Below are 72,089 nucleotides of genomic sequence, written 5' to 3'. Positions count from 1 at the left end.
CATGCTCCGGGGCATCCTTTCCTGCAACGTATGAGGTAGACAACGTTGGCCGAGTCACATGAGTATGTACCATGTACCTGGTGGGTGGTGTCCTCACGTGTGATGATGGTATCTGTGTTGATGATCTGGCATGTCTTGCAGAGGTTGCTGTGGCAGGGCTGTGTGGTGTCGTGGTCGCTGTCCTCCTGAAGGCTGGGTAATTTGCTGCGAATGATGGTCTGTTTGAGGTTAGGCGGCTGTTTGAAGGCGAGTAGTGGAGGCGTGGGGATGGCCTTAGCGAGGTGTTCATCATCATCGATGACATGTTGAAGGCTGCGAAGAACATGGCGTAGTTTCTCCACTCCGGAGAAGTACTGGACGACGAAGGGTAATCTGTTGGTTGTGTCCCGTGTTTGTCTTCTGAGGAGGTCTATGCGATTTTTCGCTGTGGCCCGTCGGAAGTGTCGATCGACGAGTCGAGCGTCATATCCCGTTCTTACGAGGGCGCCTTTCAGTGTCTGTAGGTGTCCATCGCGTTCCTCCTCGTCTGAGCAGATCCTGTGTATTCGCAGGGCTTGGCCATAGGGGATGGCTTCTTTAACGTGGTTAGGGTGGAAGCTGGAAAAGTGGAGCACGTTAAAGTGGAGCACTTTAAAGAAGCCATCCCCTATGGACAAGCCCTGCGAATACACAGGATCTGCTCAGACGAGGAGGAACGCGATGGACACCTACAGACGCTGAAAGACGCCCTCGTAAGAACGGGATATGATGCTCGACTCGTCGATCGACAGTTCCGACGGGCCACAGCGAAGAATCGCATAGGCCTCCTCAGAAGACAAACACGGGACACAACCAACAGAGTACCCTTCGTCGTCCGGAGTGGAGAAACTACGCCATGTTCTTCGCAGCCTTCAACATGTCATTGATGATGATGAACACCTCGCTAAGGCCATCCCCACGCCTCCACTACTCACCTTCAAACAGCCGCCTAACCTCAAACAGACCATCATTCGCAGCAAATTACCCAGACTTCAGGAGAACAGCGACCACGACACCACACAACCCTGCCACAGCAACCTCTGCAAGACATGCCAGATCATCAACACAGATACCATCATCACACGTGAGGACACCACCCACCAGGTACATGGTGCATACTCATGTGACTCGGCCAACGTTGTCTACCTCATACGTTGCAGGAAAGGATGCCCCGGAGCATGGTACATCGGCGAGACCATGCAGACACTGCGACAATGGATGAACGGACACCGCGCAACAATCGCCAGGCAGGAGTGTTCCCTCCCAGTCGGGGAACACGTCAGCAGTCAAGGACATTCAGCCTCCGATCTTCGGGTAAGCATTCTCCAAGGCGGCCTTCGAGTCACACGACAACGCAAAATAGTCGAGCAGAAACTGATAGCCAAGTTCCGCACCCATGAGGACGGCCTCAACCGAGATCTTGGGTTCATGTCACGCTACATGTAACCCCACCTGACGTAGTGTCATCCAGACTTGAGTCGTCGTTGGCTTGTTCTCTCCACACAGATGCGGCCGGATCTGCTGTGATTTCCAGCAAAATACATGTTTTTTGTCTTTTTTTTGTTTTTCATACAGACCCCAGCATCTGCAACATTTGACCCCTTGTGGCCCCACCTCATTGTTCTTTGATGTAATGTTTTCCTGACTGACCTGTTTGGACACCATTTACACCTTTGATTGTTGTGATTATCTCTCTGCCAAGGTGTGATAAATGGCAGTTAGAAAGATTACCTGTAAACATCTGACATTATTCTCTGACTATATAAGCTGTGTTTTTATGCATCTCTCCACTTCACCTGACGAAGGAGTAGTGCTCCGAAAGCTTGCGATTTCAAATAAAGTTGTTGGACTATAACCTGGTTTTGTGTTATTTCTTACATTATACCATAGTAGGTCAGCTTACAAGCTGCCGCTAACTTCTGCAGGGCTACCCACAGACTGAAAGCAAGAAAAGCAAGAGCTGATGCTTTCTCCAGATCAAGACCACCTATCATATCAAAAACTGCCTCCAGTCCTGCTGCAGTCCACAATTTGCAGGGGGGCATCCTTTTTCTGGTTTACGGTAATTTACCTGGTCAGGCAGCCTTTTGCCACTGCACTGTGACCAATTCCAATCAGCGGTTTCGAATCGCTAAACCCCTCCTCCCATTTCTGACTGGAGGAACTTATAATTAATGATATATTAAAAAGGACAAATGGTCTGGATGCAAGAAAGTCAAATTTTATTAAAACTCAAGAAACTACACCACACAATCAAAGTAATCACGGTAAAATTGCTTGAATAGGGGAGGAAAAACGGACACAATGAGGGAAAATGACTAAAATCACAATTTCTAATGAAATTCCCACTTTACTCCCACCCTTATGCCTATCCTAAGTTGCCTTGTGGCAGGCCAGAAAAATATATGCTCACCACTGCAATGCCAGCTCCATGCCCTGCAAAACTTAGATCTTCACTGCCCCGATGTAAAGAAACACCCCAGTGTTTTAAAAGTAAACTGCTGGTGTTCTTACTTCTTCAGGCAGACTCCCACGCTGTAGAGGCACATGGAGGCAGGCCAGAGAGAGAGAGAGTTGCTTCTGAGAAGCTATCTCTTATACCCCAATTTTGGGGCTGAAATGTTCCCGCCCAGATCCGGAGGTTTCTGGGCTAAAACAAAAGGGATCCAACTGCCCTATTGTCCAGTAATGGGTGATTCATCCAAACCTATTCAATTTTAAACTGTTCCTTTTCTCAGTTTAAGTGTCTCTTTTCAAATGTCTGTGCTGAGCCTTGAATGTAAAGCTGCAGTTTAAACAGCTTGGGAGGAGTGTAAACAGAAACCCATTGTCTTGTGGTCGGTTGAAACCGCAGTCTGAAGTGGATAATCCTTTGTGTACACAAAGTAACAGTTTATGTAAACAAGCATCGATTTCCTCTGCAGGGAGGGGACTCCCGAACTGCCTTTGATTGGCAGTTTAGTCAGCCATCTTTGATCCTCCCCTTTTCACAGACACACACGAGCTGCTTCCAAGTCCTTTGTCCTTGGCCATGTGGTAGGACAGCCATTTTTATTCCTGGGCAATTTAAACCGTTCAAAACTCAAGAGTACATCCTTTAATAAAATGTACAATCTTAAAGTGTGCGATTTTCACAAAGTTCTTTGATTCCAGTGTCCAAGCGCTGCCCAGCCCACAAGCTTTTTAATGTAGCCTTTTTGCAGTTCTGGGTATGTTTTAAAACATTGTCCAACCCAGAGACAATTTAAATCCCACAAGTCTTCGTCCACGATGTGGATTAATATTTCCTGATCTTCGGGGGCTGAGGGGATTTTGCGACCCTTACACCTCCTGACCAAATCCGACAAGATTTTTAAAGCAGGGCTCTGCAGACAGGCAGGCCCAGAGACGAAACTTAAAATGCAGGAATCTGTGAAAAGGACTCTGTGGAGACAAACAGCCAAAGTAAACACAGAATATGCATTCATTCGACTTGAAACAGATCAAGCTAGAATGGGCCTAAAATCGAGGCCATTAGGTTTCTGCATATTTAATCGGTAACTGCTCACAGTAGCCATCAAGTCAGGATGGGGACAATTAAGTTTCATCCATGACAAACAACCAGGACATCGGGGCCATTAGACCCGGAGACAACCACTCTAGAAGTCGTTAAAGTAAATGGCTGTAATCAGTTTAAATGAGCCCGCCAAAAGTTAGACAAAGGACTGACCCGATTTGGCGCGCAGATAAGGAGTTGAAGAATGGGTATAATTGTAGGCCCATCAGTAGCAATCGCTCTTTTATCTTTCTTGACTCGTGCCCTGGCCTCGTGGTGGGCTCTCTTCTCGCTCCCCGCGCTGCTCAACAACCAAGGACGTCCATTACACCGGGGCCAAACGCGGGAGGAGAAACGAGACCCGAGTTCAAAACCACACAGGGCACACAGGCCACAAACAGGCAGACGAGATGAGATGAGACGAAGAATTACGGTAAACTGATAAGAGCAGAGAAGGGCAGCGAAAGACGCATTGGGGAAAACCAAACGCCTAATTATAAGCTGGCGTTTGGTGAATAAGTTGGCGTTGCATGCATGGACAGTAAAACCCCGTTTTAAAGAATAAGCTGGCATTCAAAGAATGGATAGCAGCGCCCGTGATGAATAAACTGGCGTTCGAAGCATGGGTAGTAAAATCATTTAGACGGTAAAGACTGCCAACCGACCCCCAACCATAACATTACCGCCGACGACCGCCCGAGGGAGAAGAAGAAAACCCATCGCAACTGGACGACAATGGTAGCTGAGGAAAAGGAGGGTGCTTCGCATCAACAACTCCAGCACCGCGCCCTGAGACCACGTGGCAACGGGATACCCCAAAGGACAGCAAGAGCGGACCTCAAAACCAACCCATTTAATGCAACAGGTTTTGGATTGGTGAGCATGAATTCCTGGCCCCTCATAACTTAATCTAGTTAGGTATAAAGGGTGGGATAAGGATAAGGGGATTTTAATGTAGTTGTTTTCCTTCGATGTGCCGTGTGTTCCCCATTCCCATATGAGTGTAATTGTTTATGCCTGTATTCATACCAGTAATTCTCTTAAGATTGTGTTTTATTCTGTTTTAATAAAATTTTGGTTTTCTTGCACCAAACCACTCATCTACTCGATTTTCTGTATCGCCGCCTGTACCTAAGTCCGGTGTCTAGAACCCAGGGGTGTGGGAACGATTTGAACTGCTCAATGACAGTCAGAGGGGAAGCTGACTAGGCACACATGCCACCCCCTACATATTGTTCTAGGAAACTGTTCCAAATACATTCAATGAACTCGTCCTCCAGACTACCTTTGCCAATTTGATTTGTCCAGTCTATATGAAGATTAAAGTCCCCAAGATTACCTTTGTTGCAATCTCCTACTATTTCTTGATTAATATTCTGTCCAACGGTATAGCTACTTTTAGGGGACCTATATACTACACCTACCAGTGTTTTCTGCCCCTTGTTATCCCTTATCTCCTCCCATGCTGATTCTACTTACTGATCTTCTGAGCTGAGATCCTTTCTCGCTACTGTCCTTATGCCATCCTTTATTATCAGGGATACTCCCCCTCCTTTTCCATTCTGCCTGTCTCTTCGAAACATCAAGTACCCTGGAACATTCAGTTTCCAACCTTGGCCATCTTGCAGCTATGTTTCGGTAATGGCTATTAGATCAAACCCATTTATCTCTATTTGTGCCACTAGTTCATCTATCTTGTTACAAATGCTTTGTGCATTCAGATAAAGAGCCTTTAATTTATTTATTTTACCATTATCCCCTGCTTTGACCTTATTCTCTGCTGCACTGCTACCATTAAATTCTCTGTCCCTTCCTGTAATATTGTACTGCACTGGATATTATATTATTCTTTTTATTTTCTAGTGTTGTTTCAACCATACAACTGTTTATAGATAATGCTCATTTTAATATCACGTGGCTATTTGATGTTACATAATGGGGATACATTATGACCTTACTGAATTCACTAAAGGTTATGTTTTCCAGTCACCATTACAGGTGGCAAAGGAGTGGGGACAGATGCTGCAGGGTTCTAAAATCTGGCTTAGATTCATATAACTAGATCTATGTCAATTTAGTGCTGTGCACGATTTTTGAGAAGGTCCTTTAGAAAAACGAGCCACAGCGCTATTTAAATATTATAATGCACTTAAATTAAATCTAGAATGGGATTGCACTTTACCCATCTGCTGTAGGCTTGAGGGAAGTTCTGTGGATAGTGGAGCTCATCAAGGGTTTTTAACCATTTTTTATTTTCCTGTTTTACATAATGTTTGAGCACTATTTTTGTTGTTTTTTGTTGCCTTTATGATCAGATTTTATGAAAAGAATTCCCCTTATGGTATGTGACATTTATGTGGAATAGTCAAAGTGTCTTCTAATTTCAAGGGAAAGTCAACCATAATTGAAGCATTTACAAGATTTCAGCAGATCAGGAAGAGCTGAAAAAATTAGGCATGAAAAAACAGCTTTTAAAATGCAAACTTTCATGAGGCCTCCGAGACCAACAAGGCATGCAATTGAAGATCCTTTACTGGTCGGCAAGTCATTAAAATAAATACGAGGGTTTGATTTGAAGTACTAGGAATACAATATTTAAGGATGAATTGGCACAAGATGAAAGAAGGCATGTTGGGGATATCAACAGGCACCAGAGCTGCACTGCCAGTAGCTGCAATTATGCCATCAATTGTGTCTGCATGCTGGTCTACTTCACTACAATCATAAAACTGACATTACAAGCCCTGGATCCACACACAATCAGCTGAAGATCAGCACCAATAGCTGCAAGAACATCTGCACTATAGGGCTAGCATTTTCAGTGGCAGTCAAGGTCACCTTCATCCTTACTTGTCTCTCCTCCTTCCGGGTTAGCACAGGGATCATCTGTAATATTGGCTGATGTAACATATAGGTGACTGACGCATAGGTTATCAAGACCAGCATGTTTCATCTCGTTTCACACTGAGTAGCGACAGCAGATTGACAAGCCAGATGTCACCCACTGCTACTTTTCCCAAAGTGGAAAGAGCATTGGCAGTCATGTGGTCATCTTGCAGATAGTCCTTCATGTCACTAAGTGACCAATAATCAATTAGCTGCATGGTCAGTTACTGATGCATTATAACTACCCGTGCAGCTGAATAATTTCTGAGAAGAAAAGGGTGTAAAAGAAAAGACAGCCATCCGTGGCTAAGTAAAGAAATTAAGGATCGTATTCGACTAAAAACAAGGGTATATAAGGTAGCCAAATCTAGTGGGAGGATAGAGGATTGGGAAAACTTTAAAAGACAGCAAAAAATAACAAAAAGATTGATTAAGAAAGGGAAGATAGATTATGAAAGTAAATTAGCAAAAAATATAAAAACAGATAGTAAGAGTTTTTATAGTTATATAAAAAGAAAAAGGGTGGCTAAAGTAAATGTTGGTCCCTTAGAGGATGAGACCGGGAAATTAATGGTGGGAAATATGGAGATGGCAAAAACACTGAATGAATATTTTATATCAGTCTTTACAGTAGAAGACACTAAGAATATCCCAACACTGGACAAACAGGGGGCTATAGGGGGGGAGGAGCTAAACATGATCAAAATCACTAAGGAAGTGGTACTCGGTAAAATAATGGGACTCAAGGCGGATAAATCACCTGGACCTGATGGCTTACATCCTAGGGTCTTGAGGGAAGTGGCGGTAGGGATTGTGGATGCATTGGTAATAATTTTCCAAAACTCCCTGGACTCGGCAAAGGTCCCGGCAGACTGGAAAACTGCTCATGTAACACCCTTATTTAAAAAGGGCAGTAGACAGAAGGCTGGAAACTATAGACCGGTTAGCCTAACATCTGTGGCAGGTAAAATTTTGGAGTCCATTATTAAGGAGACAGTAACAGGACATTTGGATAATCATAATTTAATAGGACAAAGTCAGCATGGTTTTATGAAGGGGAAGTCATGTTTGACAAATTTGCTGGAGTTCTTTGAGGAAGTAACGTATAGGGTGGATAAAGGGGAACCAGTGGACGTAGTGTATTTAGACTTCCAAAAGGCATTTGACAAGGTGCCACACAAAAGATTATTGCTTAAGATAAAAAAATCACGGGATTGGGGGTAATATTCTGGCATGGATAGAGGATTGGCTATCTAACAGAAGGCAGAGAGTTGGGATAAATGGTTCATTCTCAGACTGGCAATCAGTAACTAGTGGTGTTCCGCAGGGGTCAGTGCTGGGTCCCCAACTCTTTACAATCTATATTAACGATTTGGAGGAGGGGACCGAGTGTAACATATCAAAGTTTGCAGATGGTACTAAGATGGGAGGGAAAGTAGTGAGTGAGAAGGACATAAAAAACCTGCAAGGGGACATCGACAGGCTAAGTAAGTAGGCAGAGATTTGGCAGATGGAATACAATACTGGAAAGTGTGAGGTTATGCACTTTGGCAGGAAAAATCGTAGAGCAAGTTATTATCTTAATGGCAAGAAACTCGAAAGTACTGAAGTACAAAGGGATCTGGGGGTCCTGGTGCACGAAACTCAAAAGGTTAGTATGCAGGTGCAGCAAGTGATTAAGAAGGCCAATGGAATGTTAGCTTTCATTGCTAGGGGGATAGAATATAAAAATAGGGAGGTATTGCTTCAGTTGTACAAGGTATTGGTGAGGCCGCACCTGGAATACTGCGTACAGTTTTGGTGTCCATACTTAAGAAAGGACATATTTGCTCTCGAGTCAGTACAAAGAAGGTTCACTCGGTTAATCCCGGGGATGAGGGGATGGACATATGAGGAGAGGTTGAGTAGATTGGGACTCTACTCATTGGAGTTCAGAAGAATGAGAGGCGATCTTATTGAAACATTTAAGATTGTGAAGGGGTCAGATCGGGTGGATGCGGGGAAGATGTTCCCGATGATGGGTGAAACTAGAACTAGGGGGCATAGTCTTAGAATAAGGGGCTGCTCTTTCAAAACTGAGATGAGGAGGAACTACTTCACTCAGAGGGTGGTAGGTCCATGGAATATGCTGCCCCAAAAAGCTGTAGAAGCTACATCATTACATAAATTTAAAACAGAAATAGACAGATTCCTAGAAGTAAAGGGAATTAAGGGTTACAGGGAGCGGGCAGGAATTTGGACATGAGTCTGGGTTCGGATCGGTCATGGCCCTGTGGGTAGCGGAGCGGGCCCAGGGGCCGTGTAGCCTGATCCTGCTCCTATTTCGTGTGTCTAATTCTGTTAGATTCAGGAGATGGTTCTGTGATAGTGGATTGGCGGTTAGGATCAGATCAGCCATGATCTTATTGAATGGCGGAGCAGGCTCGAGGGGCCAATTGGCCTACTCCTGCTCCTATTTCTTATGTTCTTATGTTCTTATAATTTTAGACCCAAAGCACTTTGAAGATGTGTATGCACCAATGATATTGGTTGTAAGTTCCAAATTGATTGTTTGTCCTGCAGGAGTATGGCCGTGCTTGTTGAGCAGTGCAAAAGCTGAAAGGTTCTGTGAGGGCTTGGCATGTGCCAGCAGTAAATATGGAACAGGTTGACAGGCAACACTTTTGTAACTTGTTTACTGAGGCCATCTACGATATAAATGGTACTGTTGATAGTCTTACCGTTACAGTTTCCTTAGGTGTGCCATCTTTTTCTGCATCTGTTCTCGGGTCATGCATGTAGTCTACAGTGTTGACCCTGGCAGCCGCCTTCTGCTCGACATGTTGAATTGCTATTCTCTAGAATAAGCACCCTGCTTACATCTACTCCTACCCACTCCATGCAGCAGCTCCTCCACTTCAGCCATCACACAGAGGGTTCAGTGTTGTGCTACCTTATCACGGCAACAGACTTGGGAAGTCCGACGAGATTAACTCAGCAATATTGGCGAATGAGGATTAAGCTCTTTGATCTTGTCTTGCCTTTGTGTTCCTGTGTTGGAAAATTCACCCTTACAGTGTTCCATTCTGTGTGAACAGTTAATCTGAAAAAAATGGAATAAGACATCAATTTAAAATGCTTCTGATTGCAACATAAGTTATGTAGCTTTATTTTAATGGACATCATTACAATCATTATCATCATGATCATTTAATGCATCTGTTGATTTTAATATTACGGATCATTTATCAAATAAACTCTTAAATATATTACAAATAACATCACATTTCTTTGTATAAATGCAGCATAAACATGTCTTTAAAAACTTTCCATAATTAAAAAAAAATCTACTTGAAGAAGTTTCATCTCTGTTGCTAGTGGCAACATAATTGCATACTTTAATCTTGTGTAAATAATAGCTCCAACATAAAAAATTAAATTGCGTAATTGCTGATTTCTTATACTCCATTGAATAAATATGCAAAGCATTTAACCATTAAAGCACTCCATTTTTATAAAAGGATTTGCGCAGTTTTCTCAAAACATAAATGTTCCTAAAGTAATTTATATTCATGCAGAGAAAATCAGATTGAAAAAAGACATTTTCAATATTAGTTGTTACTTGTTTCACTTAGTTTTGGAATTCTGACATTTAGTCTGTGAACTGAGATCAATTTCGTGGTCTATTATTTATTAAATATCATCATTGAGTGTGATATTTTAAATTGCCCTCTGCTGCATTGTTCTGAAAGATTGGGTTTCTGAAGGGTTTACTGAACAGCCTAGTTCATCTGATTTCGTTGTGTGTGTCATTTCAAGACCATTTTTCAATGACTTTCACTGACTTGGAGGTTGAATATTTTAAAAAAAATGAGTTGTGTTTTTACTTCCAAAGAGTTATTAAATATTTATTTCAGTATCATGTAATAAAAGCCCATGCTGTATATTAGTCTGCAGTTGTAATCACAGAACATAGCAAAGAAAGCAGATTGTGAGTTAGACAGCTGTCATGATTTCGAGTCTGCTGTGGATATCTCATCAGGTTTAGTCTGTCACTCCTGTAACTGGTATATAGCCGTGAAATTCGGCTCTGTACTGCCAGTTTTTCGGTGCTACAGATGCTGTTTTATGACTAAAATGGCATCTGCATCACTCGCACATGTCTGGTGCGGGCTGCGCCGGACGCCATTTTGGTGAAGTTGCTCGCGCGGGCTGGGTGCGTACGCCGGAAGTATGCAGAGTACACAGATCGAGACATCAACCAGCATGCAATGCTAATTTGATGCCAGCGCTGCCATTTTTAATCTCAACACTGCAGCTAATGCCCGCTCTTAAACACGCAAAGCTGAACATGTGTCTAGCAGCAGGGAGGACCTCGCCCCCACCAACGCTATTTAAAGCGATCATCGCCAACTTGCAGGTTAGTTGCTAATTGATTTCTACTGGCTCTTGGTGAGTTTGTAGAAGTGTTTGTTGGTTTGGTGTCTTATTTGAAGTTGCTGAAGTCTCCAGGGAGCGGTGTGGCAGGTTACTTCAAGGCTTCTGCTCAGACCAATAGGGTACAGTAGCATAGTGATTATGTTACTGGACTAGTAATCCAGAGGCATGGACTAATAATCCAAAGACGTGAGTTCAAATTAGTTAATTAAATAAACCTGGAATTAAAAGCTAGTATCAGTAATGGTGACCATGAAACTACTGGATTGTTGTAAAAACCCATCTGGAAATCTGTTGTCTGTACCTGGTCTGGCCTATATGTGACTCCAGACTCACAGCGATGTGGTTGACTCTTAACTGCCCTCTGAAATGGCCTAGCAAGCCACTCAGTTGTTACAACCGCTATGAAAAACAATAATAAGAATAAAACCGGATGGACCATGTGGCATCAAACTCAGCACCGACTATGGACACGACAATGGCACACCCAGCCCAGTCGACCCTGCAAAGTCCTCCTCACTAACATCTGAGGACTTGTGCCAAAATTGGGAGAGCTGTCCCACAGACTAGTCAAGCAACAGCCTGACATAGTTATACTCACAGAATCATACCTTTCAGCCAATGTCCCATAATCCTCCATCACCATCCCCGGGTATGTCCTGTCCCACAGGCAGGACAGACTCACCAGAGGTGGCGGCACTGTGGTATACAGTCGGGAAGGAGTGGCCGTGGGTGTCCTCAACATTGACTCCGGACCCCATGAAGTCTCATGGCTACAGATCAAGCATGAGCAAGGAAACCTCCTGCTACTTACCACCTACTGCCCTCCCTCAGCTGATGAATCATTACTCCTCCATGTTGAACACCTCTTGGAAGAAGCACTGAGGGTAGCAAGGGCACAGAATGTACTCTGGGTGGGGGACTTCAATGTCCATCACCAAGAGTGGCTTGGTAGCACCACTACTGACTGAGCTGGATCAGTCCTGAAGGACATTGCTGCCAGTCTGGGCCTGCAGCAGGTGGTGAGAGAGCCAACACGAGGGAAAAACCTACTAGACCTCGCCCTCACCAATCTACCTGTCGCAGATGCATCTGTCCATGACAACATTGGTAGCAATAACCACCGCACAGTCATTGAGGAGACAAAGTCTCATCTTCACACTGAGGACACCCTATATTGTGCTGTGTGGCGCTACCACCATATTAAATGGGATAGATTCAGAACAGATCTAGCAGCCCAAAACTAGGCATCCATTAGGCTCTGTGGGCCATCAGCAGCAGCAGAGTTGTATTCCACCACAATCTGTAACCTCATTCTACCATTACCATCAAGCCAGGGGGGCAACACTGGTTCAATAAGAAGTATAGAAGATCATGCCAGGAGCAGCACCAGGCATACCTAAAAATAAGATGCCAACCTGGGGAAGCTGCAACACAGGACTACGTGCATGCTAAACAGCGGAAGCAGCATGCTATAGACAGAGCTAAGCGATCTCATAACCAACGGATCAGATCAAAGATCTGCAGTTCTGCCACATCCAGTCATGAATGGCAGTGGACCATTAAACAACCAACGGGAGGAGGAGGCTCCATGAACATACCCATCCTCAATGATGGAGGAGCCCAGCATGCGAGTGCAAAAGACAAGACTGAAGTGTTTGCAACCATCTTCAGCCAGAAGTGCCGAGTGGATGATCCTTTTCAGTCTCCTCCAGGGGTCCCCAGCATCACAGAAACCAGTCTTCAGCCAATTCGATTCACTCCACATGATATCAAGAAATGGCTGAGCACACTGGATACAGCAAAGGCTATGGGCCCCGACAATATCCCGGCTATCATGCTGAAGACTTGTGCTCCAGAACTAGCTGCGCCTCTAGCCAAGCTGTTCCAGTACAGCTACAATGCTGACATCTATCCGACAATGTGGAAAACTGCCCAGGTATGTCCTGTCCACAAAAAGCAGGACAAATAAAATCCAGCCAATTACTGCCCCATCAGTTTACTCTCAATTACCAGCAAAGTGACGGAAAGTGTCATCGACAGTGCTATCAAGTGTCACATACTCACCAATAACCTGCTCACCATTGCTCAGCTTGGGATCCGCCAAGACCACTCGGCTCCAGACCTCATTATAGCCTTGGTCCAAACATGGACAAAAGAGCTGAATTCCAGAGGTCAGGTGAGAGTGACTGCCCTTGACATCAAGGCAGCATTTGACCGAGTGTGGCATCAAGGAGCCCCAGTAAAACTGAAGTCAATGGGAATCGGGGGAAAACTCTCCACTGGCTAGAGTCATACCTAGCACAAGGGAAGGTGGTTGTGGTTGCTGGAGGTCAATCATCTCAGCCCCTGGACATTGTTGCAGGAGTTCCTCAGGGCAGCATCCTAAGCCCAACCATCTTCAGCTGCTTCAGCAATGACCTTCCCTCCATCATAAGGTCAGAAGTGGGGATGTTCGCTGATGATTGCACAGTGTTCAGTGCCATTCACAACTCTTCAGATAATGAAGCAGTCCATGCCCGTATACAGCAAGAATGGACGATGTTCAGGCTTGGGCTGATAATTGGCAAGTAGCATTCGCGCCACACAAGTGCCAGGCAATGGCTATCTCCAACAAGCGAGAGTCTAACCACCTCCCCTTAACATTCAACGACATTACCATTGCCGAATCCCCCACCATCAATAACCTAGGGGTCACCATTGATCAGAAACTTAACTGGACCTGCCACATAAGTACTGTGGCAACAAGAGCAGGTCAGAGGCTGGGTATTCTGCAGCGAGTGTCTCACCTTCTGACTCCCCAAAGCCTTTCCACCATCTACAAGGCAGAAGCCAGGAGCGTGATGGAATAATCTCCACATGCCTGGATGAGTGCAGCTCCAACAACACTCAAGAAGCTGGACACCATCCAGAACAAAGCAGCCCGCTTGATGGGCACCCCATCCAACACATTAAACATTCACTCCCTCCAACACCTTAAACATTCACTCCTTCCACCACCGGCGTACCATGGCTGCAGTGTGCACCATTCACAAGATGCATTGCAGCAACTTGCCAAGGCTTCTTTGTCAGCAGATCCCAAACCTGCGACCTCTTCCACCTAGAAGGACAAGGGCAGCAGGTGCATGGGAACACCACCACCTCCAAGCTCCCCTCCAAGCCACACACCATCCTAATTGGAAATATATTGCCATTCCTTCATCATTGCTGGGTCAAAATAGAAACATAGAAGATAGGAGAAGGAGTAGGCCATTCGGCCCTTCGAGCCTGCTCCATCATTCAATGAGATCATGGCTGATCATCGAAATTCAGTACCCTGTCCCTGCCTTCTCTCCATATCCCTTGATCCCTTTAGCCTTAAGAAATATATCCAACTCTTTCTTGAATATATTTAATGAACTGGCCTCCACCGCCCTCTGTGGCAGAGAATTCCACAGGTTCACCACTCTCTGGGTGAAGAAATCCCTCCTCATTTCAGTCCTAAATGGCTTACCCCTTATCCTTAGACTATGACCCCTGGTTCTGGACTCCCCGGCCATCAGAAACATCCTTCCTGCATCTAGTCTGTCCAGGCCTGACAGACTTTTATAGGTTTCGATGAGATCCCCTCTCAATCTTCTAAACTCCAGTGAGTATAAGCCCAATCGACACAATCTCTCCTCATACATCATTCCTGCCATCCCAGGTATCAGCCTGGTGAATCTTCGCTGCACTCCTTCCATGGCAAGAACATCCTTCCTCATGTAAGGCGACCAAAACTGCACACAATACTCAAGGTGCGGTCTCACCAAGGCCTTGTACAACTGTAGCAAGACATCCTTGTTCCTGTACTCGAACCCTCTTGCTACGAAGGCCAACATACCATTTGCCTTCTTAACCGCCTGCTGCACCTGCATGCTTACCTTCAGCGACTGGTGCACAAGAACACCCAGGTCTCTTTGCACTTCCCCTTCTCCCAATATATTGCAATTCAAATAATAATCTGTTTTCCTGATTTTGCCACCAAAGTGGATAACCTCACCTTTATCCACATTATAGTGCATTTGCCATGTTTCTGCCCAATCACCCAACCTGTCCAAAGCATACTGGAGTTTCACGACATCCTCCTCACAGCATACCCTCCCACCCAGCTTTGTGTCGTCTGCAAATTTGGAGATATTACATCCAATTCCCTCGTCCAGATCATTAATATATATTGTGAAAAGCTGGGGCCCTAGGACCGATCCTTGTGGTACCCCACTAGTCACTGCCTGCTGTAGTGTCCGAGGATCAATAATACTCAGACTGCAGGAGAACAATAAAACAGGTATTTACTGAACATAGAGTAATTCAAGACTGAAGTACAGAAGCCTGCTATGGCTTTATATACAGGGGTGGTCACTGCCGGTACTGCAGTATAGAATCAGTTATTCTCTTAAAGGTACATACACAACAATTCCTCCCCTTTTAGATAAACAGTACATAACATTCATTTAACAACTAAATAATAACTAATTACAATTACAATTTTCTCTGTACTATATACATCAACTGAAATAATCATTTATAAGTTCAGTCTTTGAGGAGGCTTCCTGATCCTGACTGGATAACGCCTTTCTCGAGTATCCTGTTCTTGCGGCGGAGTTGATTCTGGCTCATTGTCATTGGTTGGTTCATCAGCTTCCAATACCATTGCTTCGGAGGCAGACGCAAACTGTACTTCGGGTTGATTACCAGGTGCACCTGCTCGTGGTATGGGTTTGGCTTGTTCCTGTGGCTCTAGAATCTGGTCAGCATGGCGTCTCACGATGCTCTCTCCAATGTCCACTGTGTACATTAGTGGTCCCTGCTGTGTGCATATCGTTCCTGGATGCCATTTTTCTGTTCGGTAGTCGCGGGTCAAGACTGGTTGCCCTATCTTGAAGCTCCTGGTTGGCTTCTCATTTAAGTGCTGGAATTGCTTATCCTCAACATCTCGTCTTATGTTTGGTTTGAGCAAATCCAGGCGACATCTTAGCCTTTGGTTGAAGAACATTATGGCTGGAGTTTGGTTGGTGACTGCATGTGTCGCATTCCGGTAAGCAAACAAGAAATTATCCATCTTGTGTTGTAGTGGTATGTCATCATTATGCATTGCGTTTATTGCCTTTTTAAAGATCTGAACAAACCTCTCAGCCAATCCAATTGTGGCTGGATGATATGGGGCAGATGTGTAATGTTTCACCCCATTATTCCTCAGAGACCTCCGGAAATCCTCGGACACAAATTGTGGCCCATTGTCGGAGCAAACCTGTTCTGGCAAGCCATTCCTGGCGAAGATGGTCTGTAGGACTGCAATAGTTTTCTCCGTGGTGGTGGAGGACATTTTAATGACCTCTGGCCATTTTGAATGGGCATCCACAGCGATTAGGAACATTGAGTCCATAAATGGACCAGCAAAATCAATGTGTACCCATTGCCATGGAGATGAGGGCCACTCCCATGGATGTAGCGGGGCCTGTGGTGGAGAGTTTTGGACCTTCTGGCATCCTGTGCATCTCTTGGTCATATCCTCAATTTCTTTATCGATTCCCGGCCAACACACAAATGCCCTGGCTAGGCTCTTCATTTTTACCCCTCCCAGATGACCCTCATGAAGCTCATTGAGCACTCTATCTCTCAACTTGGGTGGAATTACCACTCGGGATCCACACATCAAGGTCCCCCGGCACACTGACAGCTGTTCTCTCCTTGGCGAGAATGCTGGCAACAGTGAGTCGCCATGTGCTGGCTATCCCTTCACCGTCAAATCATAGACCCGAGAGAGTGTCGGGTCATTTCGGGTTTCCTTCTCTATACTTGAGTTTGTAACAGGTAGACATTCGACTATGGTCGCATGGAATATCTCAACAGGGTCCACTGCAGGTGCTTCCTCTACCGTAGGCAACGGTAGGCGCGACAGCCCATCAGTGTTTCCATGCTGTTTCGTACCCTTGTATTCTATGTCGTACTGATGTGCCCCTAGAAAAAGTGACCATCTTTGCAGCCGTTGCGCCGTCATCACCGGAACGCCCTTCTTTGGGTTAAAAATGGAGACCAGGGGCTGATGATCAGTCAGTAGGGTGAATTTCTGCCCGTGCAGATAGTGATTGAACTTCTTCACCCCCCACACCAGGCTGAGGGCCTCCCTGTCAATCTGGGCGTAGTTACGCTCGGCTGAGGTTAGCGAGCGCGACGCAAAGGCTATTGGCCTCTCTGAACCGTCAAGGAATTTGTTTGACAGCACCGCTCCGATGCCGTAGGGAGACGCATCACATGCTAACCGAATCGATAGTGTTGGATTCTAGTGGGCCAATGCTTCTTTTGAAGTGATTAGGCATTTACATTTCTGAAAGGCACGCTTACACTCATCACTCCATTTCCATGTTACCCCAGTTTGCAGCAGGGCGTTCAGTGGGTGCAGAATTGTAGATACATTCGGCAAGAACTTATGGTAGTAGTTCACCAACCCGAGGAACGACCTCAGTTGCGACACATTTTCCGGTGATGGAGCCTTGACTACAGCCTCAATCTTGTCCGGCGACTTATGCAACCCTACCTCATCAATCATGTGGCCACAATACGAGATTTGTCTCCTGAAGAACTCGCATTTGGGGCGGTTGGCTCGTAGCCCATATTCCTGTAATCTCGTGAGCACCTGCTCCAGGTTGGCAAGGTGTTCACTGTCATTTTCGCCCGTAACCAGGATGTCGTCCAAATAACACTGGGTCCCCGGGATCCCTTGCAGGACTTGTTCCATTGCCCTCTGCCAAATAGCCGGGGCTGATGCTACGCCGAATACCAGTCGATTGTACTGGTAAAGGCCTTTGTGAGTGTTTATCGTGAGGTATTTCCAAGATGCTTGTTCCACCTCCATTTGTAGATACGCTTGGGCCAGATCAATCTTTGTAAAATGTTCCCCTCCAGATAGTGAGGCGAAAATATCTTCTATCCGTGGAAGTGGATATTGTACTGTGTGCAGGACTGGGCTCACAGTTACCCTGAAGTCCCCACAGATGCGAACCTTCTTCGGTTCCCCAGGCGTGCTGCTCAATGATTTCTTCATTACAGGAACGATGGGTGTGGCCCACTCGCTCCAGTCCACCTTGGACAGCACACCCGAACGCTCCAGACTCTCCAGCTCTGCTTCAACGGCTGGGCGGATTGCGTAAGGTACCGGTCTGGCCTTAAAAAATTTTGGGTTTGCGTTATCTTCGATTTTTATCATTGCCGTTACTCCTTTTAGAGTCCCAAGTCCTTGTTGGAACACCTCTTTCGCATCAGTTAGAATTTTTGACAGTCGCCCAGGTGTGACATCATCATCCTTTTTATCAGTCACAGTTAGCGCCTGAATGGAATGCCAATCCAATTGTATTTTTCGGATCCATTCACGTCCCAATAGTGGTGGTCCTCCATCCAGTAGTATATATACGTGCAGTTTCTGTGTTTCCTTGCCGTTGTATTCAACTGGCACCCTTATTTTTCCTCTGAGGTAGACTTTTTGCCCCGTGTATGTCTTCAATACAATGGGCGTGTCCTTCAAGGTTATGTGTGAGAATAGCCGCTCATAGTCTCGTCGATTCATGACAGTTAGGGCTGATCCTGTATCCAATTCCACCTTTACTTGGGACCCTGCGATCATGAGGGTGACCCAAATGGTTCGGTGATCCTCCTTTGCGATCACGTTGTGCAACTTTAGACAACTTATTCTCCTGCTCCCGGATTCCTTATCACTCTCCTGATCTTCCGAACTACTGTCTGTCATTTTTTTTTACTTTCTTGTACTTTTCCTTAGTAGTTCTTGTAGTGTTGGTTTTCTTTCCCAACCTGCAGACTCTTGCTATATGTCCCATTTTCCCGCATTGCCTGCATACTTTGTCCTTAAACCAGCAGTCCTTCTGATCATGGGTTGTTCTGCCACAGCTATAGCACTTTTCTGCTCCATACGCCATTTCGTTAGCGCTGTATTCTTGTGGTTTCTGTTGTATTTCCGCAGCTCCCCGCGCTGCTGCTTTGTAGGATACTGCCATGCTGAAAGCCTGTTCTAACGTCAGGTCCTTTTCCGAAAGTAGTCGTTTCTGGGTTCCTTCACTCTGGAACCCGCAGACAAACTTATCCCGTAAGGTGTCTGCCAGTCCTGCTCCGAACTGGCAGTGCTTCGATAACTTGCATAGTTCCGTAAGATAGTCAGCATTGTTCTCATCTTTGTGCTGGTTTCTTTTATGGAACTTGAATCTTTCTGCTATCAGCAGCGGTGTAGGGTTTAGGTGTTGCTCTAAGATATTATCAATCTCTTCAAAACTTTTCTCCATTGGTTTAGCTGGGGTAATTAAATTCCGCAATAGGCCGTACGTTCTCGCGCCCATCAAATTTAATAATACCGAAGCCTTCTTTCCATTGGCCACCTCATTGGCATTGCAGTACACTTCAATTCTTTCCACATACGTGGTCCAGTCTTCTACCTCATTGTCGAAAGCAGTGATGCTGCCACTCTTCGGCATCTTGGGTGATTTAAAATGGCGCCTCCCGCGCTTTTCCTTCTTCCCCAATGGAATAAAATGGCGCCTCCCGCGCTTTTCCTTCTTCCCCTTGCTGCCACGCTGCTCCTAGCATTCTACAGGGTAATGGCAGCGACCCGCGGCTTCGGCGTGTCTCACTTTTCCTTCCCCGTGTTCTATCCTCTCCACGCTGCCCGGTTCTTGAGCACCGACCGCGCCCTGTGCGCTCCACCCTCTCTCTCTCTCTTCCTCCCGACAACGCTGCACGGCCCCTTTGCAGAGCCGCTCGATCGAGCCCGAGCCCACCGCATTCCGGAAGGGTCAGCGCACTACCTGCTACCAGCACGACTTGCTGGAACACCTCGACTGGGGAGCCAGGCGCAGCTCTCCACAGCCTCCCCTGCAACTCTCCGATGGATCCCTGGGCGGTTGCCCACGGTCGACGCCCGCCGTTCTGACTTCGACCTCCAAGAAGCTTCTCTTCAGGGAAAAGTTCCCCGTGAGGTGATGCAGTACTGCAGGTGAGTTCAAACCTGCCCGTCGCCAGTGTAGTGTCCGAGGATCAATAATACTCAGACTGCAGGAGAACAATAAAACAGGTATTTACTGAACAGAGAGTAATTCAAGACTGAAGTACAGAAGCCTGCTATGGCTTTATATACAGGGGTGGTCACTGCTGGTACTGCAGTATAGAATGAGTTCTTCTCTTAAAGGTACATACACAACACCTGCCACTCGGAAAACGACCCGCTTATTCCTGGAACTCACTCCCTAACAACACTGTGGGAGTACCTTCACCACACGGACTGCAGCAGTTCAAGAAGGTGGCTCACCACCTTGCCTTGCCAGCAATGCCCACATGCCAGTAATGAATAAATAAATAAAATTTCCCCCAGACATGGGTGCAGTCATTTGTATCCCCCTTATCCTGCAGCATTTCAGCGAGAATGAGCAGAGACGACACAGAGAAGGACAAGCTGCCTGAAGAGGGAGGATGGGGAGAATGGCTCACAGCAGGAGGCCATTGCCATGCAGGGACTTCAGGGAGCAATAGCGAGGAACAGTGTATGCAACATCTCCGCTTCAGTAAAGAGGGGCTCACTGAAATCTGCCACCTACTGCAGGTAGAACTGCAGCCTCAGAGCAGGGCGAGGACAGCATTTCCAGTGGCTGTGAAGGTGAGATTGGCCATGAATTTTTATGCGTCGGGCTCCTTCCAGGCTGGAGCAGGTGGCATTTGCAACATCTAACAGTTCGCTGTTCAGCGTTGCTTAAGGGAGGTCAGTGATGCTCTGTATGCAAAGAGAGCTGAATACATTTCATCCCCTCTTGCCCCAGAGAAGCAGGCAGAGCGAGCATGGGGCTTCACAGGGATAGCAGGCTTCCCCTTGGTTCAGGGTGCCATTGACTGCATCCTCGTTGCTTGGTGGGCGCCGCATGTGAACTCGCAACCAGAAGGGATTCCACTCCCTCAATGTCCAGCTGAAATGTCCAGCTGGTGTGCAACCATACTTAGTGCATCATGCAGGTCAATGCTCGGTATCCTGGCAGCAGCCATGGTGCTGTCATTCTGTGCCAGTCCACTGTACCATCCACTATTCAGCCACCATGACAAACCAGAGGGTGGCTACTGGGCGACAAGGGCTATCCACTGATCACCTTGCTCACGACTCCTGTGCGCAACCCAAACACATGTGGGCAGCATGCATATATTGAAAGCCATGGTGCCACATGGAATTTGATCGAGCAGACCTTTGGGGTCCTTCAACAACGTTTCCGTTGCCTGGACTGCTCTGGAGGTGCCCTGCACTGCTCGCCAGAGTGCATCTCAAGATTCATGGTAATCTGCTGCATGCTCCACAACCTTGCCATTATGAGGGCACAGCCCTTGCCACGAGGCGGGACGGAGGATCCGGAGATGGAGGAGATGGCAACGGAGGAAACGGCGGCAGCGGAGGAGACGGAGATGACTGCCCCTTTCTGGCCGGGCTGCCCATGATCAACTGATCAGACTGTGGTACCAGTGATCGCAAACTGAATTCTCCATTCACCCACAGTCCCACACCTTGCCTTCCCCCTGTTACAGATCATCACACTGTCCTCTTGGTCACAATGCTACAATAAAAGCCACCACAAAATAAACATTCCAAACCAAATTTATACATCAATTCATCCAATATTACATAACAGTCAACCAATCACCCTTATGCATTCCCTTAGTGTCTGTCTTCAGTGTGCCTTTTCCTGTCCTAGTGTTCCTATGAAGCGCTACTCTAGTGGCTGCAACATGGCTGGTGGAAGGCTGCTGACTTTCAGTGGAGGGGACTTCGGAGGTCCTTGTAGGATGACCTCGAGCAGCTTTGGGCCTAGAAGGCCTGGCTTTAGACTGCACCACCTAGACATGAGATGCAGCAGCTTGGGCTGGCTGACAAGCAACAGCAAGGGCTCTAGCGGAGTGATAGTGGTGGGGGGACAAATGCTGTCGGCCTGAGAATTGACAGCAGGTTTGTGCTCCATGGAGTCACTGCCACTCCCATGGGGCGGCGCCTCAGCAATCCTAGTAATCTGTTGGAGGATAGATAGCTGGACTGCTGTGAGACCCTTTCAGCCCCTTTCAACACTGGTAATTGCAGCCATGATGGCAGCAGTCTGTGCTTTCATGGCAATAAACTGAGCTTGCATGACTTCAGTCTGAGCTTCCACTGCAGCACTCAGATGTTGGGTGGATTCTGCTTGTGCTGCAATGGAAGCTGAGACATCGGCCATCAGACGTTGCATCATGGTTGGGTCCAAAAGTATGCTAATGAAGTTACCTATGACTTTGATGCTGGAAAGGATGGGCTCCAAGCTCTGCACAAAGCCCTGTGCAAGTTTGGTGCCAGATTCCTTCATGCTCCTTGACATTGCACTCAGGCTTTCTGGCAGGTCTGCCAATGCACCAAACATTTCATTGTCCATCTGCCTTCTTCTGTAGACCACCACATCAAAGTCTCCATCTGAGTCCTTTGCAGCATAACTCGTGTGCGACCTTACCCTCTGGGGAGCTGGCACCTGTGCAAACCTTTCCCCCTGCCCTGGCTTCAGGCCACTCAAGTTCGGTGTCTCACCATGTGCAGATCCCGCGTCTAACCTATCCTCTAAAGTACGTGGAGTGTCAGTATCTGAGCTGCTGGCTCCAAGTGTGAAATCGAGCGACGGTGCGTCTTCAGCCTCACTGCCTTCTTCCTCTTGCACTACTTTCTTCACCACTGCCTGGCCAGGTTACAGTTCTTGGCTATTTGAAAGGAGAAAGGCACTAGAGAAAGGTTGCGGTGAGGGGAGTGGGGAAAGCAAAAGGTGCATGCTTACACCATCTGTAGCTTGTAAATCAGAAGAGAGTGTGGGATGAGGGGGAAGTGGGAGGTGAGAAGAAAGATTAGGTATGAGGATACCGTCATGTATTTTTTCAGCTCCGCTGCTGGCCACGGGCTCAGTGATGGCCGCTCCAATTACCTCCAGCACCGTCTCCTCCATGGGGGTTAGGTCATGCAGACGCGCTCTCCCTGCGGGTAGCCCCTGCTGCCTCCCGTTATGAGCCACCTTGTCCTGCAAGAGAGAGGGAAGTGTGTCAGTGATTGTGATGCAATGTGTTTGGGTGATGTGCCTTTCATGGCTGAATAGCTGACATTGTGTGCAAGCTGTGAGATGTGGGTCTGAGACTTGCAACAGTGGTACGCAGGTGAGGGTGAGGTGAAGCTATGAATGTGAGGTATGAGTCGTGTTTGATAGAGATTGTTGGTAGGTGAGTATGGGGGTGTAGTGCATTGAGCAGTATGTGAGCCCAGTGGCTCAGATGGTGGGATATGGTATTTGAAGATGAATTCACTGAAGGTAGACTGAATTAACACTAGCTGAGGCAAAGATTGGTTCAAATCATAAGCTATATGGAGCAATAGGTATGATTAGCATCACTTCATTCAATCAATATAACTTGGCTTTGCATAACAATGAATGGTGATCATTGGTAGGTCGTCTTATTTAACATTGCATTTTGTCTGACAGTTCTAGTCCAGAATCTCATCTCTTTGCAATCTATGGTATTTTGAAGCCTTTTGTTGGCCACCTGCCTGTGCAGTCCTATTTCCAAAAATCAAACTGTTTGTCTTTTGGTGTCTGTCTCTCCTTCCTTTAAATGCCTGGCAGCAGTGTCTGCTGACATACTAACAATGCAGACTTAGAAGCTGCTGTTATACCACACTGCAGACCAAAGTGCCAAATGTGAGCAAGGTGTTCAATTTAATGCCAAATATAGTAATTGCCTTCCATTAATTTGCCACCCGTGATCTAACCATAATGCATTTTGTCAAAGGTTTACTACCTCTCCTACCTCTACAAAATAATCCCTGAGTGCTTTCATCAAAGGTGATGGAAGGCTGTGATTCCTCATCTTGGGACCCTTGAGATGCTCCTAGCCGGTGACCTCTGGGTGTTCGAGGCTGTGAAGACTGGCCCAGCTGACTTTCTGCCACTATGGAGGGTATTGTTTGAGGATGGCATAAAGGAGCAGAATTGCTGAGAGAGGACAACACTTACCAGTCCCATTGTACCACTGCCATTCCTGTGAGACTGGGGCTCATCACGTTCACTGATCTGCGGGAGAGCCGACTGCAGATATGACTCCTTGAATGTTCCTAGCCATTTGGTCCATGAATCTGTCCAAAGTGAATATCTGTTTCACTAAACTAGAGCCCAGAGCCTACATGGCAGCTGTTTGAGCTTCCACGAAAGCTGCAAAGCATACAAATATGGCTCCTGTTGTGATAGACTGGCGGTGACTACACTCTCCACGATAGAGTAGTCATGACATGCGAGATGACAAAACACAGGCTGGTAGCGAGCTCCTCCACACTGGACAGGAGGGAATTGTTGGGAGTGGTTGGGGAAGGGGGTAAGGTATTTTGTCAGATGCTTTTGAGAGAGCTGGAGAGAAGAAGAACTGTACTCACACTTGCTCTTGTAAGATAATTGAACCTCTTTCTGCATTGAACTCAGGTGCTGGGCATGATGCTGGTGGCACTGACTCTTTCAGCCTCCTCTATCCAGGTCTGCTTCATTGTGGCCTTGGGGATGCATGTACAGCTTCTGGGGACCAGTTGCTCACTCCTTGCCCTCATTTCCTCCATTATATATTCTGCAGATGCTGGTAAGGCAGCATTTATTGTCCATCCCTAGTTGATTTGAGAGCCTTGCGTCAACTGTATTTACAAGTTGGCCAGACCAGGTAGAGTTGGCAGATTGGATTTTTATGACCACTTTCATGGTAATTTGTTCCGGTGCCAGCCGACAAATTACCAGATTTATTGAATTTAATTTCTCGAACTCGGAATGCTCGACAGTTGCAAGTTCTGTCCCTCTGGGTTGCTGGTCCAGTACCATAACCGTTACACTACTTTACCCCTTAATCTTCCCCTTCCTGGGGGTTGCATTTATGACCACTAGTTTGTGGTAATTGAATAAGTTACACTTTTTTCATGGGATTCCAGGATTTTTACCAAATACTTTTGGGGCCACACACTACACGTCCAGCCATTTTCCTTTGAAAACCAAAAAAACAGTACTCTTGTTTACTCAAACAGAATATTGTAGGAATGTCTAGTTCCTATCAAGAGACTGAGGTTGACTCAGGTGATCAAACAAACGATGTTTAATGTAAAACTAATTGAGTTTAACAAACAGATGCAAGAACACTACGAATACAGGTCTAGTCAGTTCGGAGGCTCCACGAGGACTGCTTGGGCGGTCCCGTGGCTGGCGTCATGATGTCATCACGTTTTTCCCGCCGGTGGGGGATCACGTGATGAACGGCGTGACATCATCGCATTTGCCCGCGCTCTTAAAGGGACCGTGCTCTGTACATGCAAACAGTATATACAAAGATACAGACTCAGGCTGTAGTGAACATATTGTTAAAGGGAATTATATACATTCGATCGGAGTCCCTTAGTGGCTCCGCCACAATATATTACTTTTCATTGGTATGTGACTTGAACACAATGGCCTAGAAATTCAGTTGGTTGCGCCAGCCGTTAGCGCCTTAGGAGGAGTAGATGTCGGGCGCTAGGCGGCTAGCGCCCGGGCGCAGCGCGAACTGCGCCTCACCCCAACTTCACTAGAGATTTAGTGGCGGCGCAAAGTCTTTGCGTGCACTCAGCTGTGCGCGCAGATCATGACGTCATTTCCTCGTGCAACGCCCTTTGTGCGCCCCCAACCGGAAATTCAGTGGCGACACCCCATTGTGCGCCTGGCGCCCCTAGCGGCTGTTAGAGTGGAACGGTGCTCAGCCGATGTGGGGCGCGGGGGGTGCAAATTAAAGGGCACTCCTCCTGCAATATAAAAGGCTGCCATTTCGCAGCACTCCTTCTTGAGAAACGGATCTTTGGAGAAAGCCCAAGGTAGATAGCTTTCTGCTTTGGCCCAACACTCGGACAGGTACTTTTGGCTTCAGGCCACAGCTTTCCACTAGTCTTTGCCTTCATTGACATCTCATTGTTTGCCAGCATATTATGGGGGCTGCAATGGGTGTCAACGCTGGCTTTCTCAATTACATCCAAAGGGCTCACAGACGCCGTGAGAGAGTGGCAGCCCTGGCTAGACGGAGAGGGGGCAACAGGCGTCGGCAAAGGAGGCCTTACCCACCCAGGGTATACCGCCAGCAGTTCTCCTATCTCAACATGTCTGAGGAGCAGTGTGTTCGGAGGCTGCGATTCAGAAGGGACGTGGTCACAGAGATCTGCCAGCTGCTTGGTGGTGATCTGCAGCCACAGCTGATGCGCAGGACATCTCTGTCGGTGGCAGTGAAGGTGACGGTGGCTCTCAACTTCTATGCCACCGGCTCCTTCCAATCCGCTACTGGGGACATTGCCAACATCTCCCAGTTCGCCGTGCATTGCTGCATCCGCCAGGTGACCAATGCCCTTTTCAAAAGGAGACGTCAGTTCATCTCCTTCTCCATGGCCCTTGCCAAGCAGCAACAGCGTGCAATGGGCTTTGCAGCATTCGCGGGCTTCCCCATGGTGCAGGGCGCCATTGACTGCACGCATGTGGCTTTGCGGGCAGCTCTGGAGAATGCCGAGGATTACCGCAACCGGAAGGGCTACCATTCGCTGAACGTCCAGCTGGTGTGTGACCACAGGCAGCTCATCCTAGCTGTCAATGCCCGCTTTCCAGGCAGCAGCCACGATGCCTTCATCCTGCGCCAGACTTCTGTGGCAGACATGTTCCAGGCACAGCCTCACCCACGAGGATGGCTTATCGGGGACAAAGGCTATCCTTTGTGTACGTGGCTGATGACCCCGTTCCGTGCGCCCAGCACCCCTGCTGAAGAGGGATACAACGAGAGCCATCAAGTGACCAGGAACATCATCGAACAAACAATCGGCATCCTGAAGCAACGGTTCCGCTGTCTGGATCGTTCCGGTGGAGCCCTACAGTATTCACCAGAGCGAGTCTCCCATTTCGTGGTCGTTTGCTGCATGCTGCACAACCTGGCTATCCACAGGACTCAGCCACTGCCACCAGAGATTGGAGGACCACCTTAGGAGGAGGAGGAGGAGGAGGAGGAGGAGGACCTGCACAGGAGGGAGGCAGAAAGTGCAGGGGCCGCCCGTCGCCGGCTTATTGAACGTCGGTTCTAGGCCCCCTCTCAGGGACTGGCTTGTGCCAATGTCAGCAGATGAATGTAGCCGCTCCACAAGCCCTCAGCCGAGCAGGGCAACCAGGACTTCACCAAAAAACCATGCACACTGCAATTTAACAGCAATAATTTATTGAAAACCTCTGCCCTTCCCACATTACATGCTCATGTGGAGAAGCCACCTCCAAAAACACAAAACTACCAGTCTCGGCCTTACAAAAAGAAAGAAACACCAGTCTCGGCCTTACAAAAAGAAAGAAAGACACCAGTCTCGGCCTTACACAAAAACAACTGCACCAGTGTCGGCCTTACAACAAGCACCAGGCATTTGTGCATACCTCTACTTTTTGCCCTGCGAGGGCGATGCCTTGCGCATCCTTGCCTGGCCCCTGCCCGCCCTGCTGCTCCTCCTCAATGGGAGCCCAGTGGTTGCAGCAAGGCTGGGGGAAGGCTGCTGAGGGGCAGATGGCGAGACGGCAGATGCCCTTGGGGGTCGGCCTGCAGCAGCTCTGGCCTTGGAGTGGCCGGCTGCTTACTGCTCCAACTCTGGCTGGGCGGCAGCAGTCTGTCCAGCAGCTCGTGGCAGCTGCAATGGCGGAGTGGCAGTGTCGGCTGCAGGAATGGTGGCAACCTGGCAGATCGCAGGTGCTCGCTGGTCGCCTGAGACATTTGCACTCGCACGGGCCAGCACTGCAGCATGCGCAGCAAACAGCTGAAGAACAGACTGCTGGGCTGCTGCTGCGCGGCAAGTGCCCTGGCGATGCCTGGCTGATCCAATGAGGGTGGCAGCAGTTAGTGCCCGTGTGGCCCTGGTCTGTGTCCGCATGACACCAGCCAGTGAATGGACGGCACGACTGAGCACTTGGCTAGAAGCCGACTGTGCTGCCGCGAAGTCCTGCAGACTCCTGACCTGTGCTGCACTGAATAGTTCCAGACTCCTGGCCTGTGCTGCTCCGAATTGTTGCAGACTCCTGGCCTGTGCTGCTCTGAATTGCTGCACACTCCTTGACAGAGACTCTATGGAGTCAGGCATCCTTGCCACTGCAGCCATGAGCTCAGTGTGCCTGCGCTCAGCCTGTATGGCCATTTCCTCTAGGAGGCGCACCTCCTCTGCGCTCACCGTTGCAGGACTGGAGGCCGCACTCACCCTCTGGGGAGAAGTCCGCCGAGCTTCCCCACCCCTCCCGCGTTGCTGCAGGCCGCTGGGCCCCGGAGCTTCACTCTCCTCCGACCCTTCCCCCCGGCTCCCCTCCAGGGAAGACGTGTCCCCTACATCGCCATGGGCTGGCGCGGCTGAGGGTGGCACTGATGGGCCGGCTTCCTCTTCCTCCTCCTCGTCTTCCGAAGGGCTGACAGTGGCAGCTTGAGGGCCCGCCTCCTCACCTGGTGATTCACCATCTGAAAGCAGGAAGGCACAAGAGTAGCTTTAGAGTGAGGACAGGGCGGCAGCAAGGGAGGCATGAGTGGTGCCATTCACTGCATTGGTCGGACAGTGGCAAAGGATGCTGATCTGATGCGCAAGTGGAACGAGAGAGGTCCAAAAGGTGATGCCCTTACCATTGGTGCCCAGAACAGGGTCGGCATCTCCACTGGCGACGGGGCCAATCAGCCGGCCTACCATAATGCGCTCCACATGCTGGTCAAGGTCGGAGAGCTATTTGAGGTCAGGACGGCCTCCCCTGGTCTCAGTTCGGTTGCACCGGTTGTGCGCCACCTTGGCCTGCAAGAGAAAGGACGGCCTCTAAGTACAGTGTGAAGCCCTGATCTTGTCTGCAATGCCTCCCATGGTCGAATAGCTTGGACAGTGTGAAGCCCTGATCTTGTCTGCAATGCCTCCCATGGTCGAATAGCTTGGACAGTGTGTAAAGTGCTGAATGTGCAATTGATTTTCATGCCAGTCCCATAGCTGCTGGATGAGGGCTGGCCATTAGGGCTTTCAGGTCCCTTTGCCCATAATGTGAGGTGCACATGCAAGGATGAGGAGGACACTGGAAAGGGTACTCACCCTGACAACCCAAGTGAGGTCGTTGAACTTCTTCCGGCATTGCACAGGAGTCCTGGCAACCACGCTGTTGGATGACACCCTGTTGGACACCTCCCTCCAGGCTTTCTGGTAGGCGCTGGGCAGCGGCCTCTTGCCACCTTCTGGGAACAAAACATGGCGCCTGCGCTCCACTCCGCCAACCAGCAGCCTCAGGTCACCGTCGCTGAAGCGCTGCGCTCTCTCCCTGGCCTTCTCCATAGTCCTGGGCGTTGTACAGGTGAAGCTGAAGTGGTCAGGCCTAGGTTGAGGGCTGCAGTGTGCAGGGCGTGGCAGGCAAACAAATCCACCCTCCCCCTTTAAGAGCTGACCGGCGCCAGAGTGTCTGCCGTCAATCAAGAACTCGCCGCACCTGCGCTGCGCCCAGCCTCGGGGGTATCGCTCAGCACCGCCGGCTTAGCACCTAAAGATAGTCGTGCATCGCCTGTTTTAGCGCAGCAGCAACCTCTTGGGGCGATGCGACTGAATATTGGCGAAGGGGGCGCGACTTTGCGCCGGGCGCAAACTTTAGCGGCCGCCCGACTTTACCGCCCCAAAAGTGGCTATACTGAATTTCTAGGCCAATTTCTGATTGGTGGGTAGTTGTTAATTAGAAGCTCTATCTTTCTGAGGAAAGCTTTTTAAAATAAAATTCTATTACTATCCTGGCCCTGTACTCAGTCATGGAAGCTTTCAACAACACTAGCTGTTTTCAGTGTTGACTGGGCTTTCACAACAGCAGATTTTTGTTATCGAGCATTTGCTTCTTGTTTTGGCCTTAACTTAAGTGCAGTCTAATATACCTCTCAGAGTCTACGTTATTTTTGGCAGCATTGCACTAAACAGAGCCAGCAGGTGCATAGATTCGTGAAAGTAGACAAGTGCCCTTCATTCTGATGCATTTCAGCTTTATAAGATCAATATAAAGTCATGTTGATGGTTCAATAATTTCACTTGTCTAACGTCATCTGAACATTTTTCTCTGCTTCTCATATTTACAGTGGTATGCTCTTTACTGGTAAATCATTGGGTTAGATATTTGGCTATCTATATTAAAAATCACTTCGATCTATCCAAGGTTCTCAGATGGGGGAAAAAATGAAATTTCTGCAACAGATCTGTTACACTCTTATCAGCTGGTTAGCCACTTATTGAGTACTACATTTTAACAAGCTTGTCAAGCAAGTATCTCTGACAAAGCACTGTCTCCTTGATCCTTCTTGCCTTAGCCATCCCTATTGAATGGTGGTAATGCCCCAGTCTGTAAGTGGTGGTGTTCCTGCAGCAAAGCAAACAACCACCTTGTTCGACAAGGCTCAAATTATATGTATAATAATTAGACAGTGCCAAGAATTTCTTCCTCGGGGATGAGTGCAATAATATACAATGTATATTCCTGTAATACTTAATTCTTGCATTTTGTAATCTGGTGATTAAGAGTAAGCAACCTTTTGGATGCCTCAAGCTTTCCTGATTCAACTATTTAATTTCTTTGAGAGTATCCTCTATTATTTTTCAAAGACCTTTCCAGTAATGTTCTGGGAAAGAAGATTGGCTTGAAGTAAAGAAAACAGCCTATGATTCCATAAAACCTGGTGAGGTAGAAATTGGACCTTGTGAAAGATGTGAACAGATGTGAAACGGCTGCCACAAGGGCCAACTTCAGGAATCAACATCTCACATCCAAAGTATGCCTGAAAGACATCTGACCTGAGATTGGGTCAGGTTATTTTTCAAGCGTTACTGGCAGCTGTCTAAAACAGGCATTAAGCTCTTTACATTTGTAAATGAGGAGATCTAATGCCTGTTTTAGATGCTTATGACAAAATTGGATAGGAATGAGCCTGCTTTGCTCAGGATTCTTCAGAAGTGGATGAAAATGGGCACGGAGGAATTTCCGCCTCAGTATCTGCAACCCAAGAGACATCCAGGTGATACTGTAAGATCAAACTGCATTGACATGGATTATATAGAGTTATTAGAGATAGTGGGTTGATAGATTCATAAGTAGCTTTAGTTTGTAACTGAATGATTTACTATGAGTCCATAATCCTGTCACCTGTAGAATCTTAAACCTACCAAGATAGCAAAGGCAATTTCTGTGGAGTGGTTTCCAGATATCTAATCAGTTTTGAAGTCAAAGCTGTCTCAAATTAGGAGTTGTTGCCATTTCAGTGTACCGTATTATAAAATCATAGATGCTTAGCTTAAGATGTAGCTTACCTCCAGCTGCAATGACTCGGTCATTATCCGGCGACTGTTATTCCTTTCCCCTAAGGTGCGTATTGTGATAGATCAAAAATCTATCCTATTTAATGTCATAGGATTTGTAACAGATATGAATTATTTTTGTCCAGTTTTGATTTAGTGGCTGTCACTTCAACAAGCCACATACATAAGCAGTTTAAAAAACTGATTGCAGTTAAGGGCCTAGGATTCCCTATGTATTTTCATTGAGAGATATATGCAATTGGGGTGCTAAGCAAATATGCAACCTAAAAGATCACGGAAAATTGGGCATAAGTGATTTGCATGCATAATTATTATATGCCCAAATCAATTGTCTATTGAACCCACTGTCCCAATGCATCTTGGCTCATAATAATATCCCCAATCTACAGAGCCTTGTGTATGAATTTCTTGCAGTGGAGCTTGCTCAGCAGCTCTCTTCAAATAATGACTGGATTTTCAGGTGCACAGGCACCTGTAGTCACTTGAAACAGGCACAAATTAGTTGCTCCAGGAAGCATTGATCCTATGAATCCAAACAGCTATTTTTTGAGTCTTTTTGAGACATAAAAATTGATCTTTTGCTGGTTCTACCCCTGCGTGCCCTTATCATGGAAGAGGAAAGAGACAACCAGAGAGGGGAGGCGCAGAGAGTGAAGCACCACCAGTGAAGAAAAAGTCCCATATGCAAGTACCTGCCGAGAGAGTGTATAGGCCTTTTTGCAACATTTAATCTCTCCTGCCTTCAATCCTAGCACAGACTGTCCCTTTAGTTCCTTCCTCCCCTCTCCCCACCCCCTTTCCCTGCCTCTGCACCTGCTTAAAACCTGCTACATCTCCAACTTTTACCAGTTCTGATGAAGGGTCAAAGACCTAAAACATTAACTCTGTTTCTCTCTCCACGGATGCTGCCTGGCATTTTCCAGCACTTTCTGTTGTTATTTCAGATTTCCAGCATCCACAGTATTTTGCTATTGTATTAGTGTATAGGCCTTGTTTGATGTTCCAGGAGATGCCTGAGGAGCTGACTGTGTGACAACTGCACTTTACAAATGAGGCCATTGGCTGACTCTGTGACTTGCTCCATGATAACTCAAAGCCCCGGTCCATATACAGCACGGCGTTAATTGTAGAAATGAATGTCACCACGGCCTCAACTGTTTCGTGTCTGGATTCTTACAGGCATCCATGGGGGGACCTGAGCAAGATTAGTTAAGGGGCAGTGAGGGCCTGCTTACAGCAGGTAACTGATGCCCTTTTCCGTAAGGCTGGGGAGTTCATCAGATTTGGTATGTCCGTGGTGGAGCAAAAGCAGAAGGCACTAAGGCCTAGAAATTCAGTAAGGCGCCGCCAGCTTTGCAGCCAGTTACCGCCCAAAGAGGGCTTCTGCGCCAATAGAGGAGTTTGCGCTGATGTTCAGCGCAGCGGTAATGGCGGCGGTAGCTGTTAGCGCTGTGCCGGCACCGATGACGTCATCGGTGTGTGCAGTGCCCCGGTTCCGCCCCGATACCGGCCCGACCCCCATATTTAGTTGCGGCCGCCTCTTCCGCAGCGGCTGCAAACAGCGATCAGAAAACGGGGCCGTACTGTAGCGTTAGTGGGGCGAGTTAAGGCGGATGCGCGGCCGGCCGCTTTTTCAGCGGCCGCCTGCCCGCACCTCCTTCCCCGGCCTCCTCCACCAACCCCCCGTGGCATTGCCGGCTGCTTTCCGTGAACCCGGCACTTCTCCGTGGTGCCGGGCTCATTTGCCGGCACTATCCAGCGGCGATCTCCCCGTTGCAGGCACCTCCCCCTTAAGAGAAGGAGGAGGCCTGCAGTACCGCAGCCTGCCACTCCGCAGCGAGTGGCGCAGCGGTGCCTAGAGTGCTGAAATTCAGTTTCAGCGCCCCAAGCGGGGGCGGGCACACCCTGGAATAGCACCCAGTTCCGAATTGGGGCGCAAAAACTGAATATCTGACGGGCGCAACTGGCTCCGCGCTCAGCGCTAACTTTTGGGCGCACGCCAGCTGGCGGGCCCAAAGTGAATTTCTAGGCCTAAGTTTCTACAGGATTTCTACAGGATTTGCTCAGAGAACACATGTTGCACTCAGGGAAGTGCATGATAAGAGAGAATATAAAAAGATTGGGAGAAAAGTCAAAAAACAATTAGCGAAGCAAAGAGGAACTATGACATTAAATTATCAGGGACCATAAAACAAAACAGTAAAATATTTTATAGGCACCTCAATAAAAAAAAGGAAGGTTGGGATGGGAATAGGGCCATTAAGGGATAGTCAGGATAATACCATAGGTAACAATAGAGAGATGGCAGAAATATTAAATAATTATTTTGCTTCAGTATTTATCAGGGAGATAGAACAGGTGGGCATGGCATTGGATGTTGAGATTAGTAATGAGATAAACACATTTAAAATAAAAAATGGGATATATTAAATAAATTAATCAAACACAAATAGGATAAAACCCCTGGTCCGGATGGATTGCATCCACGCATTTTAAAAGAATCTAGGGAAGAGATAGCAGAGACATTACTACGCATATTTAACAATTCATTAGAAAAAGGTATAATGTCAGAGGACTGGCGCATAGCTAACATAATACCGATATTTAAGAAGGAGGCTAGAACATGTGCAGGGAATTATGGGCTAGTCAGCTTAACATCGGTGGTAGGAAGAATAATGGAATCCTTACAAAAGGAGAGAATAGAAGAACATCTAGAAACCAAAAATATAATAATGAATAGACAACATGGATTTCAAAAGGGAAAGTCTTGCTTGACCAATCTTCTTGAATTTTTTCAAGAGGTAACAGAGAGAGTAGACAATGGTAATGCAGTAGATGTAATTTATCTGGATAAGGTACCCCATAATAGACTGATAAACAAGGTCAGAGAATGCAGAGTCAGGGAACAAGTAGCAGAATGGATTGCTGGCTGGCTTCAGGACAGAAAGCAGAGAGTAGGAGTAAAGGGTAACTATTCACAGTGGCAGAAAGTGGGTGGTGGTGTTCCACAAGGATCAGTGCTGGGACCACTGCTGTTCACAATTTACATTAACGATTTAGACTTAGGAATCAAAAATATAATTTCTAAATTTGCGGATGACACCAAATTGGGGGGGGAGGGGATAGTCAATACTGAGGAGGACTGCAACAAGTTATAGGAGGACATTAATAAACTTGCAGAATGGGCATATAATTGGCAAATGAAGTTCAACATAGATAAATGTGAGGTATTACATTTTGGTAGGAAGAATAGGGAGGTCACTTATCAATTGGAGGGTGCGAGTCTAGGTGTGGTAGAGGAACAAAAGGATCTAGGAGTACAAATACACAAATCCCTAAAGGTTATGACACAGGTTAGGAAAAAAAGCAAACCAAATACTCGGGTTTATTTCTAAAGGTATAGAATTGAAAAGTAGGGAAGTTATGCTAAACCTGCATCGAACCTTGGTTAGACCACACTTATAATGCGACAGTTCTGGTCGCCATATTATAAAAAGGATATAGAGGCACTGGAGAGGGTGCAGAGAAGATTTACAAGGATGATACCAGAAATGCGAGGGTATACATGTCAGGAAAGGATGAACAGGCTGTGTCTGTTTTCTCTTGAAAAAAGAAGGCCGAGAGGTGACCTAATAGAGGTCTTAAAATTATGAAAGGTATTGATAGAGTGGATACAGAGAGAATGTTTCCACTTGTGGGAAAGAGCATAACTAGAGGCCATCAACATAAGATAGTCACCAAGAAATCCACTAGGGAATTCAGAAGAAACTTCTTTAGCCAGAGAGTGGTGAGAATGTGGAACTCGCTACCACAGGGAGTGGTTGAGGCAAATAGTATAGTTGCATTTAAGGGGAGGCTTGACAAACATATGAGGGAGAAGGGAATAGAAGGTTATGCTGATAGATTTAGATGAGGAAAGAGGGAAGGAGGCTCGTGTGGAGCATAAACGCCGGCATGGGCTGGTTGGGCCGAATGGCCTGTTTCTGTACCATATATCGTATGTTAAAGGCTCCCCTTCAGAACCCACAAAGATACGTGAATAGAAAGGACGTCCACTACCTGAACATTCAGAGGGTCTGCAACGCCCGACTGTACATTTTGCATATGAACGCACAGCACGCAGCAGCTTGCCATAATGCATTCATTGCGTGCAACTCAGTCATCACACGCACACTTGGGAAACGGGGTGAGTGGAAGGATGGTTCCTCGGATGGTTGAGGCAGCAGGAGCTTGGCCCTGATTTCTCATATCTGTAGTCATTTGAGCGGAGCAGCTGGCTGTTATAGATCTGCTATTGCCCCTGAGAGACATATAGACTGGGGGTTAGGCGGTTCTTCTTTTCCCAGAGAATTGTGAGTCTCTGGAATACATTGCCAGCTGGTGTGGTGGGTACTGACACACTGTATACCTTCAACAGGGAGCTGGACTAGTTCCTGACTGGGGCAGAGATTGCGTTGTATAGAAGGTAAGTGTCTTTATAGGTAACACTTCGTCCATGTGATTTCCTAGACTGATTTCGATCGCCTGAGGGGGTTGGAGAGGAATTTTGCAGAGTATTTTTTGCCCTTATTGGCCCTGGGCTTATTCTCTGATTTTTGCCTTTCCCAGAAGATTACATGGCTGCGGGGGTGGATGTGAGGTGGGTGGGGATACGGTGGGGGGGGAGGTCAGGCGAGAGAAGAAGTGTTTTAATCATTGTGGTTTGGGGCAGGCTTGATGGACTAGCTGGTCTTTTCCTGCCAGTCAATTTCATTAAAAAAAAACTTTCATCTATGCCAGCTACTGCCATTCTCCTACTGATGGACATTCCCTCAGAAGAGACTGAGTTCGAACGGTGAGCTGACAGCTGAGCAGTAATAAGGTTGATAACACTCTGCATTAGGTGGTGCTCAATATGATGAATCCAGACAAGAAAGACTGCTTTAGATTGGAGCTCATTGTCTCCAGAGCATTAGTCACAGCATTTGTGATGGATGCCATGCCTAAGCTTAGGATATCAGCCAAGTGACACGGCAGCGCATAGGGCCTTGAAGCAGCCATTCTTCATGCAGCACTGCATGGATAATGGTTGCAGACTCCAAACTGTATAGGCCATACACTCAAATGACAACATGAGTGTTGAACAACCAAACTACATTTGTCAGCAGGCCCTGTAAGGTTCGAAACCTTAGACTCAACACCAGAAGGAACCCTTGAACTTGCACTCCAGGTTACACATTTGGCTGGATTTTAGCAACCTCGACGGGTTCGTGGCGGGCAACATCGGTGGCGGGTTCTGGCCTCGCTGTTGACTCCAGCCCGCTGTCCAAAATGATTTTCCCCAGATTGGGTTTGTTAAGCCCGCCCAGCATGTTTGCCGGCCAATTGAAGGAAGTGGGTCTGATGACATCATTTGATGCTACGTCATCAGCCGGTTTCTTTAAAGTGACCATGCGCAAACTTATTTTGACATTTGTGCTGTCAGTGTTCTACAGCATTGAGGTGCTGCAAACACTGACAAGCACTGCACAGAGGTGTCTATTACACCCAGGCTCTCCCATGACTCCCTCCATATGCTTATGCAGGGAGTCACAGCACGCAGGGAGGTTCTCTTCCCTTCCAATGGGCGGAAGAGACCTCCCCGGGAGACCAACACAGCCTAATTGCACATTGCACAGGAGGACACAAGCAGGGGTGTCATCAGGAGGACCAGGCTGCATTGGGCAAACCTTTCAATGATCTCAGTAGATCATGGATCGTTACTGAAAAGCCACACTCAACCTCATCCTGCTGTGCCACTCATCACATCCCTACTACTCTACCTTCCCTCCCCTCCTCCTGCACATCCTTACTCACACCAACTTACCTTACACCTCCACCCACCCCTCTCTATCCACATTATCACTTCCCCATCTCACTAGCCATTCTTCACACTCACCCTCACCCTAGTCCAATCATAACAACTAAAAAATACACAAGGGTAGGTACTTGGGTGCTTTATGCAATGTTCATGTAAACTTTCTGTTAATGTGGTGTCAAACATTGAAACCTTAATTTTGAACACTTTGCATTCTTGGACAGATTTGTGTGCACCTTTGGAAGTGGCTTAGAGAGTTGCAGTGAATGGTGAGACATAACGTCCCCACCAGAAAAGGCGCGTGGTGGCGGGTTGACAGCGGGGTCCCAACCCGCTGACACAAAAAGCCATTCCCCACCCCCCGACCCACCACCAATTGAGCCCGCTGACCCCCTGCAAAATTCCCCCCATTGTGTCTCCTTTAATTCCACCTGCATTTGCTGCTCCTCACTCATGCCAAATTCTTCCAGAGCTCTGTCCTGAAACTTGTTGATTGATTCCCCCAGAATGGTTATATTGTAGGAGTCTACGTACTCCTAGCAAAAAATACTGAACTCGGAGAGGTTCAACAGAAAAGGTTTAATTGTTGAGGCTGCATGCTGAACACAAAATGGAGTCAGAGACTACACAAAGTACGACTGCCTTTCATCAGTGCACAGCTTCAACTGCTCCTCCCCCGCTCTGGGCTTAACTATGTTGCAGATCGAGTTTCTTAAAGGTGTGATCCTTCTTAAAGGCATGACGCCTGATTTATAGTCTACGGACCGGAAAGCGGGTTGTGTCCTTTCTGTGATCGGTACGCCACAATATCTCCTGGGGTTTAACCACTGTTGGAATGGGTAATGCATGGTGCTTTGAGTTGCTGGGTTGGACCTGGACAGTGACACTGTGGCAGGCAACATGCATAGAGCCAAATGTTGGGCACTTAGCTTGCAATCATACACAGCCCAGCAAATTTGTGCCTCACTCCCTACCCGGTTCAGAGCACAGATGCAACTACACTTATACACTCTGTCACCTCCATCCCTGAGGCTCTGGTACAATTCTTTGTTGCACAGTGTGCCTCCTCCCAATAAACTAATCTTTCATTGCAAGACTACTGCAGCATTGCCTCTAAAGCATAATCACTAAATAGAGCTGTTCAGCCTCCAGCCATTTTCTGATCGTCTCCTGCAGGACAGCTTAAAGGGAAGAGAGTTGCTGGCGCAGGAAATCCCGCCCCCAATCTCTGGGTGCTCCAAGCAGGTCATGTGTTAAGTGCCAGGAGTGCAAAAAGTATATTTGCATGAGTTGGACTTGTATTGCGGTGCAAGATCAGCCGCTTGTCCTGCTCACTATGTGAGCATTGTGGCCCGGCGACAAGAGCCTCAAAGAAAGGCCGCTTGGATGACTTACTGGAGTGTCTGATGCTCGTGGAATGATATTCCAGCAGTGTCCGCACCTTGGGGTAGGAAGAAAAACTAGTAAACTTGGTGAGAAATAAAGTTCTAAAGAATATATATCAAATTTCCAAAACACAATCTTCTAGAAATGTTGCCACATGCCAGCAATTCAGATAAATAATTATCTAAAATAAACATTGCTTCCGTTTTATTATTCATCAATGCCCAAATGATTAACATTAGCAAGTGTAAGCGTTCTCCTCTACTGCCTACAATTATTTTGGCAATGAAGCATCAACAATTGAAGTCTGGTAAACTAAATGTGTATGCTTTTAAAAGGTATGTGATTCCCAATAGGTTTCAGCTTAGCTTAGAAAGTCCCATCTTTGATTTATCTACCCACTGACTTGGGAATTGAACTTCTTTCATTAAAACATTCAATTTTTCCACTTCCTGAATATTTCATGAACTGCTCTTAAAGAGAGGATTAGCAGCGTCACCAGACCTAGAATATAAGCACATTTCCAAGCTTCTTAATTCATAAATTGTTTGTACTGTAGATTGTTTGCAGCACTGCTGATAGTCTTGGGGTAGCCACTTTTAGGAATTAACAGCGGGGTTGGGGTTATTTGTCTCTGGCCAGTCAGAAGCCTCTGAGCTGCTCCAGGGACCCCCGTGCGGTTTCGAAGCGCTCCCCTATTCCTGGTTCTGACCGTCGGACTTATTCAGTAGCGATGTAGACAGAAAAATGTGACTCGTGGTTTGGGTGCAAAACAGATCAGTATTTATTGAAACAAAAGAAAGAAACAATTTAAAATAAACGATACAAAACCCCTATGCCTGGTACAGCACTTTTGCTTAACGCAGTACACTTAGTGTCCACGAGAGGGCTCTTTGCTCAGTGCAACACTCCTTTATTTAAACACAGCACTTTTAATATAGAAACACCTTGCTCACTACAGCACCTTTGCTTAGTGGCTTTTACTTAAAAACAGCACTTTTAATACAGCTACTTTCAGTGTTCACTGAAGCACTTCTCTGCTTAGTGCAACACCCTCTTTAATAAAATACAGCATCTTTAAAATACAGCCAGTGTCCACTGAAGCACCTCTCCGCCCCGTGCAACACTCCTTTATTAAAATATACAGTAATTTTAAATACAGCTGCGCAGTGTCCACTGGAGCACTTCTCTGCTCAGTGCAACACTGTCTTACTTAAATAGGGGAGGAGAGAATGGACACAACGAGGGAAAATCGACTAAAATCACAGTTCTAACAAAATTCCCACTTAAATTCCCACCCCTATACATATTCTAAGTTGCCTTGTAAAGGGCCAGAAAAATATATGCTCACCAATGAAGAAATGCCTGCTCCGTGCTCTGCGATCTTTGATCTTCACTGCCCCGAAGTAAAACACCCCAGTATTTTAAAAGTAAACTGCTGGTGTTTCACTTCTTCAGGCAGACTCCCACGTTGTAGAGAGCATGGAGGCGAGGCCAGAGAGAGAGATGGCTTCTGAGAAGCTATCTTTTATACCCCCTTTTGTGGCCCACCCAGGTCCGGATGTATCTGGGCTAAACAAAAAGGGATCCAACTGCCCCATTGTCTTGAAATGGGTTTGGATGAATCACCCATTTGTTTAAACTGTTCCTTTTCTCAGTTTAAATGTCTCTTCAATTGTCTGTGATTGGCTTTGAATGTATTTCCATTCATCAATGATGGGTTTGAAAAAAAACTTGTCTTTCTGTGATTGCTGAATAAACAGCTTGGGAGGCTAGTGTAAACAGAAGCCATTGTTCTTGTGGTCAGGCTGAAACCACAGCCTAAGTGGTTTGTAAACATAATATCAGTTTCTGTAAACACATCGATTGTCTGTTGCCGAGGGGGTGGGAACTCCCCTTTGATTGGCTGATTGGAACCATTTCCACAGACCCAGGCTGCTCTTTCCAAGTCCTTTTGTCTTCGGCCATGCGGTCTGATGGCCATTTTGATCCCTGGAATTTTAAAGGCATATCACCCAGGGATTCTTCAATCAAAAATTAATCTTCAGAGCTGTAGGAAATTTTGAAATTATTGCGAAATCCTACAGTCCGCCCTCGGATACTAAAACTTGCTTGTAGTATCCTTGCCAAAAGTGAGCAATAATTTCTGACCCCCCACAAACAACCTTCCCTTACACATAACTAAATCTATCTCCGATCCCCGACACCTCCATCTCCCCTGCCCAGAGAGAATCGTAGCATGGCAGGCATCTATTGACAGAAAACCCAAAATTAATTAGATAATCAATACACGGAGGGGATCCAATGCCCCTGCATCACTTATATTCATAATAAGTCAAGCATGGAGGGGGTCCTATGCCCCTGCATGCTTGTAACATAATTTTAACACCTTAAAGGAATTGTGACCCAGCCAACATATCTGCAAAAAAAAACAGATGGAAGACAACGAGCTTCCTTTTCTTTTCTATTACAATGAGGCACTTTATTAAATGGCACTGTTCTTCAGCCAGAAATGTATTTTAAATATTCATGGAACTGCAGGCACAACAATTCCTAGGCATATGCAATCCGTTCCCTTAACTCCAAACAAGCAGTAAAAATTCTGTAAATTGTGTTTTCAGCAACAGTTTAAAAGTTGTGGGCATCCGCCTCCCGCGGTTCCCTTTTCTTCGTGAGCTGGGAATGCTTTCTTCCACAGGTCTCATGACACACTGGTCCTCGGTGCCTTCCGGAACTCTGAAAAACAAAAGAAAACATCTCGCCAGATCCCCTGGCTCGGGGAAATGTAATCAGGTCCCATGACCTTGATCCACAATACAATTCTGGAACCGTACAACACTCAAAACTTATACACTAATATTAATTTCAATATAAAACAAAAGTTAACACGTTCTACCTTAATAACATGTTCTACCTTAATACACGTTCTACTTTAACAAAGCTATATACAAGCGCCGCCCGTCTCCGGGTGGCCAGCTTAATCCCTGGTTGGGCTGCCACAGGCTGCTCCCTGTGGCATGGCTGGACTGATTCCAGCTTCCAGTCCCTCACAGCTTATGGCTGCTGGTTGGGAACCTCTGCTCTTTGGCCTCTCCCTGACTCGGGAGACCGCCCTACTCCACTGGAAAGTGGGTGACCATACGTTCTTGGGCTGGGGTACCTGAAGAGATCTCCTAGGGAGTGTCGCCGGTGGGGCTACCCTGGTGAGCAGACCCTTAACTTGGGTCACACTCCCTGCTGGCTGGGGACCTCCTCCTTCGGGTCCCTCCCTTCCCAAACCTGGGCTGGGGACAGGCAATCCCTTGCCACCGGCTGCCGGTGGTTGAGAGCCTTCCCCTTCAGGTCTAAAACCTGGTTCAGGCTCCTCCCCGGAGCCCCACAAGAGAGGGAGGATTGCTCGGGCCAAGTGCTGGGGAGCTTCTATCATCCCAGCTGCCTGTTCCCCTGCCCCCTGCTTAAACAAACCACATTGTTTGATATAGCTGGCTGCCTGCCAGTAATCCTGTTCAAAATCATGAATAGCTCCTCCCCTAACGCAAGCCACAGCGCTTGCCTGTGCAGCCTGTGAACTTGGACCTGCTGTGGGCTGGGGATTACTATTCTCAGGTTCACTCCCAGCCGCCTGTTTCCCTGTCGGTCCCATTAAGCTAAATGGGACCTTGTTAGACTGGGGTGAGTGGGTCAGGTCCTCCCAGTGGACCACTGCGCTGGAGGCTCCAGTCTCCACCGAATATCTCCCCTGCACCATGTCCTCCCCCATCTCAACATAGGGCCTGCTCCCCTCAGCATTTTTGCGGGGACACAGGTCAACAGGCTGCGCTGGCTCTAGTCATTGCTGGGAGTGAGGTGGGGCAGATGGCGTCAAAGTACCAGTGGTGGCTGCTATTTTTCCCTGGTTGGTCAGAAGAGACCATAGGGACTGCAAAAACGACTCAATTGCTGCAGGAGGGAGGTCTGGCCCTGCCTTTTGGGCTGGGCTGTGGGATCCTTTCCCCTGTCCTTCCAAGGATTTTTACAGTCTTTTCTCCAGTGACTGTCTTTCCCACACCCGTAGCAATTTAACCTAGCCTGAGAGGGCCGGTCCCCCTCCTGGTGCCACTCTTTCTTACTCTGGCTCCCAGGTTTAACCTCATGGACTCTTCCCTTGGGTTGGGGAGCCTCGATACCCCTCATGTTCCTGAAGGCTACCGTGAGCCAGTGGATCACCGCTTCTTCAGTGGTCTGGGGGTTTCAGGGGTCAAACCAAGCCATGACCTGCGCTTGGATCTGGGGTAGGCTGTTTGTCATGAGACACCGGAGCCAGTGAGTCAATTGGACTGGGTCCAGTGCTGCCCGCCCTGGCATTCCCGGGCATGCGCTCCGGTAGACTGGCCACAGCCTGTCTGCGAATGCCTGCGGGGACTCCCCGGCAGCTGCACTGTTCTTTCCACCTGAGCGAACGGGCTACCATCATTGAGTCCCATGGCCTCCAATACCTCATTCTTGAGTCCCTCATAATTCCTCTGCCCCCTTTTGCACTCGCCAGATAGGTACTGGAGGAGATCACCTGCCCGGGAAAACAGCAGCATTTTTGCTTGCTCTGCCTCATCGCAGTCATTTACACAAGCTGCTTGCTCTACCTCCCTGAAGTGCAGAGAGGGGTCTGCCTTTTTAGTGAGCTTGGGGACATGGCTAACCATGTCCCTGAGCTGGTGGGTGCCATACGGCACCAGAAACTGATTCTGGATATCCCCTGGGTCATCTTCATCAACGGGCGGACCATATCTCCGTTGTCGGAGGGGGTACACTGGTCCTGGTCCCGGCCTATCTAGCGGGGCCTGCTGTGCTTCCTCTACCTTCCCATCCTCCACCCCCGTTTGCTGCCAGAGCTCCTGAAAGCTCGGAGCCGTGGGTGGCGGTCGTGGGACCTCTGATTCCCTGACCAACCTTTCCCTGGGTGTTGCCTGTGGGGCTGTTTTACTTAGGTTGCCAGTAAAATCCGACTGACCTGCCTTCGGGCTGATCAGACGTATCATCCCCTTTGCTCTTTTTAAAGCCATATTCAGGCTTTCTATCTCTGCTCTACAGGGGCCATGATCTGCTTCCTCAAACCCTTGCTCACAGGCCAGCTTATATGCTGCCTCTACTTCCCTAACTTTCTCCTCCTGCTCTTTTAATTCTTGTATGAGGCGAGCGTTCTCCTCCCGCACCCTCATCTCATTGTTCTTGGCCTCTGCAACTAGGCACTTCAGGTACTCTGACTCATGCCTCGTGTGGCATTTTCCCTCACTAAACTGAACTACCAGGCGCTCCACCTTGGCCTGGTATTCCTCAACTTCCCTTTCCCTATCCCAACTCTCTGCTCTGGCTTTCCTAAGCCTGCGGGTAACCTCCCCAAGCCTGCGGGAACCTAACCACAAACAAACCAGTGGGATAAAAAGAAAACCAATAACTGCTGCTCTTTCCAGACTCAGACCACTGTCTGCCACATTGTACACCATTGCCAACGTCCTGCCGCGGTCGCCATTTTGTAGGAATTAACAGCGGGGTTGGGGTTATTTGTCTCTGGCCAGTCAGAAGCCTCTGAGCTGCTCCAGGGACCCCCGTGTGGTTTCAAAGCGCTCCCCTATTCCTGGTTCTGACCGTCGGACTTATTCGGTAGCGATGTAGACAGAAAAACGTGACTCGTGGTTTGGGTGCAAAACAGATCAGTATTTATTGAACAAAAGAAAGCAACAATTTAAAATAAATGATACAACACCCCTATGCCTGGTACAGCACTTTTGCTTAACACAGTACTCTTAGTGTCCACTAAAGGGCTCTTTGCTCAGTGCAACACTCCTTTATTTAAGCACAGCACTTTTAATATAGAAACACCTTGCTCACTACAGCACCTTGCTTAGTGCTTTTACTTAAAAACAGCACTTTAATACAGCTACTTTCAGTGTTCACTGAAGCACTTCTCTGCTTAGTGCAACACCCTCTTTAATAGCACTTTTAATATAGAAACACCTTGCTCACTACAGCACCTTTGCTTAGTGGCTTTTACTTAAAAACAGCACTTTTAATACAGCTACTTTCAGTGTTCACTGAAGCACTTCTCTGCTTAGTGCAACACCCTCTTTAATAAAATACAGCACCTTTAAAATACAGCCAGTGTCCACTGAAGCACCTCTCTGCTCAGTGCAACACTCCTTTATTAAAATATACAGTAATTTTAAATACAGCTGCTCAGTGTCCACTGGAGCACTTCTCTGCTCAGTGCAACACTGTCTTACTTAAATAGGGGAGGAGAGAATGGACACAATGAGGGAAAATCGACTTAAATCACAGTTCTAACAAAATTCCCACTTAAATTCCTACCCCTATACCTATTCTAAGTTGCCTTGTAAAGGGTCAGACAAATATATGCTCACCAATGAAGAAATGCCTGCTGCATGCTCTGCAATCTTTGATCTTCACTGCCCCAAAGTAAAAACACCCCAGTATTTTAAAAGTAAACTGCTGGTGTTCCACTTCTTCAGGCAGACTCCCACGTTGTAGAGAGCACGGAGGCGAGGCCAGAGAGAGAGATGGCTTCTGAGAAGCTATCTTTTATACTCCCTTTTGGGGCCCGCCCAGATCCGGATGTATCTGGGCTAAACATAAAGGGATCCAACAGCCCCATTGTCTTGCAATGGGTTTGGATGAATCACCCATTCATTTAAACTGTTCCTTTTCTCAGTTTAAATGTCTCTTCAATTGTCTGTGATTGGCTTTGAATGTATTTCCATTCATCAATGATAGGTTTGAAAAAAAACATGCCTTTCTGTGATTGCTGAATAAACAGCTTGGGAGGCTAGTGTCAACAGAAGCCATTGTTATTGAGGTCAGGCTGAAACCGCAGCCTAAGTGGTTTGTAAACATAGTATCAGTTTCTGTAAACACATCGATTGTCTGTTGCCGGGGGGGGAGTGGGGGTGGGAACTCCCCTTTGATTGGCAGATTGGAACCTTTTCCACAGACCCAGGCTGCTCTTTCCAAGTCCTTTTGTCTTCAGCCATGCGGTCTGATGGCCATTTTGATCCCTGGAATTTTAAAGGCATATCACCCAGGGATTCTTTAATCAAAAATTAATCTTCGGAGCGGTAGGAAATTTTAAATTATTGCAAAATCCGACACACTCTTCAAGGTGAAAGTAACTAGGCCTATTTCATCCAATTTATAATCATTTTAAAAAATACAATAAAATTACTGGTGAACCAATTGTACAATTTACAGTCAAATTTTGTTGCAAACATGTGACCGAAAAGCCAATGGTAAGAGATTTATTTTGAGGATTAAATCCTTCTACTGAACATAACATGGTTATAGTAAAGTTTTAAAAAGATATTCAAATGTATATTAATATTATATGCAAAATAGCTTGTATATAGAATCACCTATTACAAGTTATTTCTTGGTAATATTAGCACTGATGTGATGGTAAAGGTTAACTCCCTTATATGAACATCAGAGCATACAGTACCGAGATGCTTGCACCATTCTGACAATTGCATGACATCAGTCTTTAATTTATTAATTAAATTGCGGGGATAACTTCAATATATTAGCAACTAATCACAATGTTGCAACTCTCTTTAGTGATTCAGATGATACTTTATACATTACTAGCTGAAGTGCCCGGCGGTGCCGAGGCTTTTTCGAGGGCATGTTGTTGTTGGAAGAGAGAGAGAGAGAGCGCGATTGGGGGGGGAAGAGAGAGAGCGACTGGGGGGTAGAGAGAGAGCGACTGGGGGGTAGAGAGAGAGGGCGGGGGGGAAGGGAGGGCGGGGGAAAGGGAGGGCGGGGGGGAAGGGAGGGTGGTGGGGGGGAGGGCGGCGGGGGGGAAGGGAGGGCGGCGGGGGGAAGGGAGGGGGCAGGGCGGGCGGGGGGGAAGGGCGGGGGGAGGGGGGGAAGGAAGGGCGGGGGGGGAAGGGGGAAGGGGGGAGGGGAAGGGAGGGGAGGGGGAAGGGAGGGGAGGGGGAAGGGAGGGGGGAAGGGGAAGGGGGGGAAGGGGAAGGGGGAAGGGAGGGGGGAAAGGGAGGGGGGAGGAAGGGGAAGGGGGGAGGGGAGGAGAGGAGGGGGGAGAGGAGGGAGGGGGGAGGGGAGGGGATGGGGGAGAGTCCCCGAGCCCCCTGATCCCCGTCCCCCCAAACTCCCGAGCCCCCTGGTAGGCCCCCCCGAGACTCCCCCCTCCCCGGTTGGCCCCCCCGAGACTCGCCCCCCCCACCCCAGAGGCTCGCCCCCCCCCACCAACCAAGCACCGAACTCCAGAGGCGCGATCTTCCGAGCACCGGCCTCCCGAGCTGGCTTCAAGATTGCGGCTCTGCGAGACGGCCGGCGGGCCCGGTTGCCAGGGTAACGCTTGACGCTCACCAAGCCCCGCCCCCAGGCCGAGCCAGAGAGAGAGACGCCGCGTCTCAGCTGCTCCTGCTGCGCGCGCACCCTTTAGTGAGGTAGCGGCGCTGGGCTGAGGCCCGCCTCTCCAGCCTTCGAGTGGGGCCGGGAGGTGCCTAGCTCGGGCGTGGGTGCGGAGGAGAGGCCGAGGCTTCGAGGCCTTCCTGGAAAAATGGGGAAAGGTAGGAAAATTAATGAGATTAGATAAGTTAATTACTTTCTAAATCATTTTTTTTTAAAACAATATGGCCTAGAAATTCGGTGGGGTTAGCGCCCAATTAGAGGCGTTAGAGGGCCTTGCGCCGGAATTATAGCCGCGATCGAAATTGCGTTGGGCCCTACCATCGGCGTTAGCCGGTAGCGCTGTGCCGGCACCGATGACGTCATCGGTGTGCGCAGCGTCCCGGTTGTCGTGATAACGCGGCCGGACGCCCAAATTCAGTTGCGGCCGCCTCGCCCGTGGCAGCCGCAACCAACGACTGTTCAACGGGATGTTGCAGCATGTAGTGCCGGCGCATTAAGGTGGAGCGGTGGCCGGCCACTTTCCCGGCGGCCGCCTGCCCGCGCCTCCCTCCCCGGACTCCTCCACCACCCCCCCGCGGCACTGATGTGTGTGGCCCGCGAGCCCGGCACTTCTCCGAGGTGCCGGGCTCATTTGTCGGGCGAATCGACCGGTCAGCGGTCGGCTGCAGGCAGCTCCTCCTTAACAGAAAGAGGAGGCCTGCAGTACCCCAGCCTGCCGCACCGCATCGGGTGCCGCAGCGGGGGATTAGCGCCGCAAACCTGCATTCAGCGCCCATAGCGAGGCGCTGAAACCCTCCATTAGCGCCCGCAGCCGTCTGGGCGCGGGGCAGTTGAATTTTTGGCGGGCACAGCGGCAATTATCGTGGGCGCAAAATTTCGGGCGCAAAAGCCCTGGCGGAGGCAAACCTAATTTCTAGGCCGATGTGTTTTAAAAGCAACGTTTTTTTTAAAGACGCAGGAAGCGGGAAAAAGAAAGGAAAAGTTTGGAATCAAGATGGCGGCGACTCACCTCGGTTCAGAACGATAAGGCCCGCCCACACGTGCACCGATTGGCCCGGCGGCACACGCCAGCAACGCGGCGTACGATTGGTCAAGCTCGAGGTCACTCTGTCGCTAATGAGCGGATAATGAGATGCTAATGAGCGGAATGTTGAAGGTTTTTCGGATACCGCGGGCGCAATTTTAGCCCGGCCGAAACGTAAACATGCTTAAAAACGTCTCGGAAGCGTAAGCTTTCTTTGGAGGTAACGCGCACGTAGGTACGCCTGTAACTTTTGAGCGCATAGGCCGCCAGATGCACACGCGATGACAGACAGAAGGACAGATGTACCGATTTATATATATAGACTAGCTGAAGTGCCCGGCGGTGCCGAGGCTTTTTCGAGGGCATGTTGTTGTTGGAACAGAGAGAGAGAGAGCGACTGGGGGGGGGAGAGAGAGAGAGAGAGCGTGACTGGGGGGGAAGAGAGGGCGGGTGGGGGGAAGAGAGGGCGGGGGGGAGGGGAAGAGGGGGAAGGGAGGGCGGGGGGGAGGGTAGTGGGGAAGGGAGGGCAGGGGGAGGGGAAGGGAGGGTGGGGGGCAAGGGTGGGCGGGCGGGGGGAAGGGCGGGCGGGGGGGGAAGGGGCGGGGGGGAAGGGAGGGGGGAAAGGGGGGGAAGGGAGGGGGGAAGGGGCGGGGGGGAAGGGAGGGGGCGGGGGGAAGGGGATGTGGGGACAAGGGGGGGCGGGGGGGAAGGGAAGGGGAAGGGGGGGAAATGGCGGGGGGCGGCCCAGGCCGAGAGCCCCGCTATCCGAGCCCCGCCCCCCCCCGGCCGAGAGACCCGCTCTCCGAGCCCCGCCCCCCCCGGCCGAGCCCGATTGCGGCTCTGAGAGACGGCCAGCGGCCGAGCCCCACCCCCCTCCTGGCCGTGCCCAATTGCGGCTCTGAGAGACGGCCGGCGGCCGAGCCCCGCCCCCCCCGGCCGAGCCCGATTGCGGCTCTGAGAGACGGCCGGCGGCCGAGCCCCGCCCCCCCCCCCGGCCGAGCCCGATTGCGGCTCTGAGAGACGGCCGGCGGCCGAGCCCCGCCCCCCCCGGCCAAGCCCGATTGCGGCTCTGAGAGACGTCCGGCGGCCGAGCCCCGCCCCCCCCGCCGAGCGCGGAACAGAGACGCCGCGTCTCACCTGCCCCTGCTGCGCGCGCACCCTGACCCTCGTGGCTGACGCCGTTGCCCTGGGTAATGTGACACAGCGGGGGGGGGGGGCGGGGGGTTGGTGAGAAGCTTAGCAGAAGTGCAATCACCTAGCTCGGGCCTGGCTGGGCATGAAATGCGCAGGCTTTGAGGCCTAAGAAAAAAACGGGGAAAGGTCGGAAAAAGAATGTTCAGGTTAGGTTTACAAATGAGTGAATTATTCAAAAACAATTTAATAAATTCAATTTTATTTTGGTGGAAATGTATATTTGAAAAGAAAGACGCAGAAAGCAGGAAAAAGAACGGAAGCAAGATGACGGCGACTCACCTCGGTTCAGAACGATAAGGACCGCCCACACACGCACCGATTGGCCCGGCCGCACGCGGCAGCAAGCCGCCGTACGATTGGTCGACCTCGAGGTCACTCTGTCGCTAATGAGCGGATAATGAGATGCTAATGAGCGGAATGTTGAAGGTTTTTGGGATACCGCGGGTGCGATTTTAGCCAGGCCGAAACGTAAATACGCTTAAAACCGTCTCGGAAGCGTAAGCTTTCTTTGGAGGTAACGCGCGCGTAGGTACGCCCTGTAACTTTCGAGCGCATAGCCCGCCAGACGCACAGGCGATGACAGACAGAATGACAGAATCACAGAATGATAGAATGACAGAATGACAGACAGACAGATCGACCAATTTATATATATAGATACTAGCTGAAGTGCCCGGCGGTGCCGAGGCTTTTTCGAGGGCATGTTGTTGTTGGAAGAGAGAGAGAGAGAGAGCGACTGCGGGGGGGGCGGAGAAGAGAGAGAGAGAGCGCGACTGGGGGGGAAGAGAGAGAGCGACTGGGGGGTAGAGAGAGAGCGACTGGGGGGAAGAGAGAGAGCGACTGGGGGGTAGAGAGAGAGCGGGGGGGAAGGGAGGGCGGGGGGGGAAGGGAGGGGGGAAAGCGAGGGGGGAAAGGGAGGGGGGAAAGGGAGGGGGAAAGGGGCGGGGGGAGGGGTGGAAGGGAGGGGGGAAGGGGGGGCAGGGGGGGCAGGGGCAGGGGGAGAAGGGGAGGCGGGGGGGAAGGGGGGCAGGAAGTGGAGGGGGGGCGGGGGGCAAGTGGGAGCGGCGGGGGGGGAAGGGGGGCGGGAAGGGGAAGGGGGGCGGGGGGGCGGAAGGGGGGGGGCGGGGGGCAAGGGGCCCAGGCCGAGAGCCCCGCTCTCCTAGCCCCGCCCCCTCCCGGCCGAGAGCCCCTCTCTCCGAGCCCCGACCCCCCCCCCCCGGCCGAGCCGGATTGCGGCTCTGAGGGACGGCCGGCGGCCGAGCCCCGCCCCACCCCGGCCGAGCCCGATTGCGGCTCTGAGAGACGGCCGGCTGCCGAGCCCCGCCCCCCCCCCCGGCCGAGCCCGATTGCGGCTCTGAGAGACGGCCGGCGGCCGAGCCCCGCACCCCCCCCCGACCGAGCCCAATTGCGGCTCTGAGAGACGGCCGGCGGCCGAGCCCCGCCCCCCCCCCGCCGAGCGCGGAACAGAGACGCCGCGTCTCACCTGCTCCTGCTGCGCGCGCACCCTGACCCTCGTGCCTGACGCCGTTGCCCTGGGTAACATGACACGGCGGGGCGGGGGCGGGGGGTGAGGATCTTAGCAGCAGCCCAGTTACCTAGCTCGGGCCTGGCTGGGCAAGAAAGGCCCAGGCTTTCATGCCTAAGAAAAAAACAGGCAAAGGTAGGAAAAAGAATGTTCAGGTTAGATAAAATATTTACAAATGAGTGATTTATTTTAAAAGAATTTAATAAATTGAATTTTATTTTGGTGGAAATGTATATTTGAAAAGAAAGACGCAGAAAGCAGGAAAAAGAATGGAAGCAAGATGGCGGCGACACACTTCGGTTCAGAACGATAAGGCCCGCCCACACACGCACCGATTGGTCGACCGTCAGGTCACCAAAGCGTAGGATTGGTCAATCATCCCGTCACTCGACCGTAGGAGGGCCCGGCCACACGCGGCAGCAAGCCGCCGTACGATTGGTCGACCTCGAGGTAACTCTGTCGCTAATGAGCGGATAATGAGATGCTAATGAGCGGAACGTTGAAGGTTTTTGGGATACCACGGGCGCGATATTAGCCCGGCCGAAACGTAAACACGCTTAAAACCGTCTCGGAAGCGTAAGCTTTCTTTGGAGGTAACGCACGCATAGGTGCGCCCTGTAACTTTCGAGCGCATAGCCCGCCAGACACACAGGCGATGACAGACAGAATGACAGAATGACAGAATGACAGAAGTACCGATTTATATATATAGACTAGCTGAAGTGCCCGGCGGTGCCGAGGCTTTTTCGAGGGCATGTTGTTGTTGGAAGAGAGAGAGAGAGAGAGCGACTGGGGGGGGGGAGAAGAGAGAGAGAGAGCGCGACTGGGGGGGAAGAGAGAGAGCGACTGGGGGGTAGAGAGAGAGCGACTGGGGGGAAGAGAGAGAGCGACTGAGGGGAAGGGAGGGCGGGGGGAAGGGGCGCGGGGGTAAGGGAGGGGGGAAGGAATGGGGGGAAGGGAGGGGGGAAGGCAGGGGGGGAAGGGATGGGGGAAGGGAGGGGGAAGGGACGGGGGAAGGGAGGGGGGAATGGGGGGAATGGGGGGCGGGGGGGAAGGGGCGGGGGGGGAAGGGAGGGCGGGGGGGAAGGGAGGGGGAAGGGAAGGGAGGGAAAGGGGCAGGGGGGAAGGTAGGGAGGGAAGGGGGGGCGGGGGGGAAGGGGGGGCGGGTTGGAAGGGAAGGAGGGGGAAAGGAGCGGTGAGAAAGGGGCGAGGGTGAAGGGGCGGGGGGGCAGGTTGGGGGGGGAAGGGATGGGGGGGAGGGAGGGGGGAAGGGACGGGGGGGGAAGGGAGGGGGGAGGGGGGGAAGGGAGGGGGGGAAGGGAGGGGGCGGGGGGAAGGGGATGTGGGGACAAGGGGGGGCGGGGGGGAAGGGAAGGGGGAAGGGGGGGGAACGGGCGGGGGGCGGCCCAGGCCGAGAGCCCCGCTATCCGAGCCCCGCCTCCCCGGGCCGAGAGCCCCGCTCTCCGAGCCCCGCCCCCCCCGGCTGAGGCCCGATTGCGGCTCTGAGAGACGGCCGGCGGCCGAGCCCCACCCCCCTCCTGGCCGAGCCCGATTGCGGCTCTGAGAGACGGCCGGCGGCCGAGCCCCGCCCCCCCCCGGCCGAGCCCGATTGCGGCTCTGAGAGACGGCCGGCGGCCGAGCCCCGCCCCCCCCGGCCGAGCCCGATTGCGGCTCTGAGAGACGTCCGGCGGCCGAGCCCCGCCCCCCCCCGCCGAGCGCGGAACAGAGACGCCGCGTCTCACCTGCTCCTGCTGCGCGCGCACCCTGACCCTCGTGGCTGACGCCGTTGCCCTGGGTAACGTGACACAGCGGGGGGGGGCGGGGGGGTGGTGAGCAGCTTAGCAGAAGTGCAATCACCTAGCTCGGGCCTGGCTGGGCAAGAAATGCGCAGGCTTTGAGGCCTAAGAAAAAAACGGGGAAAGGTCGGAAAAAGAATGTTCAGGTTAGGTTTACAAATGAGTGAATTATTTAAAAACAATTTAATAAATTCAATTTTATTTTGGTGGAAATGTATATTTGAAAAGAAAGACGCAGAAAGCAGGAAAAAGAACGGAAGCAAGATGACGGCGACTCACCTCGGTTCAGAACGATAAGGACCGCCCACACACGCACCGATTGGCCCGGCCGCAATGCGGCAGCAAGCCGCCGTACGATTGGTCGACCTCGAGGTCACTCTGTCGCTAATGAGCGGATAATGAGATGCTAATGAGCGGAATGTTGAAGGTTTTTGGGATACCGCGGGTGCGATTTTAGCCAGGCCGAAACGTAAATACGCTTAAAACCGTCTCGGAAGCGTAAGCTTTCTTTGGAGGTAACGCGCGCGTAGGTACGCCCTGTAACTTTCGAGCGCATAGCCCGCCAGACGCACAGGCGATGACAGACAGAATGACAGAATCACAGAATGATAGAATGACAGAATGACAGACAGACAGATCGACCAATTTATATATATAGATACTAGCTGAAGTGCCCGGCGGTGCCGAGGCTTTTTCTGAGGGCATGTTGTTGTTGGAAGAGAGAGAGAGAGAGAGCGACTGCGGGGGGGGGCGGAGAAGAGAGAGAGAGAGCGCGACTGGGGGGGAAGAGAGAGAGCGACTGGGGGGTAGAGAGAGAGCGACTGGGGGGAAGAGAGAGAGCGACTGAGGGGAAGGGGCGCGGGGGGAAGGGAGGGGGGGAAGGAATGGGGGGGGAAGGAATGGGGGGGAAGGAGGGGGGAAAGGGAGGGGGGGGAAAGGGGCGGGGGGGAAAGGGAGGGGGGAAGGCAGGGGGGGAAGGGATGGGGAAGGGAGGGGGAAGGGACGGGGGAAGGGACGGGGGAATGGGGGGCGGGGGGTAGGGGCGGGGGGTGAAGGGAGGGCGGGGGGGAAGGAGGGGGAAGGGAAGGGAGGGAAAGGGGCAGGGGGGAAGGTAGGGAGGGGAAGGGGGGGCGGGGGGGAAGGGGGGGCGGGTTGGAAGGGAAGGGAGGGGGGGAAAGGGGCGGGGAGAAAGGGGCGAGGGTGAAGGGGCGGGGGGGCAGGGTGGGGGGGAAGGGACGGGGGGAGGGAGGGGGGAAGGGACGGGGGGAAGGGAGGGGGGAGGGGGAGGGGGGGAAGGGAGGGGGGAGGGGGAAGGGGGCACGGGGGTGGAAGGGGCGGGGGGGGAGAAGGGGGGCGGGGAGGGGGGGCGGGAAGGGGGGGGCGGGAAGGAGAAGGGGGGAAGGGGGGGAAGGGGGCGGCGGGAAGGGGAAGTGGGGTGCGGGGGGTGGGGGGGCGTAAGGGGGGGGGCGGGGGGGGGCAGGGGCGGGTGGGGGCCCAGGCCGAGAGCCCCGCTCTCTGAGCCCCGCCCGCCCCGGCTGAGAGCCCCGCTCTCCAAGCCCCGCTTCCCCCCGCCCGGCCGAGCCCGATTGCGGCTCTGAGAGACGGCCGGCGGCCGAGCCCCGCCCCCCCCGGCCGAGCCCGATTGCGGCTCTGAGAGACGGCCGGCGGCCGAGACCCGCCCCCCCCTGCCGAGCCCGATTGCGGCTCTGAGAGACGGCCGGCGGCCGAGCCTCGCCCCCCCCCAGCCGAGCCCGATTGCGGCTCTAAGAGACGGCCGAGCCCCGCCGAGCGCGGAACAGAGACGCCGCGTCTCACCTGCTCCTGCTCCGCGCGCACCCTGACCCTCGTGGCTGACGCCGTTGCCCTGGGTAACGTGACACAGCCGGGGGGGTGGCGGTGAGGAGCTTAGCAGCAGCCCAGTTACCTAGCTCGTGCCTGGCTGGGCAAGAAAGGCCCAGGCTTTCAGGCCTAAGAAAAAAACAGGCAAAGGTGGGAAAAAGAATGTTCAGGTTAGATAAAATATTTACAAATGAGTGATTTATTTTAAAAGAATTTAATAAATTGAATTTTATTTTGGTGGAAATGTATACTTGAAAAGAAAGACGCAGAAAGCAGGAATCCGAATGGAAGCAAGATGGCGGCGACTCACCTCGGTTCAGAACAATAAGGCCCGGCCACACACGCACCGATTGGCCCGGCGGCACACGCCAGCAACCCGGCGTACAATTGGTCGAGCTCGAGGTCACTCTGTCGCTAATGAGCGGATAATGAGATGCTAATGAGCGGAATGTTGAAGGTTTTTGGGATACCGCGGGCGCGATTTTAGCCCGGGCCGAAACGTAAATACACTTAAAACCGTCTCAGAAGCGTAAGCTTTCTTTGGAGGTAACGCGCGCGTAGGTACGCCCTGTAACTTTCGAGCACATAGCCCGACAGACGCACACGCGATGACAGACAGAATGATAGAATGACAGACAGAAGTATCGATTTATATATATAGACTAGCTGAAGTGCCCGGCGTTGCCGAGGTTTTTTCGAGGGCATGTTGTTGTTGGAAGAGAGAGAGAGAGAGCGACTGGGGGGGGGGAAGAAGAGAGAGAGAGAGCGCGACTGGGGGGGAAGAGAGAGAGTGACTGGGGGGTAGAGAGAGAGCGATTGGGGGGAAGAAAGAGAGTGACTGGGGGGAAGAGAGAGAGCGGGTGGGGGGAAGGGAGGGCATGGGGAAAGGGGCGGGGGGAAGGGAGGGGGTGAAGGGAAGGGGGGGAAGGGAGGGGGGAAGGGAAGGGGGGGCGGGGGTGAAGGGAAGGGAAGGGAAGGGGAAGGGAAGGGTGACAGGGAAAGGGGGGTGCGGGGGTGGAAGTGGGGCGGCGGGGGGGAAGGGGGGCAGCGGGTGGGGAAGGGGGGGGCGGGGGCAGGGGGGAAGGGGTGGCGGAAGGGGGGGAATGGGTGGGGGGAAGGGAGGGGGGGAAGGAGGGGAAGGGCGGGGGGAAGGGAGGGGAAGGGAGGGTGGGCGGGGGAGGAAGGAAGGGGGCGGGGGGAGAAGGGGGGCGGTGGGGAGAAGGGGGGGCGGGGGGGGAAGTGGGGGCGCGGGGAGGGGAAGGGGGGCGGAAAGTGGAAGGGGGCGGGGGGAAGGGGGGGCAGCGGGGGGGACGGGAAGGGAAGGGGCGGGGGGGAAGGGGGGGGCGGAAGGGGGGGGGCGGGGGGGGCCCAGGCCGATAGCCCCGCTCTCCGAGCCACGCCCCACCCCCCGGCCGAGCCCGATTGTGGCTCTGAGAGACGGCCGGCGGCCGAGCCCCGCCCCCCCCCCGGCCGAGCCCGATTGCGGCTCTGAGAGACGGCCGGCGGCCGAGCCCGATTGCGGCTCTGAGAGACGGCCGGCGGCCGAGCCCCGCCCCCCACCGGCCGAGCCCAATTGCGGCTGGTGAGAGACGGCCGGCAGCCGAGCCCCGGCCGAGCCCGATTGCGGCTCTGAGAGATGGCCGGCGGCCGAGTCCCGCCCACCCCCCGGCCGAGCCCGATTGCGGCTCTGAGAGACGGGCCGGCGGCCAAGCCCCGCACCCCCCCGCCGGCCGAGCCCGATTGCGGCTCTGAGAGACAGCCGGCGGCCAAGCCCCGCACCCCCCGTCCGAGCCCGATTGCGGCTCTGAGAGACGGCCGGCGGCCGAGCCCGATTGCGGCTCTGAGAGACGGCCGACGGCCGAGCCCCGCCACCCCCTCGCCGAGCGCGGAACAGAGACGCCGCGTCTCACCTGCTCCTGCTGCGCGCGCACCCTGACCCTCGTGGCTGACACTGTTGCCCTGGGTAACGTGACACGGCGGGGGTGGGGGGGGGTGAGGAGCTTAGTAGAAGCGCAATCACCTAGCTTCGGCCTGGCTGGGCAAGAAAGGCGCAGGCTTTGAGGCCTAAGCAAAAAACAGGGAAAGGTAGGAAAAAGAATGTTCAGGTTAGGTTTACAAATGAGTGATTTATTTAAAAACAATTTAATAAATTCAATTTTATTTTGGTGGAAATGTATATTTGAAAACAAAGACGCAGAAAGCAGGATAAAGAATGGAAGCAAGATGGCGGCGACTCACCTCGGTTCAGAACGATAAGGACCGCCCACACACGCACCGATTGGCCCGGCCGCACGCGGCAGGAAGCCGCCGTACGATTGGTCGACCTCGAGGTCACTCTGTCGCTAATGAGCGGATAAAAAGATGCTAATGAGCGGAATGTTGAAGGTTTTTGGGATACCGCGGGCGCGATTTTAGCCCGGCCGAAACGTAAATACGCTTAAAACCGTCTCGGAAGCGTAAGCTTTCCTTGGAGGTAACGCACGCGTAGGTGCGCCCTGTAACTTTCGAGTACATAACCCGACAGACGCACACGCGATGACAGACAGAATGACAGAATGACAGACAGAAGTATCGATTTATATATGTAGACTAGCTGAAGTGCCCGGCGGTGCCGAGGTTTTTTCGAGGGCATGTTGTTGTTGGAAGAGAGAGAGAGAGAGCGACTGGGGGGGGGGAGAAGAGAGAGAGAGAGCGCGACTGGGGGGGAAGAGAGAGAGCGACTGGGGGGTAGAGAGAGAGCGATTGGGGGGAAGAGAGAGAGCGACTGGGGGGAAGAGAGGGAGTGGGTGGGGTGAAGGGAGGGCATGGGGGAAGGGGCGGGGTGAAGGGAGGGGGGAAGGGAAGGGGGAAGGGAAGGGGGGAAGGGAAGGGAGGGGGGGAAGGGAGGGGGGGAAGGGAAGGGAGGGGGGAAGGGAAGGGGAAGGGGGGGCGGGGGGGAAGGGAAGGGGAAGGGGGGGCGGGGGAAGGGAAGGGGAAGGGGGGGCGGGGGGGGAAGGGAAGGGGAAGGGGGGGCGGGGGGGGAAGGGAAGGGGAAGGGGGGGCGGGGGGGAAGGGAAGGGGAAGGGGGGGCGGGGGGGGAGGGGAAGGGGGGGCGGGGGGGAGGGGAAGGGGGGGCGGGGGGGGAAGGGAAGGGGAAGGGGGGGCGGGGGGGGAAGGGAAGGGGAAGGGGGGGCGGGGGGAAGGGAAGGGGAAGGGGGGCAGGGGGGAAGGGAAGGGGAAGGGGGGCAGGGGAAAGGGGGGTGCGGGGGTGGAAGGGGGGGCGGCGGGTGGGGAAGGGGGGGCGGGGGTGGGGGAGAAGGGGGGGAAGGGAGGGTGGGCGGAGGGGGAAGGGAGGGGGCGGGGGGAGAAGGGGGGGGCGGTGGGGAGAAGGTGGGGGCAGGGGGGAAAGGGGGGTGCGGGGAGGGGAAGGGGGGCGGGAAGGGGAAGGGGGGCGGGGGGGAAGGGGGGGCAGCGGGGGGGGACAGGAAGGGGAAGGGGGGGCGGGGGGTCCCAGGCCGAGAGCCCCGCTCTCCGAGCCCCGCCCCACCCCCCCGGCCGAGCCCGATTGCGACTCTGAGAGACGGCCGGCGGCCGAGCCCCGCCCCCCCCGGCCGAGCCCGATTGCGGCTCTGAGAGACGGCCGGTGGCCAAGACCTGACCCCCCCCAGGCCGAGCCCGATTGCGGCTCTGAGAGACGGCCGGCGGCCGAGCCCGATTGCGGCTCTGAGAGACGGCCAGCGGCCGAGCCACGCCCCCCACCGGCCGAGCCCGATTGCGGCTCTGAGAGACGGCCGGCGGCCGAGCCCCGCCACCCCCCCGCCGAGCGTGGAACAGAGACGCCGCGTCTCACCTGCTCCTGCTGCGCGCGCACCCTAACCCTCGTGGCTGACACCGTTGCCCTGGGTAACGTGACACGGCGGGGGTGGGGGTGGGGGTGGTGAGGAGCTTAGTAGAAGCGCAATCACCTAGCTTCGGCCTGGCTGGGCAAGAAAGGCGCAGGCTTTGAGGCCTAAGCAAAAAACAGGGAAAGGTAGGAAAAAGAATGTTCAGGTTAGGTTTACAAATGAGTGATTTATTTAAAAACAATTTAATAAATTCAATTTTATTTTGGTGTAAATGTATATTTGAAAACAAAGACGCAGAAAGCAGGATAAAGAATGGAAGCAAGATGGCGGCGACTCACCTCGGTTCAGAACGATAAGGACCGCCCACACACGCACCGATTGGCCCGGCCGCACGCGGCAGGAAGCCGCCGTACGATTGGTCGACCTCGAGGTCACTCTGCCGCTAATGAGCGGATAATGAGATGCTAATGAGCGGAATGTTGAAGGTTTTTGGGATACCGCGGGCGCGATTTTAGCCCGGCCGAAACGTAAATACGCTTAAAACCGTCTCGGAAGCGTAAGCTTTCTTTGGAGGTGACGCGCCCGTAGGTACGCCCTGCAACTTTCAAGCGCATAGCCCGCCAGACGCACACGCGATGACAGACAGAATGACAGACAGAATGGCAGAATGACAGACAGACAGACAGATCGACCGATTTATATATATAGATTAGAGATTTGTTGTCATCATCTGAACCTGTTGGATTAGATTAAAACTTTTAAACTCTCTCCCAGTTCTTCGTTGTTCTTTTTTTTATGTTCTCACTTCTACTGTGTCAGGCTTTTCACTTAAGTTATACAAACTGTTTGTTTGGTAATTTTTCCAAAATTCTTTCGAAAACAGATCCCTCTTCATCTGAGCACCAAAAGATTGTTTTAATGATTTTACCAAGTGTGACTATGTAGATGAATTGTCCATTAAATTTAATTGGAACATAATGTAAGTTATCCACTTTTAACATTTTGTAATAGTAATCCTTAAGTAAACACTTATAATGAGAAACCCTATGTAAACAGTTACCTGTCATGATGCAGTTACAAGCCTTTCACCACGGGTGGCTCCATGGTGTGAATTGTTATTTTTCCTATAATATTGAAACAAATACTCCTGCTCTGGTCTGCTTCCTGCCCTTCCTGCTTCCTGCCTTTCCTATGATGTAACTTATAAAAATTGGCCCTGCTACCAACTCTGGTTGCCTCTGTCCTGCTCTCAACTGCTACGCTCTCATTTAAAACTCTGCCCACCTCTGCTCTACCCATGCTCAGCTCGCCCTGCCCCCTCCCCTCCCTGGCCCCGCCATGCTCTGAACCCTGATGTTAGGCCTTCCCTTTCTTTGCGGCCTTGTTGCTTCTGCTCTGTCTCCTACCCATTTGCTCTGCAGTAAAAAAAACTTCCCATCATGGCCATGCAGCTGTAGCTCCACTCCACTCCCACTCACTCCACCATTTAGCACCATCTTCCACCTGCTTGATCTGGTGCTGGCAAGCATTCAGTATTAAAAAGAAAAAGCACTCACTCTGGTCCATCATGGTTCGCCTCTTTGGGCGCGATCTTGCCAGCCCTGAGGAGGCGGGTATGGAGGCGGGACTGCCGGGAAAATGGCAGAATTTGGGGGCGGGTGTCCAACCCACTCCCAACCCACCTCCATGCCATCTTGCCAGGAGGCGGGTATCCGTCCCGCCCCGGGTCCCGTCTCCTTGGAGGCGGGAAGGGATTAAAGCCAATTAACTGCCTGTTAACAGGTAGTTCACAGGCAGGAAATAGGATTAGCCCCTCTTTGCCCTCACAATTGTGGGCTTCCCAAAGACTCCAAAACCCGCCATGTCAGCGAGACAAGTAATGGGTCTGCAGGGGGTCGGAGGGGTCCAAAAGTGTGCTGTGGAGGTGAGTGATGGGTGCAAGTGTGGAGAGGTGAGTATCTGAGGTAAGTGCAAAGTGTTAGAAAAAGTGTACTTGCCTTTGTTTCTTCCTGTAGTGCAGGCTTCAGTCGGTGGGTATGCGGAGAGTCTCGCACCTCTGCGGTAGAGATGACAGATGGCCATTGTATTCTCCAATGCAACAACCATCTAATTTCTGCAAAAGAAAGATGTTTGATGAGGTCTTGAATTCAAGACCTCATCAAACTACAGAGAATGTCATTGTTTGACAGCTTCACAGAGCTGTCAAACAATGACAATTCATCTGTTGACGTTCTTTGCAACCAGCTTTCCCTTAATTGGCCTGCTAAGCTCGCTGTGCGGGCTTAACAAGGTCAATCAAGGGAAAATAGTGTGGGTTGGCCAGAGGTTGATGGAGGTGGGACTGACAAGTGGGAGTCTCGCCTCCAAAAGCTCCCCATTGAGAAAATCACCCCCATGTTACAAACCCCAATACCAGGCTTCACACAAATCACAACTTTTCTTTGCTGCCTTGCTACTTCAGCTCCATCTCCTGTTCACTCTCATTGTCACCTGTGGCTGCCTCTGGTCTGCCCATCCTGGTGCTCTCAGCTGCCACTCTGCCACCCTCCTGCTTCTGGCTCTGTCTGCCTTTGATCCGTTCAAGCATGGATCTCCACCTTCTGTTCCTGTCCTCAAATGTTCTTAAATTTTCCACAGCAGCTTTTAAGCTTTGAATGCACCATTCGGGCTGTTTATATTTCCTAATTCAGCCTTTCCCTTCAACACCCCAAACCCAGATACCAGAACTCATAAGAAGCATTACCCTTGTTGTGATCTTGTTGCTCTAGCTCTATTTCCCGGCCCACTGTTGTTTTCTGCTTCATAGCTCCAAGGAACAAACATGAGTACAGTAGTGTAGTAGTTATGTTACTGTACAAGTAATCTAGAAGGGCCGGACTAATGATCCCGAGAATGTGAATTCAAATCCCACCATCGCAGTTTGAGAATTTGAATTCAGTTTGTTTTAAAAATCTGGAAATAAAAGCTGGTATCAGTAAAAGTGTCCATGAAGCTAGCTGATATCATAAAAACCCATTGGTTCACTAATGTCCTGCCGAGCTTACCCTTTCTATCCTACATGCGGCTCCAGTCCCACACCAATGCGGTTGACTCTTAACTGCCCTCTGAAGTTCTAGCAAGCCACTCAGTTATATTAGTCCGCTACAAAGGATAAACTGCAGCAACAGTTCACCACTACTAGGGATGGGCGCTAAATGCCAGCTTTGCCAGCAACTTCCACATTCCAGGAATGAATTTTTTTAAAGGTACAGCAAATCAATATGTTTTTCTATATAATTTTTTAATTTATTGGTGCCTGCCACTCTCAATCTTTTTTGATTTGCTGGTGGCAGATGCTCTATTAATAATTAATTCCCTGGTGCCTACTTCTGAATTAATTAATTAATTTTCTGGTGTGCCCACTGTTCTGTTATTAATTAATTGCTGCTGGTTTAATTTATTGATTTGTTGGTGAACAGTGCTTTATTAATTTATTGATTTACTGGTGGCTGCCACTATATTTATTCATTAATGCATTGGTTCCCATTGCTCCATTGATGCATTTGTGTGCCCATTGCTGTATGAATTTATAACTGCTGTTCTATTAATATATTTATGAGTTCACTCGTACACATCCTGTTGTATTAATCTGCTGGTGTCACTATATTCTTTATAAGTTTATTGATTCAGTCAGATACGGTGCTGTACTAACTTATGAATTCATTGATATATGATTTTTTTTCTCCATTCTTGGGATATGGGTGTCGCTGGCAAGGCTAGCATTTAATGCCCATCCCTAGTTGGCCTGGTAAGATGGTGTTGGACCACCTTCTTCAACTGCTCCAATGTAGCAGTTTGATACAATTGAGTGGCTTGCTAAGCCACATCAGAGGACAGTCACCATGTTAATGTAGGACTGGAGTCACATGTAGTCCAGACCAGATAAGGACAGCAGGTTTCCTTTCCCAAAGGACATTAATAAATGAGGTTTTTTTTTGACAATCCAACAGCTTCATGATTGCTTTTACTGATACCAGCTTTTATTTTTAAACTGAATTCAAATTCTCAAACTGCCATGGTGGGAATTGAACTCAATGTTCTCTAGATTATTAGTCTAGGCCTCTGGATTACTAGTTTCGTAACATAATAACTATGCTACCATGCTGTGCTGCAGTGTTCATTAGTAACCTTCGATCATTGTGAATCATTGCTTCTGCATGACAATTCTGTCAGTTGTGTTTTCTTGCTGTGACTGTATAGTGTCAAACAAGACCAATAACACGTTTTGTTATCATTTTATTCCATTAATTTAAAATCTTCATGTCATTATGGTGCCTGTTTCTGTCATCCACTGCTTTTGTATCTGCTATCATTGTATTCTATTGGCTCATACTTATGAAGGTTGTGCAGGTCTTGACTCCCCCTGTGCAGTGCCACAAGAGATTGACTAGTATATTTTTAAAAGTCTTGTATATGTCATGCTTCCTGTCGACAAATCTTACTCCTTGTCAGAATTTTTGATGAATACTTTAATGTCAAGAGTTACAATGTGAAATTACCATGTAAACATTTATAATTAGAATTCTTATGCAAACATTGATAATTTTTATGTTAACAGTGGCCTGTCATGATGCAGTTGCAGGTCCGCACCGCCCCTCCCCCCACCCCAAGCCCCATTGGTGATGCTGTGGTGCAAGTTGCCCATGTCCGCCCTCCATTTTATTTCTCCTTTGTTTTTCCCCATTTTGCACGGAAAACATCTGTACCTTTTTCTGCTTGCTTGTTTCACAGCACAGATATGTCCGGTTGCTTCCTGAGGGTGCTTGAGGCCTTGCTGATTTGCTACAGGTTTTTTTGATTCCTGCAGGTCCTTCAGGCCAGCCAGCGGCCTCACTATCCCCTGCCATTTTCTTATTCTGCAACACATTCTGAACTTCAGGCCCCCATAGCACAAGTATGACTGATCCTATCAATCATGCTATAAATGTAAGTATTTCTCCCCCTAAATGTTTTTTCTGCTTATCTGCTCATGGAGACCACTCAACGCTACATAACATTTTCACTCATGAGCCTTATAAAAGGACTGAACACTGAACTTTTCCACAATAACAGTCAATAAAAACATACGCTTTTTTTATACAGACAATATTTTCAACATCAAATGACCCATCTCAAAGCCTGGCCTGAAAAGTAAATTTCTCAAATTCTTTACAACACATTGACATACTAAGTACTTTAATCCTGAACAGTTCTCTACTGAATAGGACTTTAAGAAAAAATGTATATTGACCTGCTGTCCCTTTCGACCACATTTGTCCTGTTCGAGAAACCAATAAATATCATCTTCTTTATCCAATTGACTAAATCGATTTGTACCCGATGCAACTGTACATACCTGAAGATACATTTTAGCCGGTACTCAGACTTGCATTCTAATGAGCGTTAGTGGTAACTTGAAAACATCTCCTATCTTTTTCCTCCCACCCCCCAACCCCCAATCAGAAAAATACTTTCAAAAAATTACGCTCTTCTTTATTCTGCCGCTTTACTGACACTTTTAATCACGTGACTCATCTGTTCACATATATAAATGATTAACAGTTCTCGAACCATACATTGCTTTTGAGTTATGCTGTCCTAAGCAAATTAATTAAAAAAAATTCCACATGGCGCGCACTTTCCCCATCAAACTATGCCATGACCCAGATATAGTAACATATTAAAAGCCTTGCGTCTCACACACGCTTTCTGTTTGTCATACTTGCATCCTGTTTCATGATTTTGTCACATCATCGGCATGTCCCTAATGGTGAAAAATACTACTTTTGGAAGGTTTCGACAGCTTTTTTTAAATTGTTACTTCTGTTTGGCCTACCATGGCCATGTGGCCAAGTTCCTCTTAACGCTTTTAAAATCTGGGTTAGATTTTTAACTTTAAAACTGGTGTCACGCAATGGCCGCCTGTTCTACAAACCACCTGATTTTTCCTTTCCATTGATTTCAATAGAAATGAAAATTGGACAGTTTCTATAATGGGCAGCTGATCTGCATCTTTAGTTTTATGCCTGGGCGGCAAGTTGAAAATCTACCCCTCCATCTCCTTCAACTGACTGCACAAGCTCAACAATTTTTAAATTGTATGTGAGATTTTATTCAATATGTTTTAAGTTTGAATTTTTGTTCCTTCTGGTTAATTTGCATTTTAATTTCCCCTAAACAGCCAAAGAACTGTTTTTAATGAATGAATTCTCAATTAGACAGTGTCAATTCCAAGTTTTCTCTCCTTTTCAGCACAGTTTTCTACGTTTTTAATAGAAATGTATCCAATCTTTAATATAAATTAACAAAATATTTTCATATGAATTACTATCTCGCTGCTGCTCTAGAACCCTGTGCCACAAGCCTATTGTTTGCCATTAGCAAGTAGCAAAAATCCCAAAGCTACTATTTAATTACTTTTGCAAGTTCTAACTATATTGTATTCTGTCAGACTACTGACTATATTTCATTATTTTCTGAACTTTCACTTTATTTTCTTTACCTGTTTCCCCAGCTTCCTGAGCTGCCACCATTGATGGAAGTCCATGTCATAACCCTATCCTTAATGAGTAGCAAAAAAGAAATCATTTCTGTCTCTATTTTCTCTTCCCCCACTGCCCTTATCTTCACCCTGTTACCTGACTTGTTGCCATTCCTCCTTTCCTGACTATTTGATTCCCCTGTTCAATTAATTCATAGAATCATAGAAAAGTACAGCACAGAAGGAGGCTGTTCGGCCCATCGAGTCTGCGGCAGCTCTTTTAAAGAACAATCCAGTTCGTCCCCCGCCCTTTCCCGATATCCCTGCAATTCTTTCTTCTTCAAGTATTTATCGAATTTCCTTTTGAAGGCTACTATTGAATCTACATCCACCACCCTAGCAGGCAGTGCATTCCAAATCCTAACCAATCGTGTGTAAAAAAGTTTTTCCTCATGTCAGTGCCGGTTCTTTTGCCAATCACTTTAAATCTGTGGCCTCCCATTATCGACCCTTCAGCCATTGAAAACAGTTTCTCTTTATTGGCTTAGCTAAACACCTTCATGATTTTAAACACCTCTATCAAATCTCCTCTTAGCCTCCTCTGCTCTAAGGACAATGACCCCAGCTTCTCCAGTCTGTCCACGTAACTAATCCCTGATCTGTGGAACCATTCTAGTAAATCTCTTCTGTACTCTCTCTAAAGCCTTCACATGCTTCCTAAAGTATGGTGACCAGAATTGGACTAATTACTCCAACTGGAGCCGAACTAGTGTTTTATATCAGTTTAGCATAACTTCCTGGCTTTTGTACTCTATTTTTCTATTTATAAAGCCCAGGATGTTTTATCAACTGCTTCATTTACCTGTCCTGCCACTTTCAAAGATGTGTGCACAAACACCTCCAGTTCTCTCTATTCTTACACCTCATTTAAAATTGTACCATTTAGCTTGTATTGTCTCTCCTCATTCTTCCTACCAAAATGTATCACTCGTTGACCGTTGGGGTGGGGGGGGGCTCTGTGGATGGTCCTATGGGGGAGTAAAGGCATGGGTTAGACATTTGACGGAAGTCTGGCATGCACATGCAATAGTGCAGATGCTCAAGTGACATTCTAATAATGTACACCAGCAGCCATTTCAGTCACTCAAGCAGTGTAAATGAGAGAGAGGCAAAACTATTCTGTCACCAGCTTGCTCTGCCTCACCTGTCTGTCCGTCCCTCACTTCCACCTCCACCTCTGCGCCGGCGATGTCCAGGGCCGTCTCTTCAGCCTGGGTGTGGTGGGCTAGGGAAGGTGGCCCTCCTCCTGTCTTCGCCCTTTCCCTTCTATTGTGGGCTCTCTTTTCCTGCAGTGAGGGAGACAAGTGGAGTTGGAGTGAGAATGATGGAGTGTGTGCAGGGAGTCCAGAGCATAGATGATTAGGAGACAAAGATGGAGTGAGGTTCCATGTCCAAAGGTCCTCCCTGTGCATTGTTAGTCATCGTTATTGCATAACATTGAAAGGGAGTGTGAGGGCAGCATAGTCGAATAGTCAAGTGATTGGTTTCTTACAGTGAGAGGGATGGTGAAGGGTGCAAGGGTTGTAAGGGTAAAGTGGGATTTGTAGGAGGAGGTTGACAATGCAGAGTGCTGATGATGAGAGGAGAAGGGGAGCAGAAGGAGGGTCAAGCTGAAGGTATACTCACTTTGCCTGATCTTACAAGTTCATTGAACCTTTTACGGCACTGCTACCATGTCCTGCTGCACACTGATCTGGAGGAGATCTCCCTTGCCAGCTGTATGCAGACAGCCTTGGTTTCTTTGGGAGGCCTCTTCCTCCCAGATGAGGGGAAGAACACCTCCCTACTGGCTCTCGCCCCCTCAACCAGCATTCCCAGCGCCTCATCTGAGAACCTCGGGGAGGCCCTTGCCTTGGAGTTGGTCATTGTTGAAGCAGAAAAAATGTTGGAGGTGGTGCACCATCGACCAAAATCCAGTGGAATGAGCCAAGGCAGCAAACAGCACTTAAATTAAGCTGGATAAGTGACGTCAACAGAGGCGAGTTTCAGTCCCAAAACACTAATTGGCCCAGGGGAACCCACACCTCTGAAATCAACTGGCCAATTAGGGGAAATCGCAATTTTTTTCCACCTCTCAGTGGAGGCGAGTTTGGAACCCATCCAAACTGAAACCCACCTCCAACCCACCTCCATTGGGAAAATCGCCCCCCCATATATGCAACATTAACTGCACTGCCCTCATCCACCCTCTGTTACCTGATCAATTAATTCCTTTTCCAAATGCCCAATATTTCTATTCTTTTTACAGTCTACTGCATTAATTTGCATTTCATGTTTTTATATAGTCCCTAATTCATTTCTTTCACAGGCATTTCATTTTACTTCTCTTTTCTTCCCTTCTCTCCCCTCCAGCTGCAGAGGCCACCACCATTGCCACTTTGCTGCCTCATTTGTCCCCTGGTTCATTTCATTTATTTTCCAGCACCTGGTTATTGAATTATTTTCCAGCCTACTACATTTATTTACACTTTATTTTAGTTTTCACTGTTATTTTCTTCTCCCACGCCGAGCCACCATGGTTGCCATTTTGACTCATTAATTCTTCTACATTTTTACTTAATATCTTGTACAATGCAACACATTAGGGAGGGGGAGCATTACCTGGACACTCTATTCCAGGAGGCAGTCACACCCACTAGGATAATTACTTCCAATTTGGCCCTGGTCAGGGACAGGAGGGTGTGACTGCAAGCGAGGCAGGTATTGGGATCCAGGAGGTAGTGGTGGAGGAGCCTCAGCCCTTGGCCTTGTCCAACAGGTATGAAATTCTTGCTCCCTGTGTGGACGACGCCAGGGACTGCAGGGAGGATGAGCAAACTGACCACAGCACCATGGTACAGGGAGCCATTCAAGTGGGGGGAGCAAAAAGAAATGTTGTAGTGGTTGGGGACAGTATAGTGAGGGGGATAGATACTGTTCTCTGCAGCCGAGAGCGTGAGTCCCGAAGGCTATGTTGCCTGCCTGGTGCCAGGGTTAAGGACATCTCCTCTAGGCTGGAGAGAAACTTGGAGTGGGAGGAGGAAGATCCAGTTGTCATGGCCCACGTAGGTACCAATGACATAGGTAGGACAAAGAAAGAGGTTCTGCTGAGAGAGTATGAGCAGCTAGGGGCTAAATTAAAAAGCAGAACCACAAAGGTAATAATCCCTGGATTACTAACTGAGCCATGAGCGAATTTGCATAGGGTAAATAAGATCAGAGAAATGAACGAGTAGCTGAAAGACTGATGTGGGAGAAATGGGTTTTGATCTGTGGGACATTGGCACCAATACTGGGATAAGAGGGCACTGTTCCGTTTGGACGGGCTTCACTTGCACCATGCTAGGGCTAGAGTCCTGGCAAATCGAATAACTAGGGCTGTAGAGAGGGCTTTAAACTAAATAGTGGGGGGGGGGGGAGGATCCAGGTGAGCAGGAAAATAAAAAGTCAATGAGAAATGAGAAAACAATAGAGCAGGCTAGAGATGGGGGAAATAATAACCAGAGTGTGACAGGAAGGGACAGAGGCCTAGAAATTCGCTATCGCCGCGCCAGGTCTTTAGCGCCCGAAATTTAGCGCTCGCCCGGATTCCCGTAGCGCCCGCCTGAAATTCAGTTGCAGCGACCCAAGACGGAGGCGGGCGCTATTGCAGGGTTTGGCCGCCTCGCTTGGAGCGCTGAAAGTCAGTTTCAGGCGTCCAGCTGCCGCTGCGCCACCCGATGCGGTGCGGCAGGCTGGGGTACTGCAGGCCTCCTCCTTCTCTTAAGGAGGAGCTGCCTGCAGCCGTGAGATCGCCGCTGGATTCCCCCGGCAAATGAGCCCGGCACCACGGAGAAGTGCCGGGCTCGCGGGGGTCAGACACCAATGCCGCGGGGGGGTGGTGTGGGAGTCCGGGGAGGAAGGAGCGGCCAATCGGCCGCCGGGAAAGCGGCCGGCCGCCCCTCCACCTTTATGCGCCGGCCTCTCGGAGCTGCAAGGCCCCGTTTTTCAAACGCTGTTTGCGGCCGCTACGGGCGAGGCGGCCGCAACTGAATTTGGCAGTCGGCACGGAATTGCATTGGAACCGGGGCGCTGCGCACACCGATGACGTCATCGGTGCCGGCGCAGCGCTACCGGCTAACGCCGATGTTAGGGACCAACTGAATTTCGGGCACTAAAAAACTTCCGGCACAAACCACTCTTTAGCCAATAAGTGGGCGCAAACGCGACTGAATTTCTAGGCCAGAATGTTTAAAAATAAGAGTGTAACAGAAAAAAAGCCATAACAAGGAAAAATGGTAAAAAGACAACGTTAAAAGCTTTATATCTGAATGCATTCGTAACAAGATAAATGAGTTGATGGCACAAATAGATACAAATGGGTATGATCTGATTGCCATTACAGAGACGTGCTTGCAAGGCGACCAAGGCTGGGAACTGAATATTCCAGGGTATATGATCATTCGGAAGGATAGAAAGAAAGGAAAGGGAGGTGGGGTGGCTTTGTTGGTAAAAGATGGGATCAGTGCAGTGGTGAGAAGTGATATTGGCTCAGAAGATCAAGATGTAGAATCGGTTTGGGTGGAGATGTAAGGGGTGGTGTGTGTGGTCAGCTTTACCTCTGACTCCCTGAGCGGTTTGAATCGCTCCCACTCCTTTGGTTCTAGACTTTGGACTTATTTGGGGGTTGTAATGAAATTGCAACAGACACCTGAGTTGGTCAAAAGAACTGAGATATTTATTTTGAGATAGGAGAATATACAATACAATAAAACTTATACTCTAAAAGGGGGAACACTCGGAATATGCGAGGGAGAATTTCAATAGACAAAATCCCTTACCCTCCCAACCCCACTATCCTAACTAGGTTGAAATCCAGAGGACCAGGAAATGCTCACCAAACGACTTTCTTGACAGACTGTAGAGGTTCACAATTTCGGGGTTCTCTTTATTTCTGGTGGTTGGGGCCTACCATACCCCGAACGTGGTGGAAGACTGCACCTGCGTTGGGTCTTCAGTCTTGGTTTGTCCACTGATGCGGTTAGCTGCGTAGTTGGATTTATCGGGTAAGTACCTAAATTTCTTTGGTTAGGTAAAGGTTTTAGGGTCTTTTGTGTCAAATCTTACCCAGGGGTAAGTCAGACTAGCCTGTAGAGTGGAAACAAGTTTGTGATTTTCGAATTCTCGGTGGTTGGTTTCTTGTTGGTCGCGGTGGCCCACTATTACCTGGTTGGTGGTAATATTGGTAGTTGTTGGTTTCTTGAGGCCTTTGATTGCCACGATCTCCTTTTCCTTCTTCTTTCTTCAAGTCTCCGATTCTTCGACTAAGTACGGTAATGATGATATCTTTTTCTGAACCGTACTTTCTCTCCTGTACTGAACTTGACGTGCTGACTGTGTGCTCTGATCTCTGCCGAACTGTACTGAACTGTTTCACTGAACAAGCAGGCCTCAATTATACTGTTTTGAGACCTGGCTTATCTGACCACCAAATCTCTGATTCTTTTGTTAAGTTTTGGCAGGCTCGTTATTTTTAATATGTTTTAAAACTTTAACGAGCTTCGGGGATGGTCCATCTAACTTTAATTGGCCTTTAACTGGTTTCGCAATTGCCTTGAAACCAGATTAAAATGTGTAAAGCATTTTGGAAACCTTTCTGATTGGTTTGAAGCTGCTGTTTGATTGTCTTTTCCTGCTGGGGCCATGTTTGCTTTTGTTGACTGTTGGCATATATTGTTTTATCATGTTCTTGGTGGCTCTGTGGGTTTCGGCAGGAACAGTTTTTATTGTCTTTATGTAGAAAGGTTGGGGTGGCCCAGAACACTCCCAGATGATCCAATACTCAAACTGTCTGTGTTTCGGGAGCCCATCCCACCTCCCCTTTGTCACAGTTTTCCACAGGCCTGAACATGCCTTTTAAAACTAGCCAAATCTTCCTGGGGTTTTGAAATTAAGCCCCTTTGGCCCAATATTAATTCAAACAGTCCAATATCTCTTCTTTCTTACTTTGGGGGAATCTGTGTAATTTTGCGAGCCTTACAGAGATAAAAAATAATAGGGGGGAAAAGTCTCTGGTGGGCATAGTCTACATGCCCCCAAACAGTAGCAATGTTGTTGGACAAAGTATAAATCAACAAATAATGGTAATAATCATGGATGATTTTAATCTCCATATTGATTGGACAAATCAAATTTGCCATGGTAGCCTGGAGGAGGAGTTCATAGAGTGCATCCGGGATGTTTTCCTAGAACAGTATGTAATGGAACCAACCAGGGAGCAGGCTATCTTTGATCTGGTACTATGTTATGAGACAGAATTAATAAATGATCTCATAGTAAAGGATCCTCTAGGAAAGAGTGATCATAGCATGGTTGAATTTCAAATTCAGTTGGAGGGTGAGAAAGTTGTATCCCAAACCAGTGTCCTGATCTTAAACAAAGGCAATCCCCATATTTCCCTCTCTGTTCAGTGCTCACTGTTGCTTCCCCTCATATACCCACCACCCAGTTACTCTTCAATGCTTCTACCCCAGTATGTCCCAGTGCTCCCATACCTCAGCCCCACGTCTCCAATCCACCAGTGCTCTGCACTCTCAATGACCCAAACTCTCTTTCTGACTGCCCACTGACCCTTGTGTTCCTCCAGATTCCCAACCATTGGAGCCCTTTCCATATTACAGTAAACTCTTGTTTAAACAGCACTTAATCATCCGAAAGTCTTTAATAACCAGCAAAATAAATAACTGGTAATCTTGCCGAATCCATCCATTTTTTGTTTTTCCGTGACCGAGTTTCCCACAGTGGCCGAGTTAGTCCATGGTTTTTATTTTTTTTTGTGTTAAAAATTGCTTATTTCTCTGTTATCCAGAATTTTTCATCAACCGGCACTATCCCGGTCCCGTAGGTGCCAGATACGAAAGACTTTACTGTACAATAACAAATCACAAATGAACAGGTACAAAATGTACCAGTCAAGAAGTAGCAAGTAGGCATGAAAGCTACCAATCAATAATTGTCAGTCAGTAAATAAAACAAAGGGAAGGTATAACCATGGAAGTAGCTCAAAATAATTTTTGAAAATTGCTTTGGCTCACATCATTTTTTTTCACTGAAGGAGCAGTACTAAAAAGAACATTTCAACATTAACAAATTACATAATTCACAACAATATAATTAATGTGGCCTGTGGAGCTGTTTTTGAAATGTTTCCATTAATGTTTCTGTTTGGACACATGTCTGTCTCAAATCTTTGCACTTTCAGTTTTGCTGCATTTCCCAGGTCTCTGAGTGAAAAGACTCATCCAGGTAGTAGACTTTCAGAATGCACCAATGTTGCACATTTAGACATCACAGTGATGGACTGTGGGGGTGAATTTTCCCAGGGACTAGAAGTTGCAGTTGTTGGGCGGGAGAAGCTCTGAGGAAATTCGGCCTCTATAACTCCTGGAAAGTACCA

Source organism: Somniosus microcephalus, chromosome 8, assembly GCF_052327205.1.
Source record: "Somniosus microcephalus isolate GS21.2 chromosome 8, FLI_Smic_1.0, whole genome shotgun sequence".
Classification (NCBI taxonomy): Eukaryota; Metazoa; Chordata; class Chondrichthyes; order Squaliformes; family Somniosidae; genus Somniosus; species Somniosus microcephalus.
Note: the sequence above shows the minus strand (reverse complement) of the source record.